At 38.1% G+C, this 72,089-nt stretch overlaps 3 protein-coding genes across 3 annotated transcripts; all 3 read left to right on the top strand.

Annotated features, from left to right (window-relative positions):
• The first annotated feature begins 3,353 nt into the window (after positions 1–3,353).
• LOC145805283 (uncharacterized) lies at positions 3,354–3,716 on the top strand. Its single transcript, XM_082900398.1, has one exon. The coding sequence runs from the start codon at positions 3,354–3,356 to the stop codon at positions 3,714–3,716; it is 363 nt and encodes a 120-aa protein (XP_082756524.1).
• A 20,383-nt stretch (positions 3,717–24,099) lies between these two features.
• Positions 24,100–32,254, top strand: LOC114261464 (uncharacterized). The gene is made up of 8 exons (XM_082900397.1): positions 24,100–24,294; positions 27,256–27,378; positions 27,478–27,574; positions 30,809–30,950; positions 31,050–31,143; positions 31,328–31,599; positions 31,694–31,697; positions 32,078–32,254. Exons 1-8 carry the CDS (start codon positions 24,100–24,102, stop codon positions 32,252–32,254), a joined length of 1,104 nt encoding a protein of 367 aa, XP_082756523.1.
• Positions 32,255–42,427: 10,173 nt separating this feature from the next.
• Positions 42,428–47,372, top strand: LOC114259871 (MATH domain and coiled-coil domain-containing protein At3g58200-like). The gene is made up of 5 exons (XM_082900396.1): positions 42,428–42,435; positions 42,550–42,675; positions 43,013–43,135; positions 43,225–43,391; positions 46,974–47,372. The coding sequence occupies exons 1-5, from the start codon at positions 42,428–42,430 to the stop codon at positions 47,132–47,134; spliced, it is 585 nt and encodes a 194-aa protein (XP_082756522.1). The 3' UTR covers positions 47,135–47,372.
• Positions 47,373–72,089: the final 24,717 nt, after the last annotated feature.

Below are 72,089 nucleotides of genomic sequence, written 5' to 3'. Positions count from 1 at the left end.
GAAAGATCATATTGCCGGTCAAAGCAGGATTGGTCACGAAGCAAGTGGAATTTTGGGTGCTTAAGGTCCCATCAACCTACAACATAATTTTAAGCAGGGGCCAGTTGCATGCCATGCAAGCAGTAGCATCAACCTACCATCAAGTCCTGCGCTTTCCAGCGTTGACTGGGTGGGTAGAAGAGGTTTGGGGAGACCAAGTGATGGCAAAATAATGTTTCGTCGCAGTAAATGGCAGTCGAGCTACCAAAGGCTTCGTGCAAATAATAGAGGGTCCGAAAGGAAAGGAAGTCCTAGAAGACGTAGGACGAAAGGCCGAGGAGAAATCGGTCAAAGATTTGGTAGAAGTACGAGTTGACGAGAATGATCCGAATAACTTCTTTCTTTTGGGCTTATCTCTGTCCAACGCCGAGCGGCATGATTATGTCGACTTTTTGGTTTCCAACACGGACGCCTTACGATATGCCTGGCATCGACCCTGGCTTCATTAGCCACTAGTTGAATGTCTTTCCGAATGCATGGCCGGTCATCTAGAGGACGCCGTGCTCAGCCTTGCACCATGTCGAGATAATGGTGGAAGAGGTCAAGAACTTGTTAGAAGCAAGGGCAATAGAGGAAGTACACTACCCTAGGTGGATCTCTAACATGGTGGTAATGCCGAAAAAGAACGGTAAATAGCAGGTGTGCGTTGATTATAAAACGGTCAACCGTGCATGCCCAAAGGATAGCTTTCCCCTCCCAAGAATCGATTAGCTGGTAGATCTAACCATTGGCCATCAGAGGTTTAGCCTCCTGGATGCATATCGTGGCTACCACCAAATAGCCATATATGAACCAGACCTAGAGATCACTTTGTTCACCACTCCACGGGGCCTGCACTGCTACAAGGTCATGCTATTCGGACTAAAAAATGTCGGGGCAACTTTTCAAAGGATGGTAACCAAGATGTTCGCTCCCCTTCTTGGCCATACAATGGAGGCTTACATCGATGATATGGTGGTAAAGAGTAAGGAAAAGTCTCAACACCTTGCCGACTTAGCAGAGATGTTTGCCATACTTAAACATCACAAGCTGCGTCTGAATGTTTCCAAATGTGCCTTCAAAGTTGGCATCGAAAAATTTCTAGGTTTTTTGGTCACGAACCAAGGAATTGAAGCCGACCCTTCCCAGATCAAGGAAATACAAGAACTAGAGCGTCCAAACTCCATGAAGGACGTGCAACATCTCGCCGGGATGGCAGCCGCGCTGAACCGATTTATCAGCCGGTCTTCAGATCGTTGCCAACCCTTCTTCAAAACTTTGAAGGCCAAGTTCTTCTGGCATGATGAATGCGACCGTGCATTGGCAGATCTAAAAATGTACCTTTCCTCAGCCCCTGTCCTGGTCACACCAAAACCGGGCGAAGAACTGTATCTCTATTTGGCAGTCTCTCAACACGTGGTATGCACCGTCCTCGTCCGTGCTGAAGGTACCCAGCACCTCCCTATCTTCTACGTAAACAAGACCCTACTCCCGGCTGAATCAAGGTATTTGCCGCTAGAAAAATTGGCTCTGGCCCTGATGATGGCTTCTAGAAAGCTAGCGCACTATTTTCATGCTATGTAATAGTTGTGCTAATCGAATTTCCACTCAAGTTGCTCTTTGAAAAGGTGGACTTTTCCGGGAGAATTCTGAAGTGGGTTATGGAATTAGGGCAATACGATATCAAGTTCCAACCGCGCACCGCCATTAAAGCTTAAGCTCTAGCCGACTTCGTAGCTGAATTTGCCCTAGGAACACACCTTGTTTGCCCTGTCAATTTGGCCAGTGCGGATTTGGCGTAGCACATGGCTCGGACAACAAAGGCATATGGTGGACAACAAGTGACAGAAGGGCAAAAGAAAGCCGAACAAGAAATGGAGGAACAGGACAACCTTCCAAAACACAAGCTCGATCAGGACATAGAAAGAGACGAGACTGAACCAACCAGTACCTCGGAGTTGAGGAGCTCCCAAAATCCCTCCGACTGTTGGAAGTTTTTCATTGGCGAGATGTGGAAACTCTTCGTCGATGGGGCCTCCAATAGACATGGCGCCGGATTGGGGATCGTGCTGACCTCCCTAGATGGGCTGACCATCGAGCACGCGATCACACTCGGTTTCCCAGCATCCAACAATGAGGCGGAATATGAAGCCCTCCTCACCGGATTGAAAAGTGCATTGAGATTGAAAGCGTCGGAACTTATGGTATTCAGGGACTCCAAGCTGGTGGTTAATCAGGTCTCCGGGGAGTATGAGGCCAGGAATGAAAGGATGGCCAAATATCAGGCGCTGGTACGTACAGAAATCAAAAGGTTCGCTGCAATAAGAATGGAACAAATTAACCGCGAGGAAAACAACGTAGCTGACGAACTGGCCAGCCTGACATCCGTGCAAACAACTTTTCCCAATCCTTTAATGATAGAATTCTTACCCCTGGCTAAGCATTAAGGAACCAGAGGTGCCCGAAGTACTCTGCGCCGACTTGGGACCGTCCTGGATGAACCCCATCATCGCCTTCCTAAAGGATGGAATTCTACCCACAGAAAATAAGGAGACCAACAAGGTCAAGACCAAATTAGAGTGGTTTTGGCTCTCTCCATCTAGCGCCTTATACAAGAAGTCTTTCACTGGGCCATACCTGAAATGCGTCCACCCCAACAAGGTAGAAGTTTTCCTCTTCGAGATTCATGAAGGCATCTGCGGGAGTCATATTGGGGGTAGGTCTTTGGCCTATCGAGGAATTTCCCAAGGTTACTAGTGGCCATGTATGCAGGCAGACGCACAGAAATACGTTCGCAGGTGTGAAAAATGTCAAAAATTTGCTCACCGAATCCACCAGCCGACCAGAGAGTTACTCCCCCTTACAAGTCCTTAGCCATTCGCACTTTGGGGACTGGATATTGTGGGACCACTTCCGACAGCTCCAGGCAACTGTAAGTTTTTCATCGCTGCTACCGACTACTTTACTAAGTGGGTTGAAGCCGAGCCGTTGGCAACCACAAAGGAGAAAGATGTAAAAAAGTTCGTTTGGCAGAATGTCATCACTCGCTTCGGTATCCCGAAGGCCCTCATTTCGGATAATGGCACTCAGTTCGATGGGAAACTCTTTTGCGGGTTTTGTGAAGAGTTAAAGATTGGGTTTTACAACTCAACACCAGCCTACCCTCAGTCAAATGGTCAAGCAGAAGCTTCAAACAAGACCATCCTGGACGGGCTAAAAAAGCGACTGGAGAAAGCCAAAGGGAAGTGGGCTGAAGAACTCCCCAATATGCTCTGGGCATACCGCACCACGCCGAGACGCTCGACCGGGGAACTTCATTTGCCTTGGCCTATGGCATGGAGACTGTCATCCCGTTGGAAATCAGTATGCCAACCATCCGATCTGAAAGTTTTCAGCCAAACTTGAACAATGAAGCTGTGGCCCTGGAACTTGACCTAGTTGAAGAAAGAAGGGAATGGGCCCTAATCCACATAGCAACCTACCAGCAAGAGCTCTCCAGAAAATACAACAAGGTTGTGCATCCTAAGCTATTCAGGATAGGGGACTGGGTCTTAAGGAAGGTAATGGACAACACAGTGATCCCCGGCGAAGGCAAACTAAGAGCAAATTGGGAGGGGCCATACAAGATAACTGGCCTTGCAGGCATAGGCGCTTACCATCTGGAAGACTTAGATGGTAAAGCTGTCCCCAGACCGTAGAATACAGCTAATCTTAAGTTATTTTACTTTTGAAATGTAACCTTTTCTATTCCTTCTTTGCCTTTAGAAACTTGGCCTTTTGGCATTTCATGTGAATCAATGACATGTAATGAAAGATAGCCCTACCTTTTTCCCTACCTTTTTCTTATACTATGTGTTTCTGTACAAAGACGTTATAAGAATACTGAGCTACTATGAATACCAGGGGCAAGAAGCCTACAATGGTTGCACTGAGGCCGTACAGGCAGTTGGCGTTTTGCCCAGCTAGGGCTGGGGCCGAGCAGATAGTGTCCGTCCGTGCAGAAAGTGGCGTTTTGCCTGACTTGCACTAAGGCCGAGCTGACATTGCTCGCCCATACAAATAGTTGGTGTTTTGCCCAACTGGAACAAGGGCCGAGCAGATATTGCCCACCCGTGCAGAAAGTGGAGTTTTACCCAACTTCCATTAGGGCCGAGCTGACATTGCTCGCCTGTAAGAATAGTTGGTGTTTTACCCAGCTTGCATTAGGGCTGAGCTGATTTTGCTTGCCAATACAAACAGTTTGTGGTTTTCCCAAACTATTCCACGGCCAAGCTTTATCAGCTCGGCCGTGCGGTCAGTTTTGCCAAATTACACGTGAAGCCGGCCAATATTGCTCGAATCGTGAGGCTGATTCGCCATTATTGCCCAAGCTATAAATTTGGCTCGTCGTGAACCAAGCTGTTACTTGCTCAAAAATGTGGAACCGATCTTGTTCTCTTGTTTAAGATGTTGATGTTACATCCAACAAATATTTCAAAGCCATGAAAGTTTGCTCATTAAACTGAAGAAATGACAACCACACAAGGCAAATGAAGAAAAATATTCGCATTACACGGTGAGCAGAAAGTTAAACTTTTCACTGATTGTAAGGAGAGAGTACAAAAGTGGGGCGAAGCCCAGTTACATCAAAACCCAAAAAAATATATATATATATAGAAGAGGGAGATCAATCTAAATCTACAGTGTCAGCCTGTTTGGTCGCCTCCCTCTCGCGTCACCGACTTGAGCACTGACCACCGCATCAACCTCCTGCTCGGTCTCTCGATCTTGGGCCCCTTCCTTGGAAGCTTCAGATGGAAGATTTTGCTCGGCTGGCTACACGGTGGTAACCTCTGTTTCAGCTGCCTACTTCACCTCTTCAATTAGCCTCTTCTGCGAGGCGTTGGCGTAAGCTTGCATGTGGGTCAGAATGATGGCGGCAAGCGGGTTTTGAAACATGTCAAAGTCCTGACCAAGGCCAAGTTTTTCCACGGCGACTTTCCAATCGCACTGGAAAAAAATGTCCTTGGTCCCCTGGACCTGCCGTTCATAAGCTCTCTCATTCTCTGCATAACCGCGGTCTTCAGCGTCATCGACTAACTTGTCCAACTTGGCTTTGTGGGCATCGCGGAGTTTGCACAACTCGGCGATATATCGGGCCTTGGTCACTTGGAGGGAGTTCTGCTTATCTTCTTCCGCCTGGCCAATCGCTCGGCAAGTCTGTCACGCTTGGTCGTTGCCTCTTCCTGCGCAGCCTTTAGTTTCGCCAGCTCGGCGGTCTTTGCCTTGTTATCGGCAATGGCCTCCCGCAAACTCTTCCACACGGCGATCATTCGCTCGTGGGCGAGGTAGTTTTTCTGCGCGGCCTGTAAACAAAAAATAAATGTCAGAATGCCGTAACTGAGTAGCAACTTAACAATAGGAGAGCTTTCAAACTTACCAACACTATTGACTTCGCTATCGAGCGGAGAACCTTTAGGTCGGACAGCTCCTCGTGCTTCTTCATGTCGGCAAGGAGGAGCAGCCCTTGGTCATGTTGAAGCCGAGAGAGTAGTCCTTGTCCGCGTAGACCGAATCGGTAGTGGAAATAGCCCGGCCTTTATATGTTACCTCGGGTGACCAGACTAGGGGGCACTGGATCGAACGGATGGCCCGGTGATCGGTTGTTCAGTCTGGTCCCCCAAGTCGGTAGAGGCATTGTCACGACCCAAACCCGGCCCTATGGGTTTAGCACCGTAACCGGCCAGTAATCCGAGATTACCGAAGGCCTGCAGAACAGTAATACAGTAAAACAGAGTACAGGGCCTGGCGGAAGCCAATACAGTAAATAAATAGTGTCCATTGAGCTGTGACAGTCTGTATGCAAAAAGGCTTTTCATACATTCTCACATAAACAGTACAGAACAGTAAGTACAATATTTACATCCATTCAAACTAGGGACTCAACCCTACAGAACAGTACAGAAAACATTCCGTCTGTACAAAACAGTACGGTCTATACAAAATTTACAGTCACACAGTACAGGGACCTAATCCCTGTATAACAGTACAGTAAACAGTCAGTCTATACAGAACAGTTAGACAGTACAGAAGACAGGCGGGGGAAAACAAACAAAACACCCCCAAGCCAAAGCATGGCAACTCGGAACCTCGCAGTGAGGCACAAGGGCTGGCTTGACAAAACTGGAGTTACCCTGACGCTCCTAGCTCCGATCTGGTGCCTGTACACCTACATATATATATGAGCAGTGAGCTAAAGCCCAGTGAATAACATAATGCGTAAAGGGGTTTAGAATGAATGTCCTTACAGTAATGAAAACAGTTCAATTCAATCAGTATTTCAGTTGTTCAGTACAGTAAACAGTCATATGTGGTACATCCATTAGCATAACAGTAACAGTAGGTCTTGAAAGACCGAACAGTAATGATGGCCATCAGTCAGTAAACAGTAGTGGTTCCACGAGGGAATCGACAGAAAATTCTGTCGCAGTAACAGTAACAGTAAACAGTAAGTACTAAGGATGCCACAGTACAGTTCAGAAATAAAGGACATACATTCATTCAGTAGATAATACCAGTTCAGTAGACAGTTCAGTTCAGTATTCAAAAGATATCAGTTGAACATATCTTTACACAATTGTTACTCACAGAGTTTTGGGCTACAGTATGCTAGAGCGTGTCTCCCCAGTTGCCAACCCTACACAGTTCACAGGTTGAACACACACTAAGCTATACAGTTGGGAAATATTATAACTTAATCCCTAATTCCTCGGTGTGTTCTACATCTATATCCTCAACAAGATGCCTTAAACTAGGCCTAAGAATGCCCAGAATGGGATGAGGATGCACAGATGTACATTTAAAAGCATGTTCAGGATTTTCAGAAAAACAGAGTCCCGCTCGAGCTCAGGTTTCCCCGCTCGAGCGTACAGGCAAACAAAGGTACACGCTCGAGCGCAAACTTTCCCGCTCGAGCGTACTGTAAAAGTACTGGATGGGTGAAATCTCCGCTCGACGCCCGCTCGAGCTTGAGACATGACTCCGCTCGAGCGCCCAATACTCCGCTCGAGCGGACTGCAAAACAGTGCAGAGAGATGCTGGTTGCTCGGATTCCACGCTCGAGCGTAAATTTCCCCGCTCGAGCGGAAGTGCGAAATCTGGAAAACCCAGATTGCACCTCCAAGCTCAAACTCAAGTTTAAATGCATCAAAACCGATCCTCTTGGGCTCATTTTCTGGAAAACTCTTATAAACACATGGAGTAACATGATTCAAAGCTCAATTCGAGAAATCAAAGCCCAAGGGTGTTTAATTCAAACCCAATTTCAAACCAATTTCAAATCATTTTCCAAGAACATTCTTCAAACATGACATGCATGATCTTAAATCATTTTCAAAGCTTTAATGCTGTTTCAAGAGAGCTTAAGCCTTCAAAAACAAGATGAACTCATGGAGTATGACCAAAAGATGGACATGCATGTGAGGTATGATGAACCACAACCTCAAAACTTCAATATATGTACATGCATGCAACACTTAAGCTTCAATTCACCATTAATGACCCAAATCATGACTTAGCTCTACAATCTAACATGGACCATGCAACAATCAACTCAAAACATGGACAAGAAGACAATGGAGCTACCTTTAGTCTTGTAGTTCAAGAAGGGAGCTCAAATATGCAAATACACTTCAATTCCAAGCAAGATCAAGCAAATCTCTCAAGAACAACTCAACTCTCTCTCACTCTCTAGCTTGGGTCGGTTGAGGCAAGAAGAGGAGAAGAAATGTTTGGTTTGATCACATACGTGGAGTGTAAAAGGCTCAAGTGTGTGTATATGAGATAGTGGCAAAATGGTAAATATGGCAAACTCTTTAATTGGCTTATTTTAATCTAATTTAATCATACCTAATCAATTTTCATATGAATATACCATAAAATCACCTAAATTACGAGGGTCACAGAACACTAATCGGTTTCGGATTCGGCCGTCGGTAAGGCCTTCAATTAGCAGTTTAAACATATAAACATGAACAGATAATCAGACAATTAAACAGATAGAATGCAATTAACTAACATATACTCAGTCAATTCAGTTTCAATTTCAGTCAGTTATCAGTTCCATTTCGCAGTAATCAATGATTAACGGTAATCATTCAGTCATTAATCAGTAAACAGTATGAGGGTTGTTACAGTCTCCCCACCTTATAAAGAGTTTAGTCCTCTAAACTCGAGTTACCTTCATTCTGGAAGAAAACAGGATTCAGTGGAAACAGTTCAGGATATCGTTTGGCCATGTCATCTTCCCTTTCCCAAGTGGCATACACACCACCATGGTTCTGCCAGTCAACTTTCACTAGCGGGATCTCTTTGTTCCTCAGTTTCTTGATCCGTCTGTTAACAATCTGTATAGGCCATTCCTCGTAAGTGTAGTCATCACTCAACACTACACGAGTAGGCTCTATTACATGAAAAGGATCCCGAAGGTAGTCTCTCAACATAGAGATGTGGAAGACGTTATGCATATGCTCCATTTCAGGAGGGAGCGCAACTTGATACGCCACCGGATTGATTTTCTCAATAATCTCGTATGGTCCGACGTATCTCGGTGCTAGCTTGCCTTTGACTCCAAAACGAGTCTGGCCTTTCATTGGTGTCACTTTCACAAAAACGTGATCACCCACTTCATACTCTCTGTCCCGTCTTCTGACATCTGCATAACTTTTCTGTCTACTCTGTGCAGTTTTCAGTCTTTGCTGTATTAGTTTTACTTTTTCAGTTGTTTCATACACAATCTCGGGCCCAAGCAACGGCCCATCTCCAACTTCTGCCCAGCAAATCGGAGATCTACATTTTCTGCCATACAATGCCTCGAAAGGCGCCATACCAATACTCGAATGGTAGCTATTATTGTAGGCGAATTCAACTAATGGCAGATGACTTTCCCAGTCTCCCTGAAAATCAAGGACACACATTCTCAGTAGATCCTCCAGAGTTTGGATGGTCCTTTCAGATTGGCCATCTGTCTGAGGATGATAGGCACTACTCAGCCTCAATTCAGTACCCAATGCAGTCTGTAGGCTTTGCCAAAACCTCGATGTAAACTTCGAATCCCTGTCAGAAACAATAGACACAGGCACTCCATGCAGTCTAACAATTTCATCAATATAGATGACAGCCAATTTATCCGCATTATAGATTGTCTTGACAGGTAAGAAGTGAGCAGATTTGGTTAGTCTATCAACAATAACCCAAATGGAATCCATACCTTTTTCTGGAGCGAGGTAATCCAACGATAAAATCCATCGTGATATGCTCCCATTTCCACTCTGGTATGGGTAGGGGTTGCAATAGTCCGGCAGGTCGTTGATGTTCAGCTTTGACCTGTTGGCAATGAAGACATTTGGATACAAAATCAGCAATTTCTTTCTTCATTCCCGGCCACCAGAAATTCTGCTTCAGATCTTGGTACATTTTCGTATTCCCCGGGTGGATAGACAATTCGAATTGTGGCCTTCTTGCAGAACTCTTCTTTTCAGTTCAGTATCATTTGGTACACACAGTCTTTCTTGAAATTTCAGTACATTGTTCTCAAATTTGAATCCCGGTCTCGGTTTAGATTCTCTTCTTTCGATGATCTTCTTCAAGAAGTCATCCAGTTGCTGTTTCTCTTTAATCTCTTCAATCAGTGCCGGTTGAGCAGAAATAGCAGCTAAGGTTCCACCTTGTTCTCGTAAAACAATTTCAGATTTTTCAAGGTCACAAAGCAACTCTTTCTGTCCTGTAAGCAAACAGGCTAAGTTTCCAATCGATTTCCGGCTCAATGCATCGGCAACGGTATTGGCTTTTCCCGGATGGTACAATATCTGTAGGTCATAGTCTTTAATCAGTTCCAGCCATCTCCGCTGTCTCATATTCAGTTCTTTCTGTGTGAAGAAATACTTTAAACTCTTGTGGTCGGTGTATACTTCACATGTCACCCCGTACAGATAGTGACGCCAAATTTTCAGTGCAAACACCACTGCAGCAAGTTCCAGGTCATGGGTCGGGTAGTTCTTTTCATGTGGTCTCAGTTGTCGGGAAGCATAAGCAATAACTCTCCCATTCTGCATTAAAACACACCCCAGACCCTTATGAGAAGCATCACTAAATACAGTATAACCATCCGTACCTGAAGGTAAGGTAAGAATTGGTGCAGTCACTAATCGAGTTTTCAACTCCTGGAAGGCAGATTCCCTTTGGTCAGTCCAGTCAAATGATGTCCCCTTCTGAGTTAACTGAGTCAATGGTAGAGCAATTTTGGAGAAATCTTTGACAAATCTTCTGTAATATCCAGCCAATCCCAAAAAGCTTCGGACTTCAGTCACATTTGTTGGTCTAGGCCAGTTCACTACAGCTTCAATTTTCTGCGGATCAACAGAAATTCCATTTTTGCTAACAACATGCCCCAGAAACATAACATGGTCAAGCCAAAATTCACATTTAGACAGTTTAGCATACAGTTTCTGTTCTCTTAAGGTTTGTAGGGCAAGTCTCAGATGATGTTCATGCTGTTCTATACTTTTGGAGTAAATCAATATGTCATCGATAAATACAACAATAAAGTCATCAAGGTATGGTTTAAAAATTCTGTTCATAAGGTCCATAAAGGCAGCAGGGGCATTCGTGACTCCAAAAGGCATAACCAAAAATTCATAATGTCCATACCTCGTTCTAAAAGCAGTTTTATCGATGTCTTCCGGTTTAACCTTCAGTTGATGATACCCCGATCTGAGATCAATCTTAGAAAACACTTGTGCACCCTGTAACTGATCAAATAAATCATCAATGCGTGGCAAAGGGTATTTGTTCTTTACAGTTACCTTATTCAGTTCACGGTAGTCAATGCACAGTCTCAGTGAGCCATCTTTCTTCTTGACAAACAAAACAGGAGCACCCCATGGCGAAGTGCTAGGTCTGATGAACTTTTTATCTAACAGTTCTTGCAATTGCACTTTCAGTTCCTTCAGTTCAGTTGGAGCCATTCTGTAAGGAGCTTTAGAAACTGGTTGTGTTCCGGGAATCATATCAACGGTAAATTCAATCTCCCTATCAGTCAAATCTCCTGGAAGATTATCTGGAAAAACATCTGGAAATTCCCTGACTATAGGAATACAATTCACATCAGTTTTAACACTATCATCAGTAGACACAGTCAGTACAGAACACAGATATCCTTTACACCCCTTTCTAATTAATTTAACAGCTTTCACTGACGAAATCAAATACGGAGGAGGTACTACTCCACTCCCATTAAACACAAATTCAGGCAAACCAGGTGGACGGAAAACAACTTGCTTGGTCACACAGTCAATAGTGGCATGATATTTTTGTAACCAATCCATCCCCAATATTACGTCAAAATGATCAATGTTCAATGGCAGTAAATCAATAAACAGATGCATATCCCCAACAATGATTTCACATGCAGGGTACATATAAGCACATGTCATGGATCCCCCTACGGGTGATGATACGGCTAGCAGATAGTTCATAGGTTCTAAGGGTCTATTCAATTTCCGTGAGAAAGCATGCGATACATAAGAATGCGTAGACCCCGAATCAATCAGTACATATGCATTTTGAGTACAGATAGAGAGAATACCTGACACAACGGTCTCGGTATTCTGCACATCTCCCGGTACTAGTGCGAACACTCGGCCTTGCCTCATAGGCTCTTTCCCGGCAGCTTTAGGGTTAGGCTTTGGTGGAGCATTTGATGCTGCGCCGCTGGCTGCAGCTTTGCTATTGCCTTGAGGAGTAGAGGGGCAGTCTTTAACCATGTGGCCCACCTTGCCACACCTGTAACAGGCTCCAGATAATTTGTGACAAATCCCTTTATGCTTGTTACCACATACAGAGCAGGGTGGAATGAACCCACTCCCCTGGCTGGGGCTAGTCATTGATCCCGTGTTCTGTTTCTTATTGGCTGGGTTGTGCTTGCCTTTCTTGAATTTGAAACCCTGCCTTTTTCCATGCCATTCAGTTGTTGGTGTTTCAGATTGTTTCACTGCTGCAATGTTCGACTCGGCCATCAATGCCCGGTCGAGAACACCCACAAAAGTTGGTAGTTTCAAAACGTTTATTCGATCAAGAATTGCAACATTAAGGCCACCCTCAAATTTCCTGGCCTTCTTATACTCAGTATCCACCATGTGCGGTGCATAACGGGCAAGTTCAGTAAATTTTGTTTCATATTCGGCAACCGACGTGGTGCCCTGTTTCAGTTGTTCAAACTCAGTTACTTTCCTATCCCTGACACACTGAGGGAAATACTTTTCAAAGAAGGACTCCTTGAACTGAGCCCAAGTCATAACAGTATTTGTATCACGGATCAACATCCACCACCTTCTAGCCTCTTCTTGTAGGGTGAAGGTAGCTAACAATACTTTGTTTGCTTCTGAGCACGGAAATACTTCAAATAATTTTTCTGTTTCCAGAACCCAAGCTTCAGCTTTTAACGGTTCAAGGCCTCCCTGAAAGGATGGCGGTTTCATTTTGCTGAACTTCTGGGTAAGAGCAATTATATCCCCATCATTCACATTCACATTAGGTTCCGGCTGTACCGGAGGAGGAGGAGGTGGGGGCGGTTGGTTCTGTTGTTGTTCTAGTCTAGCAGTTATCAGTTCTATCATTCTTTCCATTCTTTCCATTCTTGCCTCGCTAGACGAGGATTCAGGTTCATTTGCATTGTCCATTTCACTATAAGTAGTTATAACAGTTATAACAATTGTAACATAAACAGTTGCATATTTAAACAGTTATCACATTAACATGTATTCAGTCATAACATAGCCACACGCTTTTCAAGTTCATGAAATGCCCTAATCACTTTTCTAGGACACCCTATAGCTCATTTGGACACGTGTGTGCGGTATAACTCGTGGTAAGTATCGCTCTGATACCACTCTGTCACGACCCAAACCCGGCCCTATGGGTTTAGCACCGTAACCGGCCAGTAATCCGAGATTACCGAAGGCCTGCAGAACAGTAATACAGTAAAACAGAGTACAGGGCCTGGCGGAAGCCAATACAGTAAATAAATAGTGTCCATTGAGCTGTGACAGTCTGTATGCAAAAAGGCTTTTCATACATTCTCACATAAACAGTACAGAACAGTAAGTACAATATTTACATCCATTCAAACTAGGGACTCAACCCTACAGAACAGTACAGAAAACATTCCGTCTGTACAAAACAGTACGGTCTATACAAAATTTACAGTCACACAGTACAGGGACCTAATCCCTGTATAACAGTACAGTAAACAGTCAGTCTATACAGAACAGTTAGACAGTACAGAAGACAGGCGGGGGAAAACAAACAAAACACCCCCAAGCCAAAGCATGGCAACTCGGAACCTCGCAGTGAGGCACAAGGGCTGGCTTGACAAAACTGGAGTTACCCTGACGCTCCTAGCTCCGATCTGGTGCCTGTACACCTACATATATATATGAGCAGTGAGCTAAAGCCCAGTGAATAACATAATGCGTAAAGGGGTTTAGAATGAATGTCCTTACAGTAATGAAAACAGTTCAATTCAATCAGTATTTCAGTTGTTCAGTACAGTAAACAGTCATATGTGGTACATCCATTAGCATAACAGTAACAGTAGGTCTTGAAAGACCGAACAGTAATGATGGCCATCAGTCAGTAAACAGTAGTGGTTCCACGAGGGAACCGACAGAAAATTCTGTCGCAGTAACAGTAACAGTAAACAGTAAGTACTAAGGATGCCACAGTACAGTTCAGAAATAAAGGACATACATTCATTCAGTAGATAATACCAGTTCAGTAGACAGTTCAGTTCAGTATTCAAAAGATATCAGTTGAACATATCTTTACACAATTGTTACTCACAGAGTTTTGGGCTACAGTATGCTAGAGCGTGTCTCCCCAGTTGCCAACCCTACACAGTTCACAGGTTGAACACACACTAAGCTATACAGTTGGGAAATATTATAACTTAATCCCTAATTCCTCGGTGTGTTCTACATCTATATCCTCAACAAGATGCCTTAAATTAGGCCTAAGAATGCCCAGAATGGGATGAGGATGCACAGATGTACATTTAAAAGCATGTTCAGGATTTTCAGAAAAACAGAGTCCCGCTCGAGCTCAGGTTTCCCCGCTCGAGCGTACAGGCAAACAAAGGTACACGCTCGAGCGCAAACTTTCCCGCTCGAGCGTACTGTAAAAGTACTGGATGGGTGAAATCTCCGCTCGACGCCCGCTCGAGCTTGAGACATGACTCCGCTCGAGCGCCCAATACTCCGCTCGAGCGGACTGCAAAACAGTGCAGAGAGATGCTGGTTGCTCGGATTCCACGCTCGAGCGTAAATTTCCCCGCTCGAGCGGAAGTGCGAAATCTGGAAAACCCAGATTGCACCTCCAAGCTCAAACTCAAGTTTAAATGCATCAAAACCGATCCTCTTGGGCTCATTTTCTGGAAAACTCTTATAAACACATGGAGTAACATGATTCAAAGCTCAATTCGAGAAATCAAAGCCCAAGGGTGTTTAATTCAAACCCAATTTCAAACCAATTTCAAATCATTTTCCAAGAACATTCTTCAAACATGACATGCATGATCTTAAATCATTTTCAAAGCTTTAATGCTGTTTCAAGAGAGCTTAAGCCTTCAAAAACAAGATGAACTCATGGAGTATGACCAAAAGATGGACATGCATGTGAGGTATGATGAACCACAACCTCAAAACTTCAATATATGTACATGCATGCAACACTTAAGCTTCAATTCACCATTAATGACCCAAATCATGACTTAGCTCTACAATCTAACATGGACCATGCAACAATCAACTCAAAACATGGACAAGAAGACAATGGAGCTACCTTTAGTCTTGTAGTTCAAGAAGGGAGCTCAAATATGCAAATACACTTCAATTCCAAGCAAGATCAAGCAAATCTCTCAAGAACAACTCAACTCTCTCTCACTCTCTAGCTTGGGTCGGTTGAGGCAAGAAGAGGAGAAGAAATGTTTGGTTTGATCACATACGTGGAGTGTAAAAGGCTCAAGTGTGTGTATATGAGATAGTGGCAAAATGGTAAATATGGCAAACTCTTTAATTGGCTTATTTTAATCTAATTTAATCATACCTAATCAATTTTCATATGAATATACCATAAAATCACCTAAATTACGAGGGTCACAGAACACTAATCGGTTTCGGATTCGGCCGTCGGTAAGGCCTTCAATTAGCAGTTTAAACATATAAACATGAACAGATAATCAGACAATTAAACAGATAGAATGCAATTAACTAACATATACTCAGTCAATTCAGTTTCAATTTCAGTCAGTTATCAGTTCCATTTCGCAGTAATCAATGATTAACGGTAATCATTCAGTCATTAATCAGTAAACAGTATGAGGGTTGTTACAGTCTCCCCACCTTATAAAGAGTTTAGTCCTCTAAACTCGAGTTACCTTCATTCTGGAAGAAAACAGGATTCAGTGGAAACAGTTCAGGATATCGTTTGGCCATGTCATCTTCCCTTTCCCAAGTGGCATACACACCACCATGGTTCTGCCAGTCAACTTTCACTAGCGGGATCTCTTTGTTCCTCAGTTTCTTGATCCGTCTGTTAACAATCTGTATAGGCCATTCCTCGTAAGTGTAGTCATCACTCAACACTACACGAGTAGGCTCTATTACATGAAAAGGATCCCGAAGGTAGTCTCTCAACATAGAGATGTGGAAGACGTTATGCATATGCTCCATTTCAGGAGGGAGCGCAACTTGATACGCCACCGGATTGATTTTCTCAATAATCTCGTATGGTCCGACGTATCTCGGTGCTAGCTTGCCTTTGACTCCAAAACGAGTCTGGCCTTTCATTGGTGTCACTTTCACAAAAACGTGATCACCCACTTCATACTCTCTGTCCCGTCTTCTGACATCTGCATAACTTTTCTGTCTACTCTGTGCAGTTTTCAGTCTTTGCTGTATTAGTTTTACTTTTTCAGTTGTTTCATACACAATCTCGGGCCCAAGCAACGGCCCATCTCCAACTTCTGCCCAGCAAATCGGAGATCTACATTTTCTGCCATACAATGCCTCGAAAGGCGCCATACCAATACTCGAATGGTAGCTATTATTGTAGGCGAATTCAACTAATGGCAGATGACTTTCCCAGTCTCCCTGAAAATCAAGGACACACATTCTCAGTAGATCCTCCAGAGTTTGGATGGTCCTTTCAGATTGGCCATCTGTCTGAGGATGATAGGCACTACTCAGCCTCAATTCAGTACCCAATGCAGTCTGTAGGCTTTGCCAAAACCTCGATGTAAACTTCGAATCCCTGTCAGAAACAATAGACACAGGCACTCCATGCAGTCTAACAATTTCATCAATATAGATGACAGCCAATTTATCCGCATTATAGATTGTCTTGACAGGTAAGAAGTGAGCAGATTTGGTTAGTCTATCAACAATAACCCAAATGGAATCCATACCTTTTTCTGGAGCGAGGTAATCCAACGATAAAATCCATCGTGATATGCTCCCATTTCCACTCTGGTATGGGTAGGGGTTGCAATAGTCCGGCAGGTCGTTGATGTTCAGCTTTGACCTGTTGGCAATGAAGACATTTGGATACAAAATCAGCAATTTCTTTCTTCATTCCCGGCCACCAGAAATTCTGCTTCAGATCTTGGTACATTTTCGTATTCCCCGGGTGGATAGACAATTCGAATTGTGGCCTTCTTGCAGAACTCTTCTTTTCAGTTCAGTATCATTTGGTACACACAGTCTTTCTTGAAATTTCAGTACATTGTTCTCAAATTTGAATCCCGGTCTCGGTTTAGATTCTCTTCTTTCGATGATCTTCTTCAAGAAGTCATCCAGTTGCTGTTTCTCTTTAATCTCTTCAATCAGTGCCGGTTGAGCAGAAATAGCAGCTAAGGTTCCACCTTGTTCTCGTAAAACAATTTCAGATTTTTCAAGGTCACAAAGCAACTCTTTCTGTCCTGTAAGCAAACAGGCTAAGTTTCCAATCGATTTCCGGCTCAATGCATCGGCAACGGTATTGGCTTTTCCCGGATGGTACAATATCTGTAGGTCATAGTCTTTAATCAGTTCCAGCCATCTCCGCTGTCTCATATTCAGTTCTTTCTGTGTGAAGAAATACTTTAAACTCTTGTGGTCGGTGTATACTTCACATGTCACCCCGTACAGATAGTGACGCCAAATTTTCAGTGCAAACACCACTGCAGCAAGTTCCAGGTCATGGGTCGGGTAGTTCTTTTCATGTGGTCTCAGTTGTCGGGAAGCATAAGCAATAACTCTCCCATTCTGCATTAAAACACACCCCAGACCCTTATGAGAAGCATCACTAAATACAGTATAACCATCCGTACCTGAAGGTAAGGTAAGAATTGGTGCAGTCACTAATCGAGTTTTCAACTCCTGGAAGGCAGATTCCCTTTGGTCAGTCCAGTCAAATGATGTCCCCTTCTGAGTTAACTGAGTCAATGGTAGAGCAATTTTGGAGAAATCTTTGACAAATCTTCTGTAATATCCAGCCAATCCCAAAAAGCTTCGGACTTCAGTCACATTTGTTGGTCTAGGCCAGTTCACTACAGCTTCAATTTTCTGCGGATCAACAGAAATTCCATTTTTGCTAACAACATGCCCCAGAAACATAACATGGTCAAGCCAAAATTCACATTTAGACAGTTTAGCATACAGTTTCTGTTCTCTTAAGGTTTGTAGGGCAAGTCTCAGATGATGTTCATGCTGTTCTATACTTTTGGAGTAAATCAATATGTCATCGATAAATACAACAATAAAGTCATCAAGGTATGGTTTAAAAATTCTGTTCATAAGGTCCATAAAGGCAGCAGGGGCATTCGTGACTCCAAAAGGCATAACCAAAAATTCATAATGTCCATACCTCGTTCTAAAAGCAGTTTTATCGATGTCTTCCGGTTTAACCTTCAGTTGATGATACCCCGATCTGAGATCAATCTTAGAAAACACTTGTGCACCCTGTAACTGATCAAATAAATCATCAATGCGTGGCAAAGGGTATTTGTTCTTTACAGTTACCTTATTCAGTTCACGGTAGTCAATGCACAGTCTCAGTGAGCCATCTTTCTTCTTGACAAACAAAACAGGAGCACCCCATGGCGAAGTGCTAGGTCTGATGAACTTTTTATCTAACAGTTCTTGCAATTGCACTTTCAGTTCCTTCAGTTCAGTTGGAGCCATTCTGTAAGGAGCTTTAGAAACTGGTTGTGTTCCGGGAATCATATCAACGGTAAATTCAATCTCCCTATCAGTCAAATCTCCTGGAAGATTATCTGGAAAAACATCTGGAAATTCCCTGACTATAGGAATACAATTCACATCAGTTTTAACACTATCATCAGTAGACACAGTCAGTACAGAACACAGATATCCTTTACACCCCTTTCTAATTAATTTAACAGCTTTCACTGACGAAATCAAATACGGAGGAGGTACTACTCCACTCCCATTAAACACAAATTCAGGCAAACCAGGTGGACGGAAAACAACTTGCTTGGTCACACAGTCAATAGTGGCATGATATTTTTGTAACCAATCCATCCCCAATATTACGTCAAAATGATCAATGTTCAATGGCAGTAAATCAATAAACAGATGCATATCCCCAACAATGATTTCACATGCAGGGTACATATAAGCACATGTCATGGATCCCCCTACGGGTGATGATACGGCTAGCAGATAGTTCATAGGTTCTAAGGGTCTATTCAATTTCCGTGAGAAAGCATGCGATACATAAGAATGCGTAGACCCCGAATCAATCAGTACATATGCATTTTGAGTACAGATAGAGAGAATACCTGACACAACGGTCTCGGTATTCTGCACATCTCCCGGTACTAGTGCGAACACTCGGCCTTGCCTCATAGGCTCTTTCCCGGCAGCTTTAGGGTTAGGCTTTGGTGGAGCATTTGATGCTGCGCCGCTGGCTGCAGCTTTGCTATTGCCTTGAGGAGTAGAGGGGCAGTCTTTAACCATGTGGCCCACCTTGCCACACCTGTAACAGGCTCCAGATAATTTGTGACAAATCCCTTTATGCTTGTTACCACATACAGAGCAGGGTGGAATGAACCCACTCCCCTGGCTGGGGCTAGTCATTGATCCCGTGTTCTGTTTCTTATTGGCTGGGTTGTGCTTGCCTTTCTTGAATTTGAAACCCTGCCTTTTTCCATGCCATTCAGTTGTTGGTGTTTCAGATTGTTTCACTGCTGCAATGTTCGACTCGGCCATCAATGCCCGGTCGAGAACACCCACAAAAGTTGGTAGTTTCAAAACGTTTATTCGATCAAGAATTGCAACATTAAGGCCACCCTCAAATTTCCTGGCCTTCTTATACTCAGTATCCACCATGTGCGGTGCATAACGGGCAAGTTCAGTAAATTTTGTTTCATATTCGGCAACCGACGTGGTGCCCTGTTTCAGTTGTTCAAACTCAGTTACTTTCCTATCCCTGACACACTGAGGGAAATACTTTTCAAAGAAGGACTCCTTGAACTGAGCCCAAGTCATAACAGTATTTGTATCACGGATCAACATCCACCACCTTCTAGCCTCTTCTTGTAGGGTGAAGGTAGCTAACAATACTTTGTTTGCTTCTGAGCACGGAAATACTTCAAATAATTTTTCTGTTTCCAGAACCCAAGCTTCAGCTTTTAACGGTTCAAGGCCTCCCTGAAAGGATGGCGGTTTCATTTTGCTGAACTTCTGGGTAAGAGCAATTATATCCCCATCATTCACATTCACATTAGGTTCCGGCTGTACCGGAGGAGGAGGAGGTGGGGGCGGTTGGTTCTGTTGTTGTTCTAGTCTAGCAGTTATCAGTTCTATCATTCTTTCCATTCTTTCCATTCTTGCCTCGCTAGACGAGGATTCAGGTTCATTTGCATTGTCCATTTCACTATAAGTAGTTATAACAGTTATAACAATTGTAACATAAACAGTTGCATATTTAAACAGTTATCACATTAACATGTATTCAGTCATAACATAGCCACACGCTTTTCAAGTTCATGAAATGCCCTAATCACTTTTCTAGGACACCCTATAGCTCATTTGGACACGTGTGTGCGGTATAACTCGTGGTAAGTATCGCTCTGATACCACTCTGTCACGACCCAAACCCGGCCCTATGGGTTTAGCACCGTAACCGGCCAGTAATCCGAGATTACCGAAGGCCTGCAGAACAGTAATACAGTAAAACAGAGTACAGGGCCTGGCGGAAGCCAATACAGTAAATAAATAGTGTCCATTGAGCTGTGACAGTCTGTATGCAAAAAGGCTTTTCATACATTCTCACATAAACAGTACAGAACAGTAAGTACAATATTTACATCCATTCAAACTAGGGACTCAACCCTACAGAACAGTACAGAAAACATTCCGTCTGTACAAAACAGTACGGTCTATACAAAATTTACAGTCACACAGTACAGGGACCTAATCCCTGTATAACAGTACAGTAAACAGTCAGTCTATACAGAACAGTTAGACAGTACAGAAGACAGGCGGGGGAAAACAAACAAAACACCCCCAAGCCAAAGCATGGCAACTCGGAACCTCGCAGTGAGGCACAAGGGCTGGCTTGACAAAACTGGAGTTACCCTGACGCTCCTAGCTCCGATCTGGTGCCTGTACACCTACATATATATATGAGCAGTGAGCTAAAGCCCAGTGAATAACATAATGCGTAAAGGGGTTTAGAATGAATGTCCTTACAGTAATGAAAACAGTTCAATTCAATCAGTATTTCAGTTGTTCAGTACAGTAAACAGTCATATGTGGTACATCCATTAGCATAACAGTAACAGTAGGTCTTGAAAGACCGAACAGTAATGATGGCCATCAGTCAGTAAACAGTAGTGGTTCCACGAGGGAACCGACAGAAAATTCTGTCGCAGTAACAGTAACAGTAAACAGTAAGTACTAAGGATGCCACAGTACAGTTCAGAAATAAAGGACATACATTCATTCAGTAGATAATACCAGTTCAGTAGACAGTTCAGTTCAGTATTCAAAAGATATCAGTTGAACATATCTTTACACAATTGTTACTCACAGAGTTTTGGGCTACAGTATGCTAGAGCGTGTCTCCCCAGTTGCCAACCCTACACAGTTCACAGGTTGAACACACACTAAGCTATACAGTTGGGAAATATTATAACTTAATCCCTAATTCCTCGGTGTGTTCTACATCTATATCCTCAACAAGATGCCTTAAATTAGGCCTAAGAATGCCCAGAATGGGATGAGGATGCACAGATGTACATTTAAAAGCATGTTCAGGATTTTCAGAAAAACAGAGTCCCGCTCGAGCTCAGGTTTCCCCGCTCGAGCGTACAGGCAAACAAAGGTACACGCTCGAGCGCAAACTTTCCCGCTCGAGCGTACTGTAAAAGTACTGGATGGGTGAAATCTCCGCTCGACGCCCGCTCGAGCTTGAGACATGACTCCGCTCGAGCGCCCAATACTCCGCTCGAGCGGACTGCAAAACAGTGCAGAGAGATGCTGGTTGCTCGGATTCCACGCTCGAGCGTAAATTTCCCCGCTCGAGCGGAAGTGCGAAATCTGGAAAACCCAGATTGCACCTCCAAGCTCAAACTCAAGTTTAAATGCATCAAAACCGATCCTCTTGGGCTCATTTTCTGGAAAACTCTTATAAACACATGGAGTAACATGATTCAAAGCTCAATTCGAGAAATCAAAGCCCAAGGGTGTTTAATTCAAACCCAATTTCAAACCAATTTCAAATCATTTTCCAAGAACATTCTTCAAACATGACATGCATGATCTTAAATCATTTTCAAAGCTTTAATGCTGTTTCAAGAGAGCTTAAGCCTTCAAAAACAAGATGAACTCATGGAGTATGACCAAAAGATGGACATGCATGTGAGGTATGATGAACCACAACCTCAAAACTTCAATATATGTACATGCATGCAACACTTAAGCTTCAATTCACCATTAATGACCCAAATCATGACTTAGCTCTACAATCTAACATGGACCATGCAACAATCAACTCAAAACATGGACAAGAAGACAATGGAGCTACCTTTAGTCTTGTAGTTCAAGAAGGGAGCTCAAATATGCAAATACACTTCAATTCCAAGCAAGATCAAGCAAATCTCTCAAGAACAACTCAACTCTCTCTCACTCTCTAGCTTGGGTCGGTTGAGGCAAGAAGAGGAGAAGAAATGTTTGGTTTGATCACATACGTGGAGTGTAAAAGGCTCAAGTGTGTGTATATGAGATAGTGGCAAAATGGTAAATATGGCAAACTCTTTAATTGGCTTATTTTAATCTAATTTAATCATACCTAATCAATTTTCATATGAATATACCATAAAATCACCTAAATTACGAGGGTCACAGAACACTAATCGGTTTCGGATTCGGCCGTCGGTAAGGCCTTCAATTAGCAGTTTAAACATATAAACATGAACAGATAATCAGACAATTAAACAGATAGAATGCAATTAACTAACATATACCCAGTCAATTCAGTTTCAATTTCAGTCAGTTATCAGTTCCATTTCGCAGTAATCAATGATTAACGGTAATCATTCAGTCATTAATCAGTAAACAGTATGAGGGTTGTTACAGGCATGCTCGGTAGACTCCTCGTCCGCCAAATGTTGTTCGGCTGTGTTTCTTCTTGGCCTTTTCTTCGACTGACCTGCAGCTTGCTCACTGGCGAAGGCCAGCACAACCCTCTTATCTTGCACGGCCGGCATCAAAGAAGTTCCCCCAGCTGCCTCCAGTGGTTGAGAGTCGCTCAGCTCGCCGGTGATCATTGACTTGATAGCCCGAATTTTGGTCATCTCTTGTTCAGATGTCAAAGGGACCAGTTTGATCGATGGAAGGCTGGAACCTGATTCTGGAGAAGGTGCTCGAAGGAAATCGGTCACCTTGCTCCTGCGCGGCGCCGTATAGCGGTAGTTCGGTTCGAAGCCAAGTAGCTTGTGGAATTCTTGCTCCCCGGCCGAATGACGCAACGTGACCCTTATGCCCTCCTGGTTTGTGCGGGAGTAATCCTCTACCAAGAGTTTATAGTTTACAACAGGAAGACAAGTGTTAGATCGGCAGTAAAAAGAACAATTCCAAAAAAAAAAATGACGCCGAGATACACAGCACTCCCAAAGTTTTTTCTTATGTACCAATCCGGTATGGGCGCTTTGGTGTCTTTATATTTACCGGACACCCACAAAAAATCGTCGTCATTGGTCTTTTTGTCCGGGTTACCTTCAATGAGTTTTGCTCGGCCTTTCCTAACCTTGAGATACCAGCAAAACCCACCTTTATTTTTGCTAAGTGTATATTGATGAAATATCTCGGCGAGGCCGAGATTCAGACTAAGTATCTTATTTAGCTCGGCCACGCCATTTATTATTTTGTACGTATTGTTGGAGACTTGGGTCAGGCACAGCCTAGTCTGCCTTAAAAACTCACAGATTAGGGGTTGGACCAGGAAGCGCAGACCTCCTTCTACAATGGACACCACTGTGAAGGGGCATTTGTCCAGCTCGCCCCATGGAGTGTCTCCTTTCTTGGCCAGCTCCAAGTGGACATTGTCTGGAATATGGTACTCTCTATGGAACTCGGCCAGCGCCCCTGGAGAATTGACCATGAACCGGTACTTTCCCATCTATCCCAGTTTTATTTAGTTAGGTAATTTTGGTCGTATCTCGGAAAGTATTTGGTGATTGATTGCTCGGACTTAGAGCCTCACCGATTGTAATGCTGGATGGGCCTAGTCGGTCCTAGTTTGTTCTGTATTATTAAGATATAAGTCCAAGTATTAGCGCGGCATAAATTGCACGGCTCTTAGGAGGAAGTTTTCTACCTTGGCCAAGGTTCCTGGGGCGTTTGATCAGTTCATTCTTCTTATCTCGGTTCTACTATCCGACCGACTTGGGCTTCCTAGATCGGTTCTAGCTCCTTACTTGCAGCTCGGTCTCGGCCTCAAGACCAGACCACAAACCAGTTTTTGCTCGGCTAAATCCTATTTATGGATCTAAAAGTTGGATTTTGCTCAGTCTTACCTAGGGGTCATGCCATTCATCCTAAATGTGAAGTTTGTGTGTTGAATCTAAGGGAAACGAAGGGCACGGAGGCCCCATCCGCTTCTTCAATTCCAGTTTTCCCTAATGTGTACCAGTGTTACCCCAAAGAGGGGGCACTGGTAGGATACCAACAGTCCCAGGTAAGAACTTGAAGAACGTAAATGGAGAGTGTAAAGGAAGGGCAGATAAACTTACTAATATGGACGCCAAGCAAAGACCAGTCGACGACGACCTTGTCTACAACCTTTGTGAAGACGAAGATGGTCAAAGACAACTCGAAGAGCAGTGATGGCAGCGATGGCAGAAGCTTGGCGACTTGAAGGCTAGGGTTTGGCTCGAGTGGGAAGATGAACAGTAGGGGCGTATGTGGCCCCTCGCGTGTGTATAAAAAGGGGAGGAAGCCAAAGGGCGACAACCTTTTGAAATTTGCGCGTGATGAAGACAGCTGTGGGGCTGCATGGGACCCATGGCGTGAAGCCACATGGCATTGAAAAGATGGCTTGTCACTATGGCTTAATGATCATTGATGAGACTACTGGCGCAATCCTAGATGACCGACCAAATCGGATAGCTCGGTCAGAACAATAATCCCAATCACGCTCAGCTCGGATGGGATTAAGGGGCAATTGAGAGGGAGATTTACGCCGGTCAATATGGCCGAGCTACAGTAACGCGGGATATGACGATGGGCTTTGCGAGAACCGGACCGTGTCTGACCGAACTAAATTGACACGGTTCCCCGGCCCATCACGTTCGGCCGAGCAAAATTGTCGGCCAGAGTGTAGAGACATGGATGCGCCCAACCGAGTTGACACGGCCTGATATTCGGTTGGATCCGTGGTAATGCGTTGGGACCGAGCCGAGTGCAGTCCGGAATGAATTCGGGCCGGGATAAAGAACGGCACACCTCACGGTCAGCCAGTTCAGACGAACCAACTTATCATAGGTCAGCCGTTTCAGTCATGGTGTCGTTTTCCCCAAGGGATAGGTCGGTTGTGATAGATCGGTTGAGTCTGCCATCTGGACCAATGATGTGATAAGGAGTAGATTCACTCCTGGTACGCGTCAATACCATTTGGCAGTTCGACAAATGGTATTTGGAGGTTTTGGCCTCTACACGTGTAAGGAAGCTAGAGGAGAGCACAGCCACCTGTCCAGGGAAGGACAACAGAGGTAGTGCGACCATAATCCCTGAGGCTGCATGGCCAGCCTAGAAAAAGGAGTGAGGAAGGAACATTGAGGGTAAGCAATCTGAGGAATTCCCAACTCTCTCTCTCTCTCTCTCAAAAGTGCTCTCTTCCCATTCTTCTTCTTCTCCAAGTGTGCTGACTCAATCGTCGGAGGGTTTATCCGACAGCACACCGCCACGCCGCTCACCGTCTTTCTGTTTTCAGGTCAAGCAACGTTACGTGAAGCTCAAGTGCAAGGGGTAGGGAGGACGGAGGATATTTCACCCTCGTACACCTACTATTTGTCAAAGAAAATAAACAGTATATTACTAGTATTTATCAAACAATATATGACTACTATTTGTATTTTCCAACCAGAATATCACTTTGCAAAAGCATAGAAAATAAATACAATGAAGACACCAAAAATAATCTGTCTTAAGGTTGTTGGACAATCTTCACTGTATTTGAAGAATTAAAGAAACGAGAGAAACTGTTTGATTACAAAAATCAAAACAATATATAAAATAAAATAAAATAACATATTCTTATTTCGTTACAAAAACAAAATCAGAATCTAATAAAAATAAATAAAACAGAAAGTAAATTAATTACTTACCTTATTAATTTGTTAAACAAATTTTTGATCAAGTCCAGTGTTTAACACTATGTCCTTAAGACAGATTCGTCCTCTCCATGGTGCTTTAAGATTGTGGACGTCTATCTCTCGGGATAAAATGATCAACAACGAATAGTAGCAGCACTACAAACTATTCGCACAACGAACACACTTTGTGTTTACACTCTTTCTCACAGGAAAATAATGCAGCAAAATGCAGAGAAAGCAATGGCAAAATTGAGGACAAAAATTAAGTGAAAAATCCAAATGAGGGACTGCCTATTTATAGATGGAATAGTGGTTGTTCAGTTTGAATCCAACAGGTAGCAAACCTGTTTGAACAAGTACAAGACCTGCTCGGTTTTGAATGAACAGATACAAACCTGTTCGGTTTGAATTTTGAACAAATAAGAAACTGTTTGGGTTTGAAAATGAACAGATATGAATCTGTTCGGTCAGATTAAAATCTGTACAGAAAGGTGCAAGCCAAATTTGAATTTTTCCAACCGAAATTTGAATTCAAACGGTCAGAATTTATTTTTAAAAAATAAAAAATAAAAAATAAAAAATTCAAATTTTTTTTGGCCCAAAAAGAATTATTATTGGGCTGGACAAGCCCAGCCCAACCCAACCCAACCTCACACCCGCACCCAGCTCGCCTGATGAGATAGACGGTAGCAGCGCGCGCGTATGTTTATTTCAGTTCCAATGGGTCTAGCCCACTTTGCCCATAACCTCCCCTTCTACAAAACTTCAGTATCCCTTGGGGCCTACCCCAAGTTCCAAACCCAAGCGTTATAAACTTACACAAAGTTTGCCCGCCAAACCACTGTGAGACAGGCTTTAATTCAACCTTTATGGAAATTTCACCAAGAACACCATTTCCATAGATCTCATTTTGGCTTCAATTTCCTATTCACTCAATAATGGTTTTAAGCAACCAAATATACTATGTGAATCACAACGCGGCATAGAATGCGTTACTACTTAAACCCGTTAACTTTAGCGCATGGGTCCCACCTAAAAATTAGACCGAAGTTAAGGAAAAATCTGATTTTTCCAAAACCATTTCTAATAAAAACTTCAATATCTTTAATAACTAATCAATCAATATCTTTACACTAGTTGATTTTATTTCTATTTCAATGCTCCGATGCCAATGGCAAGGTAAGAAGCTTTCATAGAATGAGAACTGAGTCGGGTTTTGCCCAATTACTACCGCTTACTACGTTCAATGATTCTGCTAATGGATACCTCATCCGTGACACGTGCGTGTTTGGAGCAAAAGTTTTTGTTATAAACTATACTGGCAGAGGAGAGTGTCTAACCGTGCTGAAGGGACTTGTTACTGCTCGCACTTTGGAAGATTGACAAATTCTCGTCTCTGGATGACAAAGTTCATTACTCTGATGTTTTCACTATTGAAATCTGAAGTGGTATGCAATGTTAACATCTTCAGTCCTTGTGATTATGATGAGCAGATTGATAATCTGACAGTAATAACTTCTTTTTCTGTCTTTTTCTAATTAAGCCAGGATGATATGAGAACCTTTCCAACTGAACGAAAAATATACGTAAATTACACGCTGCTTGTAGGGAACCAATACACTGGCCAGCATGTGGAACAAACAGGTGATGTTACATTTTCACAATTTTTTTTTTTTTTTTTTTTTTTGGCTGAAGATAATGGAGACCTTTGTATTTACATTTTATCTTCACGGTAATAAAAAATAATTGTCAAATTGTTCTCTTGCAGCTGCGAGATGCTTCTCTGCTTCAATCTTCGCCTGGGGTAGATCTTCCTTCTTGTCATTAACCGACCTCCATGATGCTTCTAAGGGCACCCTTGTGAATGATACTTTGATTGTTGAAGCCAAAGTTAATGCCATTTCCACAGTGAAGAATTTTTCCTAGTAAATATACCCTGATGCTTTTATTTTAGTAATACAGGGATGTTCGTGTCCTTGTCGTTCCCTTGTTAATCTGCTAATATCATCTTGAATCTTTTCTTTTTCTTTTTCCTTTTTGGTTTCTTGATCGGCAATGGAGCTAGAGTCTTGTCTTGTATGCAATTTGAGACTTTTTAAGTATTGAAACACTAGTGGTTATTTGTTTAGATGAGGGGATTGTTTATTAGGGGATTGTTTAAAATCTGCTGAAATCACACAGTAGGCGTGACATAATTTTCCTGCTTATTTTTACGCCTATAGTTTAATTCAATTCGCTGGATCTTCATCCTTCTTGTACCTCTTCTTGGCATAGACTTCACAGGGATTGTATGAATGAACGAGTACCTGCATCAGATTGTGTTGACTCTAGCGAACGTTATCACCAGAGGCAGATCAAGTTTGTTCGAGGCCTAAGGCTATAAATACTTAAATGAGACCTTCTTAAAAAATTTATTGAAGTATATTTTTCATTTTTATGTTGAAATCTAAAATTACTAATTATGTTCAAGTTTAAAAACTATAAATTCCCAAAACAAATTTAAACCTTCATGATGAAGATAGCTCTCCTTACAGTGCAGTTGCAAAGTTATATTTATGATATTAAAATACATAAAAGTGAGGCCTCTTACTGTACGAGGCCGTGGGCAAAAGTCTTATTTGCCTAGCACTCGATCCGTTTTTGTTTATCACTTGAGTGGAGAACATTATTGAGAACCCGGCAGAAGGAGATTGAACAAATACATAAATTGAAATTCTTTTTAATTCCTAGTTTATGTACATAAATGTAATCAATTAATAAGAAGTCCCAAAGTCAATGGGCAATTATTGGTTACTCCGAAGCACTATGGGGCAATGTTTGTGTGGTAATCTAAAGGGGAAAATATTATAAACGGCTATGCTCCAGAACCCCCACACCACCACAACATTTGTGAGAGACAGGGAGGAGAGAGAGGTGAAAAAAAAACAAAAAACAAAAAACAGAATGAGTGGTCACAAATTAATTGGGAGTTATGGGGGTCACCAAAAATGACGTCTCAAGCATTTTTCTATTATAAATAAGTAGTAAATTTTATAAATATTAATAATAAATATGTAATAATTTGGTAAAATTATATTTTAATAGTAATATTTCTTAATCTAAACTAATGGCGTAGTTGAAAATCTTACAAAAGAATACGGTGACTCACTTTCATTAAGTAATTAGAAGAAAAGAGACAACGATTAAAGTGTAGATTGCAATTTTTTATTGGTTGACAACACTATTTTTTCCATTTTTTAGATAGAGACAACCCCACTTATACAACATGTTCCATACTATTTAATAATTTTTCAAAGCAAATTTACTCATTGTATCTTCATCTAATTTTTGATGATATTTAATTGAAAATAACAAATCACTTTTCCAACAATGAATGTAATTTATCCTTCTATTTTTTTTTAATCTTTTCTAAAAATAAAATTGTGTCCACGGGTTTAAAATAAGGGAGAATTTTAGTTAACAGTGTGAGAAGCAAAAAATAATTACAAAAAGTGGGGTGTAACAGAAACTCTTTTGTAATTATCTTTGATCTTCTATGCTGAATGTTAATCCCCCCTTAAAATAAGGGCATAGAAAAAGAGTCCCCTGCTTTAGATATATACAATAGAAGTTGCTCATCCAAAAAAGTCTGTGGAGAGGGCATCAAATGTAACGCCCCACTCCCCGGGTCGTTAAATATACTAAAATAGCTTTAAAAAAAAATACAAGTTTTACTCTAAAAAATAATAACTACAAAATCGTCTCCAAATAGTACAATATCCTCCAAATATTCTATAGCACAATTACCTCCAAAATAAACAATATTACAACTATTTCTAAATTTAATAATTATAGTGGTGGGTCCCAAATCTCTATATTAATAAATCTTTCTAATCTCAATTTTGAGCTCCGCTAAAATTTGCTCTGCACCTGAAAAATAAATTAATTCGGGAAGTATACAATACGACAAGAATACAAGGCTCGGATAAAGAATACATTAACAAGAATCCAGCAATTTATGACATTAAATCAACGATACGATAATCAAGCAATTTATCAAATTGCACAACAAATCAACCATAATTTATCTGGACCAAATACCCAGTCCTAGGTAATTGAGAGTATACCTGTGTAATTCCTTTAAATCTTCTTAGTGGATTGTTTTATGGCTGTTGCCCGTGGTTTTTATATCACAATTGGAGGTGCTCGAATTGTGATTTTTCCACGTTAAAATCGTTGTGTCGATTTGTCTTGACTGTTTGATTGGGATTGTTTTATTTCTTTAAATTGATACATAATCACAAATCAATATCTAGCGGATTTCTAGATTTTTCAAAACTGTACCATTTTTATATATAGACATAAATAACTTATTAATATCATACACTTTAAGAACCCTTATTTATATTATTACCTAACATCGTTGCTTCTTGTTTGAAAAATGATGAAGGTTATCAATGATGACATATTGTTTAATGTTTGAAAAAAAAATTATTTTGCTTGATGTTTGATGTATTGAACAATATTTTGTGAACAAATTATGAATGATGCTAAGTTATTAGAAACCGTGGTTTCAAACATAACTAACTGGCATCTCAAGATTTGATTATGTTCTAAAATTTATGAAATCATAAATAACGATTTGGTCCTAGATTTTCCCTTAAATCAAACTAAACCGAACCCTAATATGGTTTGATCCTTGGTGGGTAGATTTTCTCCTAGCTTACTGTTTGTTCTAGGGAAGACTGTTCATTAATGGTTGCAAAAAAAAATTCCATAAATACAGCTATATAATAAATAGAGCATTGGACCGTCAAGATGAGTTGAATTGAATCTGTATATGCAAAGCAAATTAGATCTTTCATAGTAATTTCACATTTTTATCTCTTGATTCTGCAGAAGGAACAAGATCACTAAGAGATATACCACCAGCTCACTACCTTCTCAAGATTGAGTCATTCTCACTACTCTCGCAATTACTCTTAGATGTTGGAATGAAGAATTATGAATTAGACATGTTTGAAGCCAGTGGCTACAAACGGTTTGAGTTTTATATCCTTTATTTGTAAGCATTTGTTTTGTATCTCAAGATACAAATAAATTGATTCTTGTTTTGGTCTTTTTTGTGTTGAAATTTAAGGAAATTGTCACTCTACCCAAGTGGCGATAAACAAAGAAAAGGGAAAGGACACATCTCTCTTTACTTGCTAATTGCAAAGACAAGTAATTTACCTGTTGGTTTGTGTATAATCATATTCAAGACAAGTACTTGACCTTCCAAGGTAAGTAGTTTGTTGAGTAACTATTCAATCTCATTTCAATTTATATAAGGTTCCTTAAAAATTTTGTGATTCTATTCCAATGCTTAGATGATGTTTTTTTTTGGGTGAATAATGCTTAGATGACCTTAATGGGTAGGTAAAATGCTTTCATTTGATGAAAATTGAATTCGATTTTCCCCAATTACTCCCACTTGGTACTTTCAATGATGCTGCTAATGGATACCTCATCAGAGACACGTGCTTGTTTGGAGCAGAAGTTGTTGTTATGAATTGCACTGGCAGAAGAGAGTGTCTAACTTTATTGAAAAAAGGACTCGACATTACTTACACTTGGAAGATTGATAAGTTCTCATCTCTAGTTTCCAAAATTCATTATTCTGATGTCTTCACTATTGGAAATCAGAAGTGGTATATGCTATGTTTTAATTTTCTTTTCTTTCAAATTACAATATATGTATCAAAATATCAGCTTTTTATAACTTCCTCTAACGAAATTAATCAGGAAGGTATGGCTCTATCCGAAAGGATTGGCAACATGAAAGGGTAAATGTTTGTCCCTCTATTTAGAGTTAGATGATTCGAAAAGCTTTCCTTCTGAATGGAAAACATATGCAAAATACAAGTTGCGCATAAGGAACCAAATCTATGGCCAGCATGTGGAAGTTACAGGTGACATTACAGTTCTACTACTTTTTGTTCATCGGAAAATCTTAATTAGGTGCCTCTAGCAACATTAATATGCCTCTATTCTTCTTTTCCCTTCACAAATACAAGAAACAAACACAAAATTTTAAGTGGAATTTACGTTTGACCAAACTCCGAAGAAGTCATATCTATGAGACTCCGCTTTTCATTTAAATAGGTCTTTTTTGTAATCTTAAAAAAGAATTGTCTTTCGGGCACCAAATGTTTCTCTGCTTCAGCATCCATTGGCTGGGGTAACCATTCGTTCTTGTCGTTTACTAAGCTCCATGATGCTTCTAAGGGATTCCTTGTGAAGGATACTTTGATTATTGATGCTGAAGTTAGTGTCTTATCCACAGTGAATAATTTCTCCAAGTAAATATGCGCGAGGCTTTTATCCCAGTAATACAAGAACGTTTTAGTAGTATCCTTGTCATTTTAATCCGTTAATATCATCTTGTGCATGGACAAACTTATGAGTTTGAAGCTTTTATGCAATGTGAGAACTTTTTATCATGCGCCCATTTTTTTTTACTGTTTGTGATTCTTGCCTCGCAGTATGTTAGATTGAATTAAATTCATGGAGATAGTCTAAAGATCCAATTAAATATATAATTAGCATTTGCAAATGTGGATAGTGTCACCAAAATTAATATTGAATTTGAAACAAAAATAGCTAATTTACATGCTTTGTATCTCAAGGATCGCTACATAAGCAGAGTTATTTGCTCAGGTGTTAAAATGATTGATACAGATTACTGAAGGAAAATCAAATGTGGACTGAGAAGGAAAGCAATTTGGCACTGGATGTTCATCTTGTTGCTATTTCTTTTTTCACTTTCCCTTTTTTTTTTTTTCATAATCGAGAATCCATTTAGGCAGGGGCCTTTTGACCCCACACCCATGTAGGTAATTTGAGGTTCGAAGGCTACTTTTTGCCAAGAATGACATGTATGGAGAAAGCCAGTTTGGTCTGTACTACTTTTTTATTACCAAAATTTTATATAATAATGATTATGAAAAAAAAAAAATCATCCAAAATGAGTAGTGCTATACAAACCAAACAAAATTTACATTCTGATACAACACCCATCTTATTAGTAAGCAGACAAAATTTACAAACTAGGCAAAAAAATTTAGATCTGAAGTAGAGTCCAATTTTTTATTTAACAGAATTTACAAAAAAAAAAAAAAAAAAAAAAAACAACTCTCTTATACTATAGTAAAATTATCAAAATTGTTAATTGAAATACCTTAAGTCCTTATCTTTTTGCTTTAGTTATGGATGAGTTAATGAGAAATATCCAGGATGACGTGCCATGGTGTATGCTTTTTGCAAACGATATAGTGCTAGTGGATGAGACTAGAGGAGTTAATACAAAGTTGGAGATTTGAGAAAAGCTCTTGAATCTAAAGGATTCTAGATAAGCAGAACTAAGACAGAATACATGGAGTGTAAATTTAGTATTAGTAACAGTAACAATGAAAGCAGAGGAGAAGTAAAGATTGAGAACCAAGAACTGCCTAAGAGTGAACATTTTTATTATTTAGGGTCGATTATCACAACAGCGGAGGAGATCGATGCGAATGTGGCCCATAAGATTAAGGTGGGATGGTGTAAGTGAAAAAGTGTGTCTGGGGTACTGTGCGATAAACGAATACCCACTAGACTTAAAGGGAAGTTCTATAGAACAGCTATTAGACCAGTGATGTTGTATGGGACGGAGTGTTGGGCAACCAAGAAACAACATGTAGATAAGATGAGTGTGGCTGAGATGAGAATACTAAGGTGGATGTATGGCAAGATTAGACAAGACAGAATTAGGAATGAGTGTATTCGGGGATGGATAGGAGTAGCACCGATAGAAGATAAGTTGAGAGAGAATCGATTGAGATGGCTTGGTCATATTCAACAGAGACCAACAGAAGCAGTAGCGAAGAGATGCGATACTGTAACGGTAGATGGAAGTGTTAGGGGACGAGGTAGGCCTAGATTAACGTTAGTTAACGTTGTAAATAGAGATATGGATCTACTTAATTTGATTAACGAAATGGCCTTTGATAGGGTCTCGTGGAGAAGAAAGATTCATGTAGCCGACCTCATTTGATGGGACTTAAAGTTTGGTTTAGTTTGGTTTGGTTTGGTTTGGTTAATTGAAATATATTTCTGACATCATTCAAATTATTAAATAAAAAATTGACAATAAAATATTTATAATTTCTAAAACTATAATAGACTATATATTTTAAATAAATTTTAAAAGATGTGTTTATAATTTATTTTATTATTATAAAATTAAAATATTACTTAGGAATTTTTTTTTTTTAGGTGAATAAGACATTAAATAAAACAGAAAAAAAAATACAAAAGTACAAGAGCATGCCACATGACCTACAAGTAGGAGTGTAAAAATAGCCCGTGGCTCGTGGGCGGCCCGAAACCCGCCTGCCGCCCGAGATGGGCCCGACTCATTTAGGCCCGTTTGGGCTCGGGCCTGAGTCCAGCCAGCCCGTGTGCCAGCCCATCGGCCCGCTTAAGGCCCACTCAAGGCCTGGCCCAAGGCATAATGTTTTTTTTAGTGAAAAATAATAAAATTTTAGTAGAAATTTTTTTAAAAAACCTCTAGGCCTGGGCCTAATTTTTTGGCTCCTAAACCGGCTCGAATGGACCAAATTTTTGACAAAAGCCCGCGAAACCCGACATGAGCCGGGCCCAACCTGAGCCCCGGTGGGCCGGGCCAAATTTACACTCCACCTACAAGCTATACAATGCTAAATGACAAACAAACATAAGAAATGGGCAAACTGTTGGCCCAACAAAAGCTAACACTAGCCATAACTACAAAGCAAACTATTACAACATCAAACTATAACAACAGCAAACTATTACTTAGGAATTAAGCTTGCAGCTCTGCCGTGTTTGGTACTACTACTACCTAAAAATAAAATAAAAATTCAGTATAACGAGAATATCGATTAACCAGTATCGCTAATGTGAGAACCCAAATATAAAAATTAAGTAAATAATTAAATAATAACAATAATATTATTACAATCTCAAATATTTTGATGGTGAATCCTAAAGTGCAAATTAAATATTTGGAGGGTCTTGTAATTAATTTTAAAACCTAAAATAAATTTATGGTGAAAGTCTTCAATTTAAAGGCAAGATTTATTATTTAAAAAAATAAATAAATAAATAAATAAATAAAATTAAGTGTCAAATTAGTAAGCATATTTTGATCTAATAGTAGTTGTATTTTATTTAAATTAATGGAGAGATAAAATAAAATAAAATAAAACAAAGGGCATTTTTATCTAGAGTCATTTATGTTATGTATAACAAAGAAAAGAAAAGAAAAGAAAAACCCTAGGTTCCTAATCAACACTATAACAGCAGCCACGGGGAGAGAGAGAGTTTGTGACAAAAGAAGCCACAGCAGCCACGGGGAGAGAGAGAGTTTGAGACAAAAGAAGAAGAAAAAAAAAAGGGATTGCAAACGAGGAGTAATTTTTGGGTGTGGTAAGTCTTTATCTTTCTTATTTTTTTCTTTGTTTTTGTTTTTGTTTTTATTCTTACTCTATTATTATTTAGTTCATTGATGGAGAGGTTATAGATTTATGTATTTTGTATATATGTATACTGTTAAGAAATCTAAGGAGTTAAATTCATGTATAAAGAATGGTGTAATTCTTAGTCCAAAAATTCTGCACAAAATCACAAACTTTAAAAATCAAGAAACCATATCAAACGGATGAATTTTAATATAAAATTTTTACAGTAGATTAATTACATATTGAATTGCATATCTGAATTTTTTCATAATTTTTGGGAGTCAAAATCCATATAAATTGAGGTATTCAAATCTGTCCAGGAAACCAGTCTGAAACAGTAAATTCGGGAGTGTTGTTCTCTTTGGGTATAAATCCAAAAATTATCAAATTAGTGTCATTAGAACCGGTTATGAGTCTAGTTTCGTACGTTTTTGGCCTTGCATTGATTGCTCATGTATATTAAGAGAACCGTCAATTTCTTTAAAGTGCTGCAGAAAACAACCTGTTTGGATATAATAAATTGTAGAAAATTATTTTGATAAGCAAATCAAGTGAAACCAATTGGGTTTGAAACTTAGGATATATTAGATCATATCTGGAGGTTATTGGAATTTTTCGAATAGCGTGGAGTGGGTTTTGTAATTTTCAAAGTTAGCGAATAGGTTGGGAAGGCTTGTTTGAAATTCTGTTTTATCTTAAAGTCACAATTAATTAAGTTTTGACCGGAACCCATGTCTTGGGTGATTTTAAACCTTGAAGAACATGAACTTAGGTAATATTTAAGAGTAACGGTGAGTTGGGTTGAGCCGTGTTAGTGCGCTTTAGTTGAGGTTACTTAGTTCCTTTTTTTTTTTGTATTTTTAAATTAGTTGTGACGTGTAGTTTTTATACTTGGTTCAGGGCACTAGTTGGACTTTCATACTCTATTCGAGGATTATATTATTCCGTTTTCAGGTGAGTAGTTTCATGCTACATATTTTTATAAATGTTCCCCTACCCTGAACTGTTGGAAAATTAAATTGTTGTTTCATGATTAAACTGTTTTGATAAATTATTATATTATCAATTGAATCAAATTATTTCTGAAACATGTGTGAAGTTGGCATACTGTAAACTATTTGTTTTGGTCTCATGTTTATAATGATGAACTACCATGTTTTGCGAAACTGATGTGTATTGATTATTGGGACCATGTGTGTATTTAGTCCAGGGAAATTATTCCACTGTGTGTGGTGACTCTGGCCACTAGGGACTTGATCCGGGTTGGGCCGTGATGACTCTAGTGCTCAATGATTGTAAGGAAAAGACCTTTAAAAACAACTAGGTGACCTTCAATCAGATCGTCTTTGAGAAAAGGCCCAGGTGCCACCCTGAGGATGACTCTTAGTTCGGTATTGGATCCAACGGGGCTTATAGCCTTAAGAACTGTGTGGCATATTATTTGTTTTTCTTGGTACCCAAAAAATTATTGGTGTTCATGTTATAATCTGTTTTAAGTGGAAAATGTCGTTTATCATGTTCTTGCGAGACATGAGTATTTTAAGCGTTGAGTTGTGGAACTTTTTTTTGAAACAGATTGTATTTACCAAACTGTATGCCAATCTAGTTTCTGTGATATATATCTTATTTTGGAATTGGACCATGTTTTCAAAACTATATTTACTATCCATGTTGCTACTCACTGAGCTATCAGCTGACTTAGTTGTTTACCATTTCCAGGTGTTAGAAGGACTTAGAGTGGACTCATGGCATAGCGGGGACTCAATTGCATGGACCTCTGAGGCATTTATTTAATTTGTTTTAGGTTGCTTTGTCAAGTTTTGTGCATACATTGTGGTTGGGTTTTATTTAGAATTATTTTATTTTGTGGGCGGTTTGTGTCCCATTTAGTATATATATATTTTTAGGAAGTTGGTTATGACTTGTTTTTCACTTGTGGCATGTCATTGGATTGAGTTTTGGTTATTTATTATTGGACTATTGTTTAATTGTTCAAGGTGATATTGAATGCGTGTTTAGACTTACGTGTGCCTTGGGCTAAGGCCCTGTGGGCCACGGCCGGTCATACCCAGGTTTGGGGTGTGACAGCTAACAAATAAAAGTGTAACCCCACTTTCTACGTGGTGCAAACTTTTTTTCTTTTTCTTTTTTTTTTTCCCTTCATATGAATGGGTTTTCCTTTTAGTTTTCTTTTTTGCCACCCATTCGGCAAATGGTTTTATAAAAGCTTGACTTCGGTGCGAAGACTGTGCAGCAGACTTTAGCAATGAAGTGTTCTCCCAAATCCTGTGGAGAGGCTGCAGACAACATGGAAGAAGGGAAATCATGCCATCCTATCCCTCCCCTTCACAATGCCAACTCTGGTACCTCTCTCTCTCTCTCTCACTCACTCTCTCTCTCTCTCTCTACATGTACATATACATAGTGTTATATCTGTGTCTAGAGATTAAGTTCAATACGGATGATCCGTAAAAACCATCTTTTACGAGCCACCAATCAGTGGTTGAGCCAAGAAAATGGACAAAAGCCCCCCATTTTGTTGTCATCGTCTCCTCCCCTGCATTCCTTTCCTCTAAACCTATGAAGTGCAATACGGGTACGAGGATGGTATTAGTACGTTGATATGCTTTGAAAAAAATATTTATTTTTAATTTAGAGTAATACAAAAATTAATTAAATGGTTTAATTTGTTAAGGTCCAACTTACAATTAACATTTAATATTAAAAGTAAAGATATAAATTAAAATTAAATGTCAATATATTAAATAACTTACAAATCATAATTTAATTTTAAAATCATGTTATAAAAAAAAAAAAAAAAAGTCTAGTGAAAAGAGTTTTTGTTAGGTTTTTATTCTTGGCAATCCCGTTTGACAAAACTCCTTTCAGTTGTATTTGTTTTCACACTTTATATTTCAGTAAGGCTATGAGTTTTTAGATGCGAATCCAACCCGAATTGTGCCTTGCAGAGAAGTTTTGTGATGTTAATTCTTTCAAGATTGCCACTTCGCTGATTATGACGGGGATCGAGCTGTCTATCCGCTCGAGCGAAGAATGCTGAGTTCCAGAAGTTTATTCGCCTGCAAAAATACTGGATGTTGTTTTTTCCTGCTCGAGCGGAACTTTTCGCGCTCGAGCGGCAAATCTGACGCTCGAGCGGAGATCGCGAGACAGTTTTCTATAAATACGTGTTTCAGTCCAAATCTGGGGTTAGGCCTCCAGATCTTCTTCTTGGGTTCTAGGGTTTATATCTGGGGCTATTTTGCTAGTTTTCTTTGATGTTTCATTGAGTATTCAACTCATGGTTGAAGAAGCATACATCAAAGGTTTGTTTGTTTATTCTACACAAAAGAGAGAGTTGTTCTTTAGTAGATTCTGGAGAATTTGAGCCTGAAGTTTTGGTGGATTCTAGAGTGGCTCATCGTCAAGACAATTCCGAGGTGAAGACGGGGTTGGAAGAGGCACATAGGGGTTCGTTCAATTCGGGCGTGGATTTGCTAGGTAATTGAGAGTATACCTGTGTAATTCCTTTATATCTTCTTAGTGGATTGTTTTGTGGTTGTTGCTCGTGATTTTTTATCACAATTAGAGGTGCTCCAATTGTGGTTTTTCCACGTTAAAATCGTTATGTTGATTTGTCTTGATTGTTTGATTAGGATTGTTATAGACTGCTTAAAATTGATACATAATTACAAATCAATATCTAGGGAATTTCTAGATTTTTCAGTTTTATCTCTGTAGTAGAAGAAAATATTGTTTTAACTAAGGTACGGTACGGCTTGAGTATATATTAGGTATGTCTAGGTACGCCAAAAATTAACAAGAAAAAATTTGGGTACGTGTTTCGTATACCCAGTATGTATGCAGAAGTACCATACGAGATACCATATGCCGGTAAATACTCGGTATGGGTACGGCATGTTTTTCGAATTACTTATGCTTTATAGCTCTGAACATTGTTGTGCCTTCCTCAAATGATTAGGGTTTTGTGTTTTGGGTTCAATGGGTTTTGTTGGAAATTTTGAGCCATCAGTGATGTTGAAAAATGGAAATCTTGAGCTATTAGGTGGGTAAGAGCATCACCAACTCTTCATCAAATTTTAAGTAAAAAAAGGTTTGATTTGATATGAGTTACTCCATTGTTCTCATCAAAATTATAAATAAATAAATCCTCATATCCCAAATTTTCCTTTTCATAAAATTTGATTTTTGATGAAAAAAAATCCGTCTTCAATGCTTTAATTTTTTTTTTTTTAATTTTCACCAAATTCAAAATTGACAAAGGATGTGATGAGTTTTCAATATGATGAAATATTAATTCTCCCTTGATTTGATCAAAGGGTCGAATCTCGGTCATGATATTTGATGAAAGTGTTAGAGAAGTTCATATCAAATCAAGCTTTTTACTCAAATTTGTAATCAAATTAAATGAAAAAAAGAAAAATTGATGAAGGGCTAAAGGATTGAGATGATTTTCTTTCATAAAAAATGGTTGAAACAGCTTCTTAGGGTAAGTTTTGGATTGGAGTGTTGCATACCAGATCAAGCTTTTAGCCAAATTTTCACTCAAATTTGATGAAACAAAAAGAGTAAGGATTGGAGATGCTCTAACATCATAGCTTTAAAATGGCTGCATCAAATAGTGAAGCAGCTTTGTTTTTCTTTGAAATATTGAGCTGGGTTTCACGATTTACCAACTCATAGGTCAGATTTTTGTTTGTTTTTTAGAGCTAGATCTGTGATTATTTAAAAGTCTTGCTATGGGTTGTTTCATCTATACTAGTTTTTGTGGTAAAAACTTTGCCAGAGAAGATGGTTGCCTTGGTAAGGGAGGAGAGCAGTAGGGCTTACATGTTTTGTAACTTTGGATGACGTGTCTAAAAAATCTAGATTTATGCAAAAAAATATTTTTAGAAAATTTAGATGCGTCCCGTTTATCGTGATTATTGATATAGGCAATCCAGTTAAAAATTTACGCAACCATGATCAATGTAAAATAGAGAGAGTAAAAGAAAATCAGACATCCACAGCACAAAATATTTTTTCCCGTAGAAAAATCATAATTGGAATCCACCAACTTGTGCTAAAAAACCACGGGCCCTTGGCTAGACGAAATATCCACTATGAAAAGAAAAGAGTATAAGAGATATCGTACAAAGGCCACTCTGGGCTCACATGTTTGCTCAACCTACGAGTCACTCTTCTTCCCCTATTAGATCTCCGCCACAGATATCGAATCACCACGATGCCAATAACCTCGGAATCTACCAAAGTCTACAATCTTGGAATTGACCAAGAAGGTTCACTTTTGTAAGATGTAAAGAACTTATAGAAAAGCTTGATGATTAGCTTTGAGCTCCTATGGCTAATATATCATCAAGTAGATGAGAGTTACAAATAATCCTCACTACAAGATCATTCTCAAATAATAAATCACTTACAAAATAAACTCTCACAAAAATGTATTTCACTCATAAAAATGATCTCTCAAAAGATAAAAATACTCAGAGGAGCTTAGGAGAGAGTGCTCAGAAAGTGGGTGAAAGAGATACAAAATAAATCAGCCAAGCATGCCTTAAATAGACAGGGACCAAAAAAAACCTTCGTGGGCACGCACACCACGGTCGCGGCCACGGTCATGGGGTTCATTGGCGCGACCGCCCTTCGCGAGTTACAGAAAAAACTTCTGAGAGTCGAATTTTTGGACTTGCCAAATCGCGGGCATGGTCATTTCCTCGCAGGTGCGATGACACAAACACTGATAGCAGCTTTTGAGGACTTTGCTCACTTTGCCCAGAATTTCTCCATTCTTTTAGCAAGCTTTTCCCTCAAATCAAGGAGCCCGATTTTTAGGCTTGTCTCCCACATGCAAAAGCATCCACAAAGTTTGTCCACTTTAGACTTAAAAATTGAATCAAAATGTAGCCTACTCTCTTTGACAATTTTGCCACCCAACTTCTTTTGAGCCACTGAATATTGCATATTTTTCAAACTCACAACATTTACCCTTCAATACAATCTGACTAAACTAATTATAAAAACAAATCAAACACAATAAAATAAATCAAACACAACTCATTTAGAAAATTAGGAGTAAGACAAGATAAAATAAAATAATAAAATCAAAACAACTGAGATCAATTAGTAAGAATGAGTTTTGTCAAAAGAGGTATTGCCAAAACATAAATCATTAATTTCTTTAGGATCAAAATCCTAACAATCTCCCCCTTTCACAATACCGGGACAAAACTTTATAAATCATTCTTGCACAAGATTCAAGCAACAAAGACCAAAACTGAATAAGTAAAAAATCACAATTTTGTCTTTAGAACGAGATTGCCAACTTGCATTGTGATGCACACAATTAGGATTGAAAATCCTAACAGTGTCAACTAAAGATTGGTTGACCGTTAAAGATCATATGTATGGTTCGACCATAAATATCTCCTGTTTCTGTGTGTTCCACGTCATTTGTTTTTGAAGTGATGGCAATCAGACCATCCATGTTTATGTAGTGTCATCGGTGATTTAACTCTTTTACAAATTTCATTATTTTTTGTTTATTTTTTTCAATTGGTACAAGATTATTTAGAAATTTTACTCCTTTACAAACTCATTGGTGATTTTGTTTATTTAATTATTGATAACATATATGCTTATAGATAAATACATGCACAAAAATACTTATAAGTTGGTGAAAATACATTATGTTGTAATTTGAATTTTCCATTTTTAAAGGACATCTGATAAAATACGTAATACCTGGAATTTTTAGTCGAGTTCAGTTGAATGTATGGAAACAAAGCAAACTAGATCTTTCAAAGTAATTTCACATTTTATCTCTTCAACATTTGGCAGAAGTAACAAGATCTCTAAGAGAAATACCACCAGCTCACTTCATTTTCAAGATCGAGTCATTCTCACAACTCTCACAACTATTGTCAGATGCTAAAGTTCAAAATTATGAATCAGACATTTTTGAAGCCAGTGGCTACAAATGGTTGAGTTTGTATACTATTTACTTATGTTTTTTTTTTTTTTTTTTTTTTTTTTGTCCTTTCCTATTGAGATACATACCCATAATCTGATTCTTATAGTTCTTTTGTGTTCAACTTGAAGGAAATTATCTTTCTACCCAAATGGTGATAAAACAAGAAAAGGGGAAGGACACATATCTTTGTACTTGGTAATCGCAGAAACTAGTAATTTACCTATTGGTTGGGAGGTCAATATGAACTTCAAATTGTTTGTGTAGATCAAATTCAAGACAAGTACATGACCATCCAAGGTAGGTAGTTTTTTTAGTAACCAATCAATTTCCTTTATGATTGTTTGAGGTTTTTAAATTTTCATCCTCATGCATGTTTTGCATACATTAATTACTCTACACACTTGATTTTTCTTCTTTATTTCAATGCCCAGATGCTAATGGGAAGGTAAGACGCTTTCACGAGATGAAAATAGAGTGGGGTTTTGCCCAATTACTCCTATTCAATACTTTCAATGATGCTGATAACGGATACCTCATTTGTGACACATGCATTTTTGGAGTAGAAGTTTTTGTTATAAATTATACTGGCAGAGGACAGTCTATAAACATACTGAAGGAACTTGACTGTACTTACACCTGGAAGATTGATAATTTCTCGTCTCTAGACTGTCAAATTCATTACTCTGATGTCTTCACTTTTGGAAATCGAAAGTGGTATGTAATGTTTGAGTTTGCACTCAATTACTATATGCAAATTGAAAATTTGACAATTTACTGCTTTTTATGCCTTCCTACAAAACCAGGAATTTACAGCTATATCCCAAAGGAGATTTAACTGCAAAGGATAAATGCATGTCCCTCTTTTTAGGGTTAGATGATTTGAAAACCTTTCCTTCGGAACGGAAAACATATGCAAAATACAAGATGCGCATAAGGAACCAATACCATGACGAGCATATAGAAATTGAAGGTGATATTCTGTATTCTTCTATTTTTTGTTCATATGTTAGGTGCCATTGACAACATGAATATAAATTTACCCTTCTTTTCCCTCTAAAAATCCAACAAATGAACATAAAAGTATAAAATAAGTATGAATACAGTCCGAAGAAATCATATCCATGGGACACTGCTTGTCTCATTTGCAAATTATGAAGAGCTTTTCATTTATCACTACAAGAATTTTCACCTTTGGCGATTAAATTTTTAGTCACCAAAAGTTAATTTTTAGTCACCGAAGGGTTTCAGCAACTAAATTATTTGGTCGCAGAAGTAGTCATGGAATAATTGTCGGTAAAGATAATTAGTGACTAAAATTATTTTAGTCGCCAAATGTATTAAATTATTTTAGTCACCAAAAGGTTGGACATAAAATTAAATTAGTACATTTTTGGCGACCAAACTTTTAGTTGCCTAAAGTCCCACATTTTTAGTTACTAAAATTTTAGTCGACAAAGAGTTCTTGTTTTGGCTACTAAATATTTGGTCGCCTAAAGTCCCACATTGTTTGCTACTAAAATTTTAGTCTGCAAAGAGTTCCTGTTTTGGCTACTAAATATTTGGTCGCCTAAAGTCCCACATTTTTTACTACTAAAATTTTAGTCGACAAAGAATTCTTATTTTGGCTACTAAATTTTTGGTCGCCTAAAGTCCCACATTTTTTGCTACTAAATTTTTAGTCGGCAAAAGTGTTTTTATTCTTTAGCTTTTGTTTTTAGCTACGAAATATTTTAGTCGCCAAATCTTTGCTTTTCTTTAGGCTACAAAACTTTTAATCACCAGATGTTTTTTTTTTTTTTTTTTGGCTACAAAACTTTTAGCCGCCCAAACTATTTTCCCAATTTCTTTTTAGCTACTAATTGTTTAGTCACCAAAAACATGATATTATGTTTTATTGCAAAATTATAATTTCTCCACAACCTATCTATATTCCATGCAACTTGCAAGATGTACATAAACAAAATGATACATATACTATCAATCATTCCACAATCTGCATCCATATACAAAACATAAATAACTTTAAATGTCAAAGTCCATACAAACCAACTATTGTCCAAACTAAAATAATAATTTCATGCAAAATATAGAATCATAAAAAAATCAAAGCCCTCCATATACAAAAAATACATTTACTACCAAGCAAAATTACCATTTGGCATGGTACAAATTACCATCGTAATCTATACCACGACAAAAGGTGATATATGTACCATGACAAAAGTTTTTCTATAGACCATGACAAAAGGTCGTATATGTACGCCGACAAAAGGTCATATATGTACGCCGACAAATGGTCATATATGTACCACGACAGAAGGTGATCTATGTACCACGACAAAAGTTTTTCTATAGACCATGATAAAAGGTCATATATGTACCACGACAGAAGGTGATCTATGTACCACGACAGTCATTATCTGTTGATTGCCAAAAGTTTTTAATAGTGAACTACACAAAAGCTGTGGACGACAAAAGTATTATATTAGTTCTATACAAAAGTGAAATTTCTTCTCCATACACCAAAATGGATTATCCACAAGTCCACGCAACAAAGCCATCTACAAATGGAAACCTTAAGTTTTGGGAATGCACATGTACGCTTAAATGGATGGTGCTCCTTTTCTTGTTTTCGATTTTATAATTTATGCTTCTAGTGTTTCTTTTATCACTGGTGTTCAGTAGCAAGATTCTATATTCAAGAGGTAAAGAGAGACATCTCTATGAACTAGGACCAGGACCAGAGTAGGTTTCTAAGCATATCTCATCAAACTAGTTTCCCTAGTGAAGCACAAAAATGGTTTGATTTCACACAATGTTGAACCACAATTAGTTTCAAGGTGTTGATTTGGAAATTCATCGAATAATAATATTCTAAAGTTGAGGCATAAGGGAAATTTGTAGGGTGACGGGTGACAATAGGATTTTAAATTCATCTCCTTGTACCACCTTCCCTGTTCAAGCACAATTAGAGATGGACTTGATGCAATAGTGGGACATACTGGGCTTCATGTTGTAGCTCACTATGATTTTATACAATAGTGGAAGTTTGAAGCTCGTATGATGATTGAGCCAAAACAGAAGTAGCTCTTATGATGGGCTTTTCTTCAAACCATTTGATGAGGAAAACAGAAAACCTTTGCCTGAAGGTTTTTTTTTTCCCTTCATGTTTTAATAAATATTATTAAAACACAATAATACCCACTTCATAAAAAATTTCAGGATACAAACCCGGTACCTTATGTAGTGTAGGTTGAATGATCCAGCTGCTGTTGAGTGACAATAATTGTAGTGATTGAATCACCTGCATATGTAGACAGAGCATTATATATACACACATTAAATTAGGGCCATATACATTATATATTAAACATCTGCATATATCCACACAACATTATATATACACACATTCACCTGTATATATTACACATCATCTTTGAAATTTATCATAAATTACAGCCACAAACATTAAATTTTGAATAAACTCTAAAGCAACAATGTGAGAAAAGGGGGAAACAAAGCAAGGGGGATAGAGAAAGAGAGACAGAGAGAGACTGTGCGTAAGAGAGCTCGAGAGAGAGAGACGCTTGAAATATGTGTACAAAGCATTATATATATACACACACACACACATATTAAACATCATCTTTGAAATTTTTAATAAATTAGAGGCACATACATTCAAATTTGAATAAGCCCTAAACCAACAATGTCAGAAGAGAGAAAAGCAGAGTAAAGAAGAGAGAGAGAGAGACAGAGGGAGAGAGAGACTGTGTGAGAGAGCTCAAGTGACACAGAGAGAGAGATGCACGGACAGATCGTGAGCGAAAGCAAGAGTGCGAGAGAGAGAGAGAACCTGCGATGTGCGGCTATGACAATGGTGATTTGTGATGGTGGTGGTTTGTGTGGAGGCGGTGGTCGTCGTAATGTCAACCATACGGTAGGCTACGCTGAGGGGGATGCTTTTTGTGAGGTTTGATGAAGGACAGTGTGTGTGTTTGTTACAAAGTGTGAAGTTACATTGTATAATAGAGAGAGGGGCGCGCGCGGAAAATAAAGGAATTGGCGGGTTGAAAATTGAACCTTTAGCGACTAATTTCTCTATTTGTCAGCAAAGGAATATATATGCCGACTAAATTTTTTTGTAGCCAAACAGTGACTAAACAGCGACGAAAATATTAGTTGCCAAAAGTCCTATTTGGCTACTAATTTTAATTTTAGTTGGGAAAAACCAATATTGCTGATTAATTTATTTTTTGGGGGCCTAAAATGTGGACTAACAACGACCAATCTCCTTTTTAGTCGCTAAAAGTGGAGTTTTTGCTGACTGAATTTAAATTTTGTCGCCAATAAGTAATATTTATTTACTAAAATATTTTAGTAGCGATATCTTGAACCAACACCAACAAAATTAAATTTTAGTCACCAAAAAATGTACTTTCAGTGACTAAAAATTGTTTAGTTGCCAAAAATGGTCGCCTAAGGTGCAATTTCTTGTAGTGTATGTAGATCTTTTGGGTAGTTAAATAACAATTGTCCAATTCTCTTGCAGGTTCCGATTGTTTTACTTCAAGCTCCATCTCCTGGGGTACATCTTCATTGTTCTCGTTAACTGACCTCCATGATGCTTCTAAGGGCCTCCTCGTGAATGATACTTTAATTGTTGAAGCCGAAGTTAGCGCCATATCCACAGTGAAGAATTTCTCTGTGTAAATATGCGCGAGGTTTTTATCCCAGTAATACAAGGAAGTTAGTAGTATCCTTGTCCTTTTAATCTGTTAATATCATCTTGTGCATGGACACCAACTTATGAGTTAGAGACTTTTATGCTATGTAAGACTTCTTATCATGTGCGAGTTGTTTTTTAACTGTTTGTGATTCTTGACTGTGACTTGTTTACACTGAATTAAAATCATGGAGATAGTCTAAAGATCCAATTCCATTTGAGAAATATACTTCTTGCAGTTGTGAATGTTGATATTGTCATCACAATTAATATTGAATTTGACACAAAAATAGCTATTGTTCATGATTTATATTTTAAGGATCACGACACAAGTGAGTTATTAGCTCATGTGTTTAAATGATTATTATAGATTATTGAAGGCAAATCAAATAGGCTGACAGTATTCTTAGGGAAGCAAAACATTGTTGTACTGTTCTATTTTTTTTTTCTTTCTAGGGTTTCAACAATGTTCGTTATAAAATTTCAGTGAAACATAATCCATATCCACCCAACCTTCTCAACTAGAGGCCCTTATAATATTTCACATATCTTCCTGTCAAACTCTATTTTGAATTTTCCTATCAAAATGAGTAGTGCTATACAAAGCAGACAAAATTTACAATTTGATACAGCACTCATCTTATTAATAAGCTGAGTCACATTTCACATACAAAGTTTTATTTTTCTAAATTATGAGCCAGTGTTAGCAAAAATAACGCCAAGCCTAGATTGATAGGGACTTTGCCTTGTTATTTTTTACCAATCAATCAATAATCAGACGATTGTGTGTGTTTCTAATGCCTTGAATATTCAAGGACTTTTTTGGAATGAACAATGAATGAAAAATGAGACAAAGGATTGAAGAATAATAATATAAGGTAGGATATTATATTATTTTTCAAAGAAGAATACAAATACACTGATTATACAATGTTTTAACTATGAAAGAAAAATTCAATCTAGCAACTATTGTAAACAAAAATATGATAAGAAATAATCATTGGATAGACCATGGTGAGAGAACTTAATTTTTTGACAACTTCGGGTACCAAAGCTAAATGCTTAAGTTATTAAAGAGCAAGTAATTAAAAAAATTAAATTAATTATTTTCTAAAAACTTATATATATCTATCTATCTATATATATATTATATAACGAAAAGGGGATTTTAGTGAGAAGAGCTAAAAGAGCTCTAAGGGCTCAATCCAAATTTCTTGATTTTTCAATTTAAAAAAATAATTAATAAATCACACACTTTTTTTTTTTTTGTTGATAAGCAAAGAAAATTTTATTGATGAAATGTAACATACAAAGTATGTGGATACATCAATAAAGGGGAGAGGACAGAGCTAACTACAGCATAGAGCTAGCAACTTGATTCCCACACAGTGGACATCAAGAAAGGACCCGAACTGAAGCTAGCAACCACCCCAACAGTTGGCAAGAAACCAACCAAGGAAAAGACCAAAGCAAAAGAAACACACAACCATACCACCTCTGCACAACAAAAATATCATAAAGTTAACCTGATCTGGTGGAGATTGGATACAATGTCATAAACTGAATAATCCACTTTCAAATGCCATTTGGACCACAAAGCAATCTGCACTTTAATCTTTTCGCATAGAACTTGAATATCAGGATGAGCACCCTTAAACAAACATTCATTCCGCAACTTCCAGACAGACCAAAAAACAACAGAGGGGATAATCTGCCAGACTTTACCAATCCATGACTTGAACTTACCACCAAACCACCAATGCAACAAGCCTGCAACTAAACCTGGTATAGCCTAGACTTGACGCCACCAAAATACCATGTGGGACTAACACTTCCAAACCAGAGGACAGTGCAGGAGCACATGATCAACAGACTCCTCCACAGTTTGACAGAACACACGCAGGTTATTAACACTCACATCAAGGACCCCAATCCTTTGGAGGAAGGTTGAGGTTTTGACCCTACCACGCCAAACCAACCAACAAAAAAACTGCATTTTTGGAGGAGCTAAGTTCATCCACACCCCTGGTGGTACTGCCATACCTGGCCCTGTAGCTGGATCCCACCGCCTCCTCACAGAAGAGACTGTGAACTGCCCTGACCTCTCTACTGCCTAAGAACAAGAGTCCTCAAGACCAACTCTAAGGATTGGGGATAACACCAACATTCCAATCAGCCTCTGCAGCTCCTCCTCTGCCCAAGCTAATAGATTCCTTCTAAATTGGAGCTGCCACCCCCCTGATAGACTTTTCTTCATACTGATTTGGTGCAGAGTCTCCTCCTTCTCTGTGGATAGGCTAAATAATCCAGGAAATTCAGTTTTCAAGCCTCTAGTACTTGACCAAGAATCATGCCAGAACCGAATTCTCCTCCCATTGCCAACAATGATTTTAATCTGACCTCCAAAAAATTCACCCAGTTACTAATTATTCTCAGTTATCTGTGTAATATCCTTCCAAACCATGGAAGCCCTTGCTAACTAATTCACTAAAGGAATCCAAGCCCCACCAATTCTGCCATACTTAGAACACACCATTGATTTCCATAGAGCCTTATCCTCACTGCAAAACCTCCACCACCACTTTAGTAACAAACATGCATTAACTTGACCTAAGTTCCTCACACCCAAACCTCCTTGACTCTTGTTATTAGTGACCTCCTTCCATTTGACTAGATGTATTTTCCTGTTAATTTCATTCCCTTCCCACAGAAAGTTGGACTGAAGCTTAGTTATAATCTTAATAACCCCTTTGGCCTTTTAAAAATATAAAGAAAATAGATTGGTAAATTGGCCAAGGCTGATTTGATATGTGTCAATCTTCTAACAAAAGACAACAACTTTCTCTTCGAAGAAGAGAGCTTTTTCTGGACCTTGACCACAACTGGGAGCCATGTACTCTTCCTTCAGGGATTGGCCCCTAAAGGCAAGCCTAAAAAATTAAATGGCAACTTCTTTGACAGACAATTCAAAACCTTAGCCAAGTCCGTAGTTTGGTCTTCATTATACCCTAGCCCACAGACAAAGCTTTTGTGGAAGTTGATCTTTAATCCAGACATCACCTCAAAGCACCTCAATACTCTCTTTATGTTCAGAACTTCCTCCTTAGCACCTTCACAAAAAATGATAGCGTCATCTACAAATTGAAGATGTGAAATTCCCAAGTGATCTGAGCCAACAGTGGCACCTTTAATCAGACCCTTCTCTATGGCCCTCTTCAATAACAGATTAAGACCTTCAGCTGCTATAATAAACAAAAAAGAAGATAAAGGGTCCCCCTGCCTTAACCCCTTTTGTGGTTAAAACTCTTCAGTAGGAGCACCATTGACCAAAATAGACACCTTGGCTATAGTAATACAAGACTTCATCCACCTTACCCATCTTGCCCCAAAACTAAACTTATCCAACATTGATAGCAAAAACTCCCAATTTAATGAATCACAGGCTTTCTCAAAATCCAATTTCAAGATTATACCTTTTTTCTTAGCACTGTGCCACCCATGTACAACTTCATTGGCTATCAACACACCATCTAGGATGTGCCTATCACTGACAAATGTTGATTGCACCTCACTGATCACTTCTGGAAGCACCTGCTTCAATCTTCTGGATAATACCTTGGCCAAGATCTTATAGATGGAGCTAACCAAGCTAATTGGCCTATAATCACCCAAGCCTAAAGGATTATCCTTATTGGGTACAAGAACAATGAAAGAGCTATTTACCCCACTGGATAGTTTCGCATTTGCATAGAATTCTTGAAGCATTTGAATTATCTCACCTTTCATTACTGGCCAACACCTCCGGATACAGGCAAGATTAAAACCATCTAGTCCTGGGGCTATGTTCCCATCATCTTCAATAAACATTACTTTTAGATTTGCTGCTACCTCCGAGCTAATGACAGCAAAAGGACCTGAGATCATAGGCCTAACAGTCCAATTCTCTAAGAACTGCTGCCTAAAATGACTAACCACAGCTTGTTTAACCTGATCAGGATCTTCAAGGCTCACCCCCTCCACAAGGACTGAATCTAACATATTTTTTCTCTGCCTCCTACTAGCCATGATATGGAAGAATCTAGTGTTTTTATCACCTTTACAAGCCTATAGCATTCTAGACTTTTGATGCCACAACCTTTCCTTATCTCTACTTATTTTCCACACCAGACTTGTAGCTTCCCTTCTCTTTTTAAGTTCCTCATTAGCTAAAGGCCTAGTTTCTGCCTTCAAATCCCACTCATGCATGCCCTCTTCAGCTGACTTTAGGAGAGAATCAATATTACCAAACACCTCATTGTTCCACACGCGTAGATGAGTTCTTAAGACTTTTAATTTTCTCCATAGTCTATACCCTGCCCATCTTGACACTTGTGTATTTTTCCAAATATGTTTAACTCCAGGTATGAAGGTAGGGTGTGAAAGCCAAGGATTTAAGAACATAAAAGGTTTAGGTCCCCAATCCCTATCATCTTCTTTCAACAAAATTAGGCAATGATCTGATATAGTTCTAGGTAAACCCCATAGCTTGAAAGAAAATTTTGCCAGCCACCTTGAATCCAACAAAAATCTATCTATCCTACTCCATCTATCCCCATCCACTGCATTACACCAAGTAAACTGTCTACCTAGCATAGGCAAATCAGACAACTCCAACTTATCAATAAACTTGTTAAAGTCCATCATACCCTTGTCTCTTCTTGAGCATCATTTCCTCTCACACATGAGCCTAATTTCATTGAAATCCCCACCCATACACCAAGGGTTTGGATAATGATGATAAACAGCGACCAAAGCTTCCCAAAAATGTCTCCTTTTCATAACCTCATTAGGTGCATAAATGTTGACAATGGCACATTAAAAAGAAGAGCATGAGGAACCTGATAGTATAATGAAATTCCTGCTGCAAAACAGTGTAGCGATCCCAGTTTTGCCACTTCGCTGAGTATGTCAGGGGTCGAGCTGCCCGGTCAGCTCGCGGGGGTCCAGGGGCCAGCGCCCTTTGGCAGGTCCAAGGACAGCACCCTGGCGGGGGTCGAGCTGCTCGGTTAGCTCGCGGGGGTCCAGGGGGCAGCGCCCCTTGGCGGGTCCTAGGGCAACACCCTGATGGGATTGAGGGGCAGCACCCCCAAAACAAAAATGCAAAATGCATTCGAAGTTGCTTGTCTGCTTGAGCGGGAGAGCAAGCCGCACGTGTGGATTTCAAGGGAGAACAGCTTGCACACTGCTAAAAAGGCAGGTACGGGGAGTGAGGTGCGGTGGGTTGGTGAGATTCAAAATTTTTTCCCTTTTCTTCTCTCTTTGGACTGAAGTTGAATCACTTTTGTATATCTCTCTCTCTCTAAAAACATTTCCTCTCCCTTCTCTCTACATTTCCTACCAAAATCCTCACAAGATCTTTGATTTCTTCAAATCCTTTGGGATTTGCACCTAAGTTCTTCATCAAAGTTAGTTAGCTCCTCGAGGGCTTCGTTGTGTGCCGTGAAGATCGAGTTTGGACACCATTGATTTTGGGGTTTCATCTCATTTCTTCTTCAAAACTTGAGGTAGGGATTTTCTTAGAGTTATATATATATATATATATATATATATATTTATAAGATGTAGATGATTTTCGAAATCATCATTCCATAGCTTTGAAAATTGATTGTTAATTCAAGAAGTTGAGCGATTTTGAAAGTGGGTTTGTCACTTGTTCTTTTAAAATGATCTTATGGGTTTTGATCTTCGTTGATTGAAGAAAAGATGATTTTGGAAAGTTTTCTTTCAAAAGATTTGAGTTGTATAGTTTTGGTGAGAAAAACTAGAATTTTGAGATTTTCTTAAAGAGACTGAAAATCCATGAATGATATTGTTATATTTATTTTGTGTGTCAAAATAAATGGATGTTTGGAAAATTTCTTATTTATATTTATATAAATGATGAATTTCAGGGAATATGAGAATTGTTGTTCATTTTGGAAATTATTGTTCAAAACGTTGAAATAGTCTTGAAATGACTAATTGTTGAGGATACTTGAGAAGAGGGAATTGTGTTATTCCTTGGATGATGAATTGGAATAAAAGTATTTATATTCATCTTGTGTTATTGGCATATCAATTCATTTGATTACATTAAACTTTGAAAGTTGATTTGAAAACTTGCATTAAGAAAAGAATGTTGAGAAACAAGTTTTCATGGAATGCTTTTGGGATAAATACGTTGGTAAGTCTTGATAGGTGGTGTAGATGATATTGAATAAGTTGGCCTGAGAGTCCAGGGTGAAAGACCGAAAACCCGCATAGATAGGTGTCGAGTCCTCCGGTTAATACTGATAAAAATGACAAATTGGTAGTACTTGTATAGTCTACTTGCAGACACTGACCTAGGGATTACCAGAGTTGTATTTATAGCCCTTGAAATAAATTGTTAAGTTTTGAACAATTAAAATTGCATGATATCATTGAGCATGATGGTTTTCAAAAGGTGAAAATGTGATTTATCTTCAAAAATGGCATAGCATGGCATGTGCATCTCATCTCTTGAGACTTGTATAAAATGTATTTACTTTGTTAAGAATTTCCTACTGGGCTTTATGCTTACCCTATGGGATTTTTGTGTAGGAAAAGATGTGGTGATCCCACCCAACTAGAGGCGTGGAAGTATGTGTGTTGGGAGTACAATGCTCTCATTTTGCTGTGACTCTGTGTGTAAGCCAAGGGCTGTGTTTGTGTGGCTTTGAATCACCGTTTTGTGTAACCAGGCTCAAGCCTTGGAAACTTGTAAACCCCTTGGGGGTATTTATTTGTTTATTTACTTGTTGTTGGATGAATGTATTGTTGCATGAAGAACTATTGTATCATGTAATGTAAGTTTGGATGTTTTCCTTGAAAGAGCCATAATTGTTGTATTATCATTTGGGCTAGAAATTTGGGGTGTTACAAATAGTCTTTGAGTATGAAAACATTCGCCTTCCAAATGCACAGAAGTCTACCTACACTACCTACTGAATCTACCCCCAAGAAATCCATCTCTTCATAAGGCCAAATAGACCTCACAAAGCCTTCATCCATGGAACTTCTCTTTGTTTCTTGTAATAATAAGACATCCACACTCCTACCCTTCACCAGATGCTTGATCATCCCCCTTTTTTTTGGCCTCCTCAGCCCTCAGACATTCCAAGATAAAATCTTCATAAATAAACTGAAATTTAAGCCCAGTGCCCCTGATGACAAGCATTTAAGGTCTGCTTGCCCCCTCTGCATCTGCAAGCCTTGCCAAGTCATTCTCTTCTAGTTCCACTATCTTACTCACTCCTTCTTCTTCTTTTCCATGAAACTGCAGACCCAGAATTGTTCCCACCTTCAATGTTGTTTGTGCTTCTTCTATTACATTTCTTCTTCTACTTCTTGATAGACTCTAAGAAGATGACAAGGAAGAAGCTACTGCTGTTGCAACTCTAAAAATGGCTTCTCTTTGGAAGCCAAGACTGCCAACTACACCTTTTTGTTTGTTACAGCCTCCTACTAACCTACGGCTCTTCTTTGAAACAGAGCCTTTTTTCCAAGTTTGGTGGACTTTTTGAATTGCTATTTCCTTACCTCTTCTACTTACATCAGCCCTCCTTCCCAGATTCTTTTGGATAGTTTGTACCAGATTGGGCCTGAGTGTAGGCTGGGCTATACTGTCATCCAAGTTCAAACCCTCCCTATTAATTGATCCACTGGGCTCAAGCCCAACCTGCACCCCCTCAAGTAAAACTTCCAAGTTAAGATTGGGTCTTTCACCCTCTGTGCTACTCAACTCCCTTAAAAGCCCTAAGTTGCCTACATCCCTATTCAGAGTTTGAATTTCATTCATCATTGTCTTTTGTGAGTTGACTGCCTGAAATGGGCCTTCCTCCTTGGAACATGCATCTATAATGCCATTCCCCAGGCAACCCTGTTTAGCAACTCTAGCTGGTGCATGCTTCCCATCATTTCCCCGTCCCAGCACATCTGATCTGACTAGCCCTGTCTCCAAAACCCTGCTAACTCCGTCAGAGCCTCATCCTAACTCCTCCTCTCTTGCTGAAGTAGCTTGCCGCACACACCTTCGAAAACCTCCATTTCTAGAAAGCTGATCCACTTCTTCTTTGTCTCTAGATTGACTATGACTATATTCCTTACCATTGCTGGTGCTGGAGCTAGGACATAAACAACTTGGAAACTCCTCACAGACTCTTATTGGAATGATCTTGCCTCTACACTCCAAATAAACAGTGGAATTAATCATCTCCATACTCCTAGTGAGAACTCAAACTCTACCTTGCTGAAAGGTTTGAGGGTTATTTGTAGAGACCCTAATTTTTGGCAATTACACTTGATACCCTAAGCCTTAGGTTAATTACATTTTAATCCCAAAATTTTATAAAATTTTACAAAATGGTCCAAGAAAGAATAATTTTTCTGTATGTTATTTTGTATTATAATTAAATCATAGAATGCCATTTTTATATTTGGAAATACCCTAACACTTGGCTTTTATTTATGTACCTCCTAGTTTCTAAATTAATTCATCAATTTTATTTTTAGCCTAATTGAATATTTACTAGTTCTTTGAATTTTTATTATTTTCTTTGAACCTTTATTATTTAATTGAGAAAATAAATATCTTTAAATAAATATCTTTAAATAAATATCTACACATATCTTTAAATAAATAGTTTTATTATTTATTTTAATACTTATTTGAGCAATGGAAAAATATCTAGATTTTTATGCTTTTTCTTAGTCATTAAGCTAGCCCTATTTAATGGCTTATAAATTGAGAACTTTGTCTCAATTTTCACCACACATTTTCAACAGCCTAGGGAGAGGGTGAGAGGGTGAAAGTGTGATCAAAGGAAGTAGAGAAGAAGAAAAAAAAAAAAAAAAGGGTGACTCTCAAAAAGGTAAGAACATACCCCTCCTTTGTCTTCTCCAATTCTTTCACCATCTCCTTCTATTGTCTAATATGCCTCTTGTGTTGCAAATTAATGGTAAATAGGGTTTTTGGTATATATTGAAGTGTGGGTATGATCAATTGCCATTGTCTTACAAATTTGTGAAATTAGGCACTGCTGTAACTTCCCTAATTTAAAATAAATATCAAATCTATTTAATTCTCAAATCTGAATTTATGGTAGGATATTTGATGTGTTTAGAGCTTTTGAAAATTTTATTAGCTCCTAATTGTTTGTTTTAGGGGCGTGGATAAATTGTTGAAAAATCTGGTCCTGAATCTCTGAAAAACAGTCCACTTTTAGAAATTTTATAAAATTCTAGAAAAATCACCTCATGTTGGTTCTTCTATCAAAATTTATAAATCTGAGTCCTCTTTCCAACAGATTTTATTTGAGTGAAAACCATCGGGTAGATTGAGAGAAAAGTTAGTTTCCCCAAAGGGTGACAAATCTGGACAGGTTTTCAAATATAGTTTGTAGATGAAATCGTGGAGGTGCTGTGCAACTTCTGAAAATTGGAACTGAAACTAGACAGATTGAATATTGTTTCTGTGCAATTTCAGCCCCTAATTTGACCTATAAGTATTTTTACCAAAGCGTTCTTGTTAGCCCTGCAGAACCGAACAGTGCTGGGAATGGTGTTTTGTTGTGTTGTTTGTCTCTAAGTATTTTAAAGCATGCCTAATGTTATTTTCTTGCCTTACCATACCTATGTATGATTATCATGGGCTACATTTCATTTCTTATGTTTGACTCATGCTCTTTTATATTACCGAATGTGACTAGCTTGCTTGGCAAAAGATCTAATAAATGGGAAATGGAAAGGGGTTGGTAGTGGGTGACGTTCACCCTTGTGCTTCAGAATGATTTATGTATTGAACATGTGAATGGAATTAAAACCAAATGAGTTAAGTCTTGCGCAAGCGGTCTAAACGAGCCCCTAGGTTGACATGGATGTATTCAGACTCTATGCGGTGGTTTCAGGGTGTAAGCGAGCCCTTTGGTATGATATGTGCAGGGCGTAAGCGAGCCCTTTGGTATGATATGTGCAGGGTGTAAGCGAGCCCTAGGCACGATTTGGTATGGTATGTGCAGGGTGTAAGCGAGCCCTAGGCACAATTTGGGTGTAAGCGAGCCCACTTGCTTGGTCGTCCCTTTTGAGGTCCATCAATGTCACTAACCGGTAAATAACCAGGAGATGGGCATAGGTGATAAGTTCTGCAAAGCAACAAAAGGGGGAGTCTGAGTAATCGGTGTTCAGCCTTGTGGTTGGGTAGAAGGATCTCTTTGGGGGATCCTAGATGTCTAGGCAAACTCCTAATTCATAGAACCTTGTTGTAATTTTGCATGTTATGTTACCCAATTTGTCCTATGTATGGTTGATTGGTTGATAGAAGATATGGGGATGTGTGTTTTTTTACTGGGCATTCCAAGCTCATGGCGTGTCATGCCAGGTGGTGAAGCAGTTATAATGGTGAAAGTTATTGCGAAGGCAAATACGATGAAGTGTTGGAGCGGTGGTTCATTTGAAGACTTAGACTAGTTGTTTTTGTTTTCAATGTTTTGTAATCCTTTGATGGAAAATAAACGAATGATCCGTGATACTAACTCTGGTTATATATGTATGTTAAGATGTTTTGGTTATCTATCCTATTTGTGTGGTAATATTGTACTTATTTAACGGCCTGGAAGTTGGGCGCTACATTATTAATATCATCCTCAAATTGAACCGCCAACCCCCAATGGCCTGCTATACTTCGAAAGGTTGTTACACTCCATAGATTGATTGGAATACCAAAACAATATAACCATACACATCTCTTTTGCTCTATAAACTGGCCATCCTCTCATTCTTCAACTGAGTCACACCACTTCTAACCCCAGTTTTGAAGCTGCAGCTTCCCTTCCTTTATATGCTGGACTGAGCTGAAAGATAGCAACACTATTCTACCTCCACACTCCCTAATCACATCCTTCATCCCCCTTTCACATAGCTCATCTCGGAAGTCCTTGAAAGCTAAAAAACTACTCAGTCTCACTACTAAGCTTTCATATTGCCATCCATTACCTTCCTCGTAAGCCTTGATCACCACTTTCTCACTAGCACTGGATCCACTATTCACTAATACCTCTGCATATGACTTCTTATCTCCATGGCTCTGCCTCTACTGCAAATAAAACCTCTGATTTGTTCTCTTCCCAACCTCACCTCTACGTAGCCCCTATGCTCCATTAGGCCAAATATGTGAAATTTTTGACACTCAGCTCTTTTCACCATCAATGCCTTATTATCACACCATAGACCATCTGCCTTCTGAATCACCATAGCTGCAGCCACTTCACAATCATATCTAACAAATCCGAATCTAGATCTTGTTGCTTGCCTTCACTTCCCTGGAATAAACACATCCTTGACTATGCCGAACTTACTAAAGAGATTGAGCAACCCCTTAGGATCCAAGGAATCTGGAATGTTATCCACAAAAATGGTGACCAGCCTTACCTCATTCCGAAATCCTCTCTGCCATCCCAACCTTCTCCTGTGAATCATTGGGTTCCAACCACCTTGCTTCATTAACATTTTCTTTTTTAAACAAAGAATGTATTTTTTATTCCTAAAATCATTTCTTCTTTACCATCAAATAAGGAAGGAGTTTTCTAATTAAGAAAAAATAATTAATAAATCATACACTCAAAAAAGGAGTTTTCCAATTAAAAAAATAATAATAATAAATCATACACTCAAAAATATTTCATCGTAAAATATTTTCTATTAAATTATTTAAAATTTTTCACCATAAAGTATAAAATAATTTATATGATTAAAATTTCATAACATGTGTTTTTTTCCTCCCACCATGACCATTACTACTCAACGTGTATATCCAATCTTATTATTTTCATAAATAGTAAACGTTAATAGGGTTTCTTTTAATTAAACCTTTAAATTATACTACCATAATTACCATTTCAAATTACTTCTTCATTTATGTTTACCATACAAAATTTATTTTCAAAATTGCTTCCCTAAGATTGCATTAATACATGATTTTCATACATTCATACATATACATATGAAAAATAATTAATTCTTTAACTTAAAATTTAAACATTATTGATTCTTTAACATGGCATGGACTTCTCTCTAGTCCTCCATCGGATTGGAGAGGTGTTGTTGGGCCTTGTGGACTCACTTTTTGGCCCCATTTTGATAATATAAAACCATTAATATTTTTAGTATTCATCGAGTACATTATCCCTGTAAAGAATCAAGTTGATCAGATAACGGTAACCATGTGTTTGTATCAATTTTGTATGAAAAAAATGGATGGTGAGAAAATAGATGATTTATACAAAATTGATCAAACACGTGATTTCCATATTTGATTGACCTGATTTTTTGCAGGGATGATGTACTCAACGAACTCTAAATTGTGAACAGTTCGAATCATCAAAACGGGATCCAAAAATTGGCCCATTGAATGTTTAATCTAATATTAGAACCCCCAAACTAACTTATATTGGTCACAAATCAATAAATTATGATATAATTTATACATAATGTTTAAATTTATTATTATCAAATATTTTTACTAAGATTAAAGTTAAAATATGACATAATTTAGGACGGCTCTATCTTAGATAAATTTTTAATATATGAATATATGTAACTATTTATTTCATAGTGTTAACATAAATATATAATAGTTTTACCCAAGTTCAAATTTTTTTAATAGATATGCATAAAATATGTTCATATTTCTTATTTAAAAAATAAAAAATACTTATAAATATTTATTTACCAATTTAATAAATAAATAATTAGGTCAAATGATTCTTGGGCATAGATCAAGAAATTTTTTAATGATTATGTGAAGGCCACGTTGACAAAAATAGACAAGTCATTTATGTGTTAACTTTGATAAAAATAAATAAAATTTAATTGATTATAAATCATTTTTATTACGTATTTTAGATAAATTTTATATTATTATTTAATTTTAAACCTAATTTTGGATTATTTATTAATACTCGTGCATAACACTACTAAGGCCACTTTGCCAGCTCTTAACACAAAGTAAAAATAAAACTAACTAAGATTTTAAAAAGAAAAGTGATTTTTTTTTTTATTAAGTAGTTTCAGAATACAAAAATTGCTAAAATTTATAGGTTATTGACACAAAACAAAATTAAAATAAAACTAACTAAGATTTAAAGAAAAAAGAAAAGTAATGCTATTTTTTTTTTTATTTAGTAGTTTCAGAATACAAAAGTTGTTGAAATTTATAAGTTATTGACACAAAACAAAATTAAGAAATAAAAAGGTGATCCCTTGATTTCTTATTTTTTTATTTTTAATTAAGTAGCTTTAGAATACAAAAATTGTTAAAAATTATTAGTAGTGGACACAAAATAGATTTGTATAATAAGATATCATAAATGGTTATTTATTAACTACACAAAATTTAAATTTTAAAAAATTACAGTTGCCATTTAACTCTTATCTAATTTTTAACTGACTACACCTCAATTCTTATTCTTGAGGTTTTTTTTTTTTTTTTTTTACAAATTTTAAAAAATTATAGGTGACATTTCACTCTTATCCAATACTACCTACTTCTATTCTTCTATTATTACAGTTATATTAGATTTTTTTAAGGTTTATTTTATTTTATTTTTGAATTTTTAAATTTCAACTTGATTTTTTTTTTTCAATCTTCATTTGATGCTTACTGAATTTCTCTCTATATCATTTTTTTAAAATTTATTTAATTTTCTCTTTCTATATTCTTATAATTTATCCTCAAATTTAAACTTGATTTTTTTATCTTTATCTTATATTTACATAATCCACTCTCGCTCTTGATTTTCAGTTAAGTTTATTATTTTTTGAAAATTTATCTAATATTCTCTTTCTATATTCATCTTCAAATTTAAACTTAATTCGTTTAATCTTTATCTTATAATTATAGAATTTCAATCTTACTCTTCCTTTTCAATTGAGTTTATTCGATTGAGTGTATTTTAAAAAAATTATTACTTAGTCTTGCATATTTATATAAACATATATTATTTGAATACATATCTAAATTAATATCATAGTATTTAGTTAATTTTTAATATGTTTAGTATTATTTATCACATTTTGTTACTTGCCCATGCATAGCACGGGTTTTACGCTAGTATTATATAAGCAAAAGAGAGTTTTAATAACATTAATTGTGGGAGCTCTAAACTTTCAAACTAATTTTGTTAATTTATTTATTTTTAAAGAAATTAAAAACAAAAATCTATTGGTTAGTTCCTTAAGTCAGAAAGTTAAAAAATCAAAAAAAAAAAAAAAAAAAGAAGCTCTAATTATCTATGATTTTTAATTTTAAAATTCAAAATAATATGGTAAGTCACCCTCACCTTTTCCAAAAATAATGTTGATCAAAACAATTCAAATAAAGAAATAACTAGCATAATTACCCGTGCTATGCACGGGTATAAATAAATAATCAAAAATTAATTTTTAAAATTAAATAATAATCTAAAAAATTTATCTACAATATTTAGCAAAAATGTTTTAGAATCAATTAAATTTTATTCATTTTTATCACAGTTACATATAAGAGATTTTTTTATTTATTTATTATTATGTCATTAATTGTGTGCTCTAAGTTCTTAATAACAAATATATGTCATAATTTAAGTGGTCAAAATTAAAAAATAAATCACAAAAATTATATTTATGATAAAATATAAATACATTTTGTCTTATGAGTTTCGTAAATTTAATTTATCATATGATAGTGGTAAATTACATTTGTCAATATAGTAATTTTTTCATGTTTTGTGAAGTCTAAAAATTATAATTTGTCTTTATGTTATAAGATTTACGTAAAAATGAATTAGGATTCACTTGTGATATTAAATTTGGGATTTGATTCACGCCCACTTGTCCTTCACCTAATCATTAAAAATTGTCTTGTTTTGTTCCCAACTTATATGAATCATTTGACCTATCTATTTATTAAATTAGTAAATAAATATTTGTAAATATTTTTTTATAATAAAAATAAGAAATATGGACTTATTTTATGCGTACTTATTAAAGAGTTTGAACTATAGTTTAAAAAAAAAATGCTATATATTTGTAGCACTTGTACCCTTTTTAAACTTTTGGGAAGTGTATTTGAATCATTTATTATGTATTTGGGAATCTTTGGTGTTGTTGTATCTTGGTTTTGGGTGAGTGAAAATTTATTTAAACTTGTTGGGATTGCTCGTTCATGCTTGTTCGCGTTGAAAAGTTGTTTGGAAGCTTGAAAATCTTGTTCTAGGGTCGACACTGGTCTTGGTGGTGTCGACACCTTCTTCTTTAGTTGGCCACAAGGGTCGACACCAATCTGGGAAGGGTCGACCCTTGTTCTGAAATTGCTCACTGCATTTTGGTGTCGACACCAGTCTTGGAAGGGTTGACACCTTGCTTGTTGCACTCTTTGCCTTTTTGCCTGAAGGGTCGACACCTCTACTGTAAGGGTTGACACCTGTGTTGCTGTCAAACAAAATGTTCTAGCTTTTCTTCATAAGGGTCGACACCTCTGCTGTAAGGGTCGACACTTGCGACTTTTTTCAGAATTTTCAATAGGTTTGGGGGTCCACTTTTGGGGGATTTTGACTTGATATTTTGGGTTGACTTTGGGGCTTATTTCTATTTTGACCTAGTACTATAAATAGGTTCCCACTTAACCCTTTTCTTTTTCTTCTTCTCTTTTCTCCCTCTAAACCGTATCACTCTCTCTCTCTCTCCAAAATCACTTTTTGCTCTAAGATCTCTAGATCTACTCACCTAGAGTGATCTTTTCACCATGGTCCTTTGAGATGGATAGTAGATCCCGTCAAGGGCTTCTTTTTTATCAGAGTGGTTCGTGGTTTCGGCGCCGATGATTTTTGGGTGGTTTTCTCTCCTACGCTTGAGGTAGAGATTTCTTTGCTCCTTTCCAATACTTCATCTATGAATAGACATGTGGTAGTTTTATTGCATAAAAACCATATTCATTATGAGTTTTTCTTGAAAAACATGAAAGGGGATCTAGGGTTTGATACTCATGATTGGTATTGTTAAGTTGTTTGTTGTTGAGTTATTTTGGAAATGATTTACTATGTTTATGAAGAAAGGGAGGAAGGCCCTAATTTGTTATTACTGATATAATGGATTTAAAAAAGGAGGGAGATGAATAATCTTTATATTTTGCTAATATGGGTTGGTTAACTGTGTTCATATCAAAAGAAAACAAAAGAGAAGTAACCACGATGTTGGTATTGTTTCAGACTAATCACGTGATGTTGAGTTGAGTTATGGTTTTGGTACTATGGAATTGATTTTGTAAAATAAAGGTGATGGATTTGGTTTTGGAGTTGTAAAATGACGAGAATGAATTTTTAGAAAATGGTTGGGGTTGTGTGGTTCGGAAAATAACGAAAAGTGGTCTTTTGAAGGAAAATGAAATCATCACCCTTTGTAAATCGATAATGAACTTGAGGTTGGATTTTGAAATTCCTTCACATATTATTTTTACTATTGGACTGAAAGTCTAGTGAGAATTGGGTTTGTTTTCCTTTCGTGTGAAATGTAGATATGGATGGATATGACTTTAAATGGTGGGGTTGGATATTTGAAATCTCTCACCTATGAAAGTATGGATAGTTTATCTATTTGGAAATTATATATATATATATATGTTTAGAAATATATGCTTTAGGCTATCGGTGGAGGATAGTCATGATTGTTGTAGAAACTGCATGATGATTAGGTGAATTGAAACTAATCATTTGGAATATGTCATTGTATATGACGGTTAGATGTAAACATTGTATATGTGCTTTAGTTGGTCATTATATATGGCAACGTGTTAAATACATTGTATATGTATCTTGCTTGGGAGGAGATAAGGGGTGTACTCCATTGTTTGGGAGGAGATAGGGGATGTACTCCATTGTTTGGGAGGAGAAAGGGGATGGACTCCATTTATAATTAAGTTGGCTGGAGTGTCCTGGGTAAAAGTCCCGAAACCTTGCATATATGGGTGCCTATCTCTCAGATGAAAGTTCTGTAAAATGGCAAAGAAATGGAGGTGTATGAGTAAATGTTTATGAATGAAGTGTTAATAAATGAGTTGTAGTCTCATTTTGAAATGTTTAGATGATGATGAACTATATCCTTGAATTGAAATTTTGTTATGAAAAGGTGTATCATTGACTTACCGTGCTTAAGGCAGGTAGAGCAGAATTTATTTATCACTATTGTCTCAGTGTATCTGGGTATATCGTGGGTATGATGGTATTGTTCTTGAAGGCCGTGTTACCTCAATTGTTGAAGCAGATAGTTATTGATGGCTTGCTGTTTTCCGTTTGTATTAAAGGCATACTTGTATAGTTATGAATGCATTGGAAACGAACATAAGTATTGTGTTGAGATTGTGAAATATGTGAAAGACTCTGAATACTTGTGAATATGTTTTGAAAAGGCAAATAGGTGTAAGTTTGGAAAGTGAAAGAAACGTAATGGGTTTGGTGAAATTGTTTTCTTCTGAAATTTGTTATAATCATATGATTTTTTGGAAAAGGCAACAAGAAGAAAGAAAAGTGAATTGCTTATATTATCGACTGAAATGAACGATTTTCAGAAAAGTTCTTATATTCGTATATTTCTGTATAAATTGTCACATTACTTATACAGTATGAGACTAAGCATTCATGATCATAGCTATCTGTAAGTTGCTATTGTTTAGGATCATGTTGAGTTATAGCGATCCCGGGTTTACCCTTGTTGTACAGTGATCCGGACATGTGTCCGTGAATGTTGGTAGTTGTTTATTTTCTAGTTTGCATCCTCTTTACTTTGTATTTTGGGATATGGGATGTGTTGGGCAGGTTTGTTACAGGTTGGTTGTGCTTGGGAGCCTAGTGTTGCTGCCCAGATTTTTGGTCCTTCGCTCGAGCGAGGAGTTTGTCGCTCGAGCGAGAGTAGTGTTGCCCCGGTTCTGGACCTGAGAGTTGTAGTTTCTGGCTCGAGCGAGCTTTTCGTGGCTCGAGCGGTCTGGGTTTTTCTTCGCTCGATCGAGAACTTCTTGGCTCGAGCGAGAGTTTTCTGTGTCTGGTCGCTCGAGCGACCAATCCTTCGCTCGAGCGAGGGTGTTTTATATCAGCGGACAGCAGCGTCTAAAACATCACTTTTTCAGTCCTTTTCTTTGATTAAACCCTAAATCCGACACCCTCTCTCTCTAAACTTGCTCTCTCTCTAAGATTTGATCTCCCTAGGGTGTGAATCTAGCCTAGGGCCTTTGTTAAAAAGATAGAGGGCGTTGAGAGCTTCGATTTAATCTGAAAAAGTTTGGATTTGGAGCAAGTTGATCTTGGAGTCTTCATCTCCTTTTGGGCTAAAACTTCAAGGTAGGGATATCCTACTCCTCTCTATGGGTTTTGTCTTTAAATTTTGGTATTTTGAGATGTTGGGCTTGGTTTGGTAATTTTGTAAAAGTTTGGGGCTTTTGTGTAATTTTACAAAAGTTGGGGTTTTATTCATAATAAACCTAGATGCATGTTTGGCATAGAAAAATGGAATGATTGTTGAATCATTGATGAAAATGGAACCTAAGGGTTGAAATGTTAATTATGGGAATTGACCTAATTACATTGTTTAATTAATTGGGATAATTAATTGAGAAGAATGAAGAATGAAATGTTGATTGAATATCCATTGTGCGTTTACTTTCTGTTCAGAAATAACTGCTTTGGGCTATCGGTGGAGGATAGTCGTGATTGTTGTAGACAATGCATGATGATTAGGTAAACTGAAACTAATCAATGAAATGTGTCATGGAACTTGACGGTTAATTGAATACATTAATTGTATGTATTGTGTGATTGTATATAGAACCAATGTGTTTATATACGTTATGTGTAGAGGAGAAGATAGGGGATGTACTCCGCGGTTTAGGGGAAGATAGGGGATGTACCTCTAAACCGGATAGGTATTTGGAGGAGATAGGGGATGAACTCCGTAGACAGAGCTCATATGCTTGTCTAGAGAAGTGAAGATAGAGCTCATATGCTTATCTTTGTGAAGTGTGGATACAGCTTGTATGCTTATCTGTGGATATTGTTGATATACATATCTGTTGTAGAATGTGGATACAGCTTGTATGCTTATCTGTGGATATTGTTGATATACATATCTGTCGAGAATGTGGATATAGCTTTTATGCTTATCTGAATGTGAGATATAGTTTTTATACATATCTGTGGAAATAATGATAGAGCTAGCATGCTTATCTGTTGAAAAAGGGAAAATGAAAAGTAATTGGGACTTGTAAGTCGTTGACATAAATATGTAATTTATGTGATTGTATCAGTGTTGACCAACTATCAATTGCTAATGTTTTAGTCATTGTCCATGGTTGGTTTAGTGTATTTCTACTGGGCTGTGGCTCACCCTATATGGGAACATCATTTTCAGGTGCAGGAAGCATGCCACCTCCAAGGACATAGCTGGGAGGCTAGTGGCGGGCATAGTTTTGTTGTTGTACTTTTGATGTATTACATGTAATTTCAAGCCAAGGGCTTAATGTGTAAACGAGTTAGAACTCTTTGTTGTAACCAAGTGTTAACTTGGAAAGCTGTAAGCCCGTAGGGCATTTTGTTATGAGGTTAACATGTAATACTTATGTAACGGAACTCTAATGAATGAAAGAATGTGGTTAGTTTATATGTAAATGTATGTCTTACTAGATGGGTTTATTGTTATTATTTTGAGGGCGTTACATCCCTACTAGACTTTATGTTCATCCCACGTTGCTAATTCTTTTTCAGGTGAATAGCGAGAAGTGTTTCAAGATCAAGGATCTTCTTTACTTGTTGGCCACGGGGCCTTTTATTTGTAGGCGGAATGCCATTGATGTAAAAGGGTTAAACCCTTTCTTTTATTGTTAAAGATGTAAGCCTGCAGGCGATTTATTTAGTTATGTACATGTTGTATTTTCGGATGAGAGGATCTTTATTTATCCTTACAATTGATGTAAAGAGTTTTCGCATGTTATCTCTGAAATTGAATAAACTTAATAAATTTGGTAATGGAGTCCGAGTAATAAAAATGTGGGGCGTGTCAATATTTATGTTTAAAACAATTAAATGAATAGTTATATATATTTATGTATAAAAAAATTATTTAAGATAAAGCTACCCTAAATTGTAGGTCATATTCTAGTCCTAATAAATTTAAATTATATCATAGTTTATCAGTTCGTAACTGATATGAGCTAATTTGGGGGTTCTAATATTGGATTAAACACTAAAAAGTAGCCAAGAAAATTTAGTTCAAGTCGATTTTTTTTGCCAATAATTCTTGATTTACGACTAGTCCTTAGAGAATCGTCTAGTTCATATCCAATCCATAAGTTAATAGACCTACCTATTTATTTAATTTTTAATTAGTAAATATATTTTAAAAAAATTGTAATAAAAATAGGAAATATGTACATATTTGTTTGGTATATTTATTAACAATTTCAAAATTAATTAAGAAATTATGTACTTATTCTTAAAAGGATAAATGACATTGGTAATCCCTATATTTTAACTCTTGTGTTATTTTTGTTTGCAATTTTAATTTGCTCAATTTTGACCCTAAATTTATAATTTTTGTCTCAATTTGGTCCAATTGTTATAATTGCTAGTTTTTTTTTTTTTTTTTTTTTTTATTGAAAATACACACATGAGTAGCATTTGTTATACTTTTATAGACAAAATTATAAACTTGTTCAACTCAATAAGTTAATCTCAACCAACTCAATAACTATTTTCTTTCAAAAATTTTAACCGGCATTATCAATTGGATCAAATTAATACTGTAACGCCCTCACAAAAAAATCATAAATCATGCATTCATTACATCCATAAACTTAAGAGAGTATAACATAATGCCATTCATCAGAGAATTTTTACAGAAGATATTCATGTTGACAACAAAAGTAACTGCCCTATAGGCTTAAAACTTTCCAAGTCAACACTTGGGTTCAACAAAAGTGGAGTTCTAACTCTTTACACAAAATAAGCCCATGGCTTGATATACATGTAATATACAAAAGAGACAACAAAAAGAACTATCAACCTCAAGCCTCCCAAGCTACTTCTTTGGAGGTGGCATATCACCTGAACCTGAAAATGATGTCCCATATAGGGTGAGCCAATGCCCAGTAGAGATATGCTAAACATAATATGAGCAATAACTAAAACATTAGCATTTGATATATGTTTAACCAATATAAACCAACATATAGCACTACCCAATTTCATAACAAGTATGTCCATGTTTCATTCCATTTTTCCTTTACTTAACAATTTCGATTTATAAACATGGCTCAGAACCTGGCCAAACAATTCCCATGAGACTACGGCTCATGTTAAAAAAAACCTTTCCAATATCAACAATTTAAATGAGATTATAACTCATAATAGAACACTTCCATAATTCACAATAGATACACATATTTGCTGTATCAATGTCATATTAAAACACTTCCATACTTCATAAATGATACACAAATTTGCTACATCAATGGAGTCCATCCCCTATCTCCTCCCAAATAACATCCAGTTTAGAAGTTCGTCCCCTATCTCCTCCCAAATCATGGAGTACATCACATATCTCCTCTCACACAATACAATGTATATAAACAATTATCATATACAGGATCAATCAATACACAAATTCGATGTATTATTCCAACCGTCATATTCAATAACATATTCAACCAATTAGTTTTAATTCACCTAATCATCATGCAGTGTCTATAACAATCAAGACTATCCTCCACCGATAGCCCAAAGCAACTATTTCTAAACAGATAATAAATGCCTCAACAGATAAATTACGAACATTTTCATAGGTGAGTGATTAATAAATCCAACTCCACCATTCAATCTCATAATAAGCCAATTTCATTATTTCCAACTCAAATTCATGTTTCCATGACTTTCCAAATTAATTATGCAAATTAATTCATATCATAAAATTGGGGCTTTCCTCCCTATTTTCTGAATATTGACCCAAAGGCTCAAATATTAACAACAACATCAATAAGCTCATTTTAAGACCCAAGATATACATATATTGGTCAAAATAGCAAAACCCCTCTTTATTCATGTTGAAACCCTAACACCCAAAATCACTCAACTTCAACATTAAATCAAAATGACCAAAAGTTTATGTCAAAGATCATAAAAAAATGAGTAGTTATCCCTACCTCAAAAGATGAGACCAAATGGAGAAAATGAAGAATTTCGAAATGCTCCAAGACCCAAGATTTTCGGATGGAAATGTAGCCCAAGCCAAGCTCTACACTTTTTACAAAGACACTAAGGTAGAAGATCACTCAAACTAGATCAAACCCTGGTGAGAAGTTGAAGTTTTAGAGTGAGGAGCTCTCCAATGGAGGTTTTGAAAAGGTAGAGAGAGAAAAGGTCAAAGAAAAGTGATCCAAAAAGTCACTTTTCGGACTGATATAAAAGTCGCCCCGCTCAAGCGTGGAACTCCCCGCTCGAGCGTCAGACGCAGACTCACGCTCGAGCATCAAAAGCGCCGCTCGAGCATCGGATGCACACTTCCAGAAGTTTTGCAGTCGATGGTCCCCGCTCGAGTGTGAGAGTGGACGCTCAAGCGTCCAACGACCTGCAGAACAAAATACTGAGAGAGGGAAAATCACGCTCGAGCGTCAAAATGCCCACTCGAGCGGAGAAGTAACAACAAGGGCCCGCTCGAGCGTCAAAAGCCCCGCTCAAGCGTGAAGGCCAAAATTTGGGCATCAACTTTTGGTTTCAAAACACAACCAACCTGTTCCAATCCTGCCCAACACAACCCAAGACTCAAATATAAAGAGTAAATTATAGAAATTAGAATATGACAAGCACACACTCACGGAACCAAGTCCGGAGTACAATAAACAAAGAAGGGAAAACTGGGATCGCTATAACCTCCCCCCCTTGAGGAATTTCGTCCCCGAAATTAGGTAAATAAGTTTCAACAATATGATTTCTCAATTCTCAACAATATTACAATTCAATATACATCAACCTGACGCATTACCGGTCATTCCATCCCTTCTCAAGGGGCCAATTACAACATATTCTCCAATATGCACTATTAACATGCATTCCTTTGAAATTTACCAATTTCAACACATATTCCACCATTCAATTACATATTCAATGCCAATCAATATATTTGCATTTCTAAAACCGAATTAACATATGCAATATTAAAATAAACTTCCATTTCAAGGCAAGTTCCATAATATTTCCATAAACCGAAACATATTCAATGTTTTACAACTTAAGACATATTCAATGCTCTTAAAGTTTATCAATACAACAAAATTCCCAATACATGGTTAAACATTAACAAACAAGTCCGAATATTTCTCACGAACCTCCAACTCACGTTCCCAAGTGGCTTCTTCCACTCCGTGATGCTTCCACAAAACTTTCACCAAAGGTATCGTCTTGCCTCGCAAGACCTAATCTCGCCTATCCAAGATCCTCATCTACCTCTAAGTCGATCCAATCCAATACATGCGATGGAACCGGCTCGTACTTCCAAAGCATACTAACATGAAACACGTCATGTACTCTGGACAACTGCGGCGGTAAAGCTAAACAGTATGCAACCTCCCCAATGCAACCTCCCCAATCCTCTCAAGAATCTCAAAGTGACCAATAAACCGAGGGGACAACTTCCCACTCTTCCCAAACCTCATCAAACCCCGCCTAGGTGATATTTTCAGAAAGACGTGATCACCCACCTCAAATGCCAAAGGCCACCTCCTACAGTCGGCATAACTCTTTTGGTGACTCTAGGCTGTAACAAGCCTCCTACGGATAAGCTCAACTTTCTCCGTTGTCTCCCGAACTAACTCCGGGCCCAACAAAAGTGCATCACCCACCTCTGCCCAACACACTGGAGACCTACAAGGTCGGCCATACAAGGCCTTAAACGGTGCCATACCGATACTCGACTGGAAACTATTGTTGTAGGCAAACTCCACCAAGGGCAAGTGTCTCTCCCACGACCCACTAAAGTCAAGAACACAACCTCGAGGCATATCCTCACGGATCTGAATAGTACGCTCGGACTGCCCGTCAGTCTGAGGATGGTTAGCCGTGCTAAAGGTCAATCTAGTGCCCAAGGCACTCTGCAAACTCTGCCACAACCTAGCAGTAAAACGAGGGTCTCTATCTGAGATGATCGACACTAGGACCCCGTGCAACCTCACTATGTCCCGAACATACAAGTCGGCAAGATGATCTACCGAATCTCTCACACGCATAGGGATAAAGTGCGTCGACTTAGTCAACCGGTCTATAACCACCCAAATAGCATCACTACCCCGCTGAGTCCTCGGAAGACCTACAACGAAGTCCATAGTGACATGCTCCCACTTCCACTCAGCAATAGGCAAGGGTTGTAAGAAACCCGCTGGCCTCTGATGCTCGGCCTTCACTTGCTGACAAGTAAGGCACTTCGACACAAACACTGCCACATCTTTCTTCATCCCCCGCTACTAAAACTGGCGACGCAAATCATGGTACATCTTAGTGCCTCCCGGATGCACCGCAAGGCATGAATGGTGAAACTCTCGGAGTACCTCCTCTCGGCAAGACTACAGCACAAACGGACGGTCTTGGTATCTCACACTCAGGTCGGGATACACAGTCAAACCCTTCTCAGCCTTCCTGCTGGAGATCTTTTCTCGGAGGGATTCTATCTTAAGGTGTAATAACCCTCACCACAGATTACTAATTATCCATTGATTACTGCTAAACTGAAACTAAATATGTTAATTGACTGACTGACTGAAATCTGGAACCGAGTGACTGAGTATGTTAGCTAAATTGCATTCCTATCTGTTGACTGTCAACCTATCTGTTCATGCTTTATGTT

This window comes from Camellia sinensis, chromosome 13 (genome assembly GCF_055761805.1).
Source record: "Camellia sinensis isolate YWXY chromosome 13, ASM5576180v1, whole genome shotgun sequence".
NCBI lineage: Eukaryota > Viridiplantae > Streptophyta > Magnoliopsida > Ericales > Theaceae > Camellia > Camellia sinensis.
The sequence above is the reverse complement of the archived record's forward strand: the minus strand, read 5'-3'. Positions and strand labels throughout refer to the sequence as shown.

Excerpts from the sequence above, each read along its gene's own strand:
- LOC145805283 (XM_082900398.1), top strand. The coding sequence starts at position 3,354 with ATGGAGACTGTCATCCCGTTGGAAATCAGTATGCCAACCATCCGATCT.
- LOC114261464 (XM_082900397.1), top strand. The coding sequence starts at position 24,100 with ATGGATCTAAAAGTTGGATTTTGCTCAGTCTTACCTAGGGGTCATGCC. Across the intron at positions 27,575-30,808 it reads CCAGCATGTGGAACAAACAG|AAGGAACAAGATCACTAAGA; the intron begins GTGATGTTACAT and ends TTGATTCTGCAG. Across the intron at positions 30,951-31,049 it reads GAAGCCAGTGGCTACAAACG|GAAATTGTCACTCTACCCAA; the intron begins GTTTGAGTTTTA and ends TTGAAATTTAAG.
- LOC114259871 (XM_082900396.1), top strand. Across the intron at positions 42,676-43,012 it reads GTCAATATGAACTTCAAATT|AGGACAGTCTATAAACATAC; the intron begins GTTTGTGTAGAT and ends TTATACTGGCAG. Across the intron at positions 43,392-46,973 it reads CGAGCATATAGAAATTGAAG|GTTCCGATTGTTTTACTTCA; the intron begins GTGATATTCTGT and ends ATTCTCTTGCAG.